The sequence below is a fragment of the Ceratotherium simum genome, chromosome 17 (genome assembly GCF_057802395.1).
Source record: "Ceratotherium simum simum isolate JZ-2026a chromosome 17, ASM5780239v1, whole genome shotgun sequence".
Taxonomy (NCBI): Eukaryota; Metazoa; Chordata; class Mammalia; order Perissodactyla; family Rhinocerotidae; genus Ceratotherium; species Ceratotherium simum.
The window spans coordinates 1-56,341 of record NC_141916.1 but is presented as its reverse complement, the minus strand read 5'-3'; the positions used below and the strand labels follow the sequence as shown (position 1 = coordinate 56,341).

General features: G+C 50.3%; 1 protein-coding gene and 2 pseudogenes across 8 annotated transcripts; 1 reads left to right on the top strand and 2 right to left on the bottom strand.

Moving 5' to 3' along the window:
• The window catches only part of LOC101388075 (glucose 1,6-bisphosphate synthase-like), a 4,937-nt pseudogene extending 2,147 nt beyond the window's left edge, over positions 1-2,790 (bottom strand).
• A 3,842-nt stretch (positions 2,791-6,632) lies between these two features.
• On the top strand, positions 6,633-7,171 carry LOC101388331 (riboflavin kinase pseudogene; annotated as a pseudogene).
• A 7,170-nt stretch (positions 7,172-14,341) lies between these two features.
• On the bottom strand, positions 14,342-37,465 carry LOC101398270 (rab-like protein 2A). Of its 8 annotated transcripts, XM_087442016.1 has the most exons (10): positions 31,330-31,605; positions 27,993-28,068; positions 22,288-22,438; positions 21,146-21,175; positions 19,930-20,009; positions 19,153-19,232; positions 16,574-16,685; positions 16,131-16,228; positions 15,656-15,739; positions 14,342-15,460 (listed from the first exon to the last, which is right to left on the bottom strand). In XM_087442016.1, exons 4-10 carry the CDS (start codon positions 21,169-21,171, stop codon positions 15,380-15,382), a joined length of 561 nt encoding a protein of 186 aa, XP_087298142.1. In that variant the 5' UTR covers positions 21,172-21,175; positions 22,288-22,438; positions 27,993-28,068; positions 31,330-31,605; the 3' UTR covers positions 14,342-15,379. The 8 variants fall into 8 exon arrangements, with proteins under 8 accessions (XP_087298142.1, XP_087298139.1, XP_087298141.1 ...); XM_087442013.1 differs by lacking the exons at positions 22,288-22,438; positions 27,993-28,068; positions 31,330-31,605 and adding exons at positions 36,245-36,406; positions 37,372-37,465; XM_087442015.1 differs by lacking the exon at positions 27,993-28,068.
• Positions 37,466-56,341: the final 18,876 nt, after the last annotated feature.

The following is a 56,341-nucleotide window of genomic DNA, read 5'->3' as shown; positions in this document are numbered from 1 at the left end:
TGAGGGTCTTGGAATGTAGACCAATGGGGGCATTGTCTCCACCCCCACATCGGGAGGAGGAGATTTGTTCCTTACATAGGCATCTCCAGAACTGTCATGGCGGTGATCCCCCACAAGGGGGGTCAAAACCACAATGCAAATGAGGGTATAAAGAGGCTTGGGGCTACTCTCAGTCAGGGTTGGGGGCAGTGCCGAACGTCGGAAGGGCCGCTGCCCTGTAATGAGGATGCTGCACCTGGTGGAGTGACCTTGCTCCCAGGTCGTATCTAGCTTCCTGCCTATCTCAGTCTTAATTCCCTGTGAAAACAGATCTTCCATGTATCTCCTGCAAATGCCCCCCAGAGGATCTCTCTTCAGTGGGCTGGTATCCACTAAATTATCATTCTAGGAACCATCCCAGGGTTCCATACAGTCTTCTATACATTTCAGAATTTCTTTATCATGAGGAGATGTGACCTGAAGATCAGTTTCCCAATAAACCTTGTATCCACTGTCTTCCTTGCAGTTGTGTGAGGCAGTAATCATCACACCTGCAACTGCTTTGAGCTCCTGGACTGCGTATGATACAAAAGGTGTAGGAACTTGTCTTGAAAAAAGGCACACAGGAACATCTTTACCAGCAAGACTGCAGCAGGGAGGTTAGCAAGTCTCTGGCTGCTGCAGCTGCTAGTCACTTGACGCCGGGTGTCACAGCCTAGACAGAGCCTCTCTGCGTGAAGTCTGAGAAACTTCTCTCAAGGTATCTGTGCATCCTCTGTGTTGACTGTATTACTGTAAGGTCATTAATATGGCAAAACACTGCCCCCACGGCAGAACCAAGTCCTGAGGTTTCAAAAGTCATTTGGCAACAAAGATGATCTCGAAACTCCTTGTTTGTCCCATTCCATAACAGATTTTCAATTTGCTCTTTTGCTTTGGGCTTTTTACTGGTGTATTACAAAGGATACAACTCAGGAACAGCCAAATGGAAGAGATGCATAGGGCAAGGTATGTGCGGAGTAGGGTGTGGTGCTTCTGTGCCCACCACCCACCCAGTGCTTCTGAGTTCACCAACCCAGAAATCATGTGGCTTTAATTTACATTTTCCTAACAGCTAGTGATGTTAAGCATCTTTTCATGTGCTGATTGCCATCCATATATCTTCTTTGGTGGTCTGTTCAAATCTTTTGCTTCTTTAAATTTTTGTTGTTGTTGTCTTTTAAAGGAATTTTGAGAGTTCTTTTTATGCGCTGAACATAAGTCCTTTATCAGATATATGCTTTGTAAATATTTTCTCACAGTCAGAGGCTTGTCTTTCAATTCTCCAAATAGTGTCTTTTGAAGAAAAGAAGTTTAAAATTTTGATGAAGTATAATTAACCAATGTATTCTTTTATAGATCATGCTTTTGGTGTCATATCTAAAAAATTTTTGGTTAACTCCCCAAAGCCATTTTCTTCTAGCAGTTTTAGAATTTTAGGTTTTACATTTGGGTCTATGACCCATTTTGAGTTAATTTTTGTATATGGTATGAGCTATGGATTGAAGTTCATTTTTTGTATATAGGTATCCAATTGTTCCAGCACCATAAGTTGAAAAGACTCCCTCTTCCACTGGATTGCCTTTGCACCTCTGAAGAAAATCAATTGCTCATATATGCATGGTTCTACTTTTGAGGTCTGTTTTTATTCCTTTGATCTGTTTATCTTGACACTGATACCACATTGTCTTACTATATATAGCTTTATAAGAAGCCTTGGAATTAAGTAGTGTACATCTTCCAACTTTGTTTTTCTTCTTCAAAGCTGTTTCAGCTATTCTAGGTTCTTAGCATTTCCATATGAAGTTTAGGATCAGCTTGTTGAATTCGAAACAAACAAACAAAATCCTTCTGGAGGTTTTATTGTGATTATATTGAATCTATAGATCAATTTGAGGAGATATAACATCTTAACAATATTGTCTTCTGAACCATGAACAGTATATCTCTCCAATAAAATATATTTAGGATTTCTTTAATTTCCCTCAGCAATGTTTTATAGTTCCAGTGTGCAGACCTGTCACATATTTTGTCAGAATTATTCCTAAGTCTTTCATATTTTGATACTATTGTAACTGGTATTTTTCTTTTAATTTTCAATTGTTAGTTACTAGTATATAGAAATACAATTGTTTTTGTGTATTAATTATGCATCCTGAAACCTTGCTGAACTCACTTATTAGTTATAGCGGCCTTTTTGTAGATTACCTTGGTTTTGTACATAGACAAGCAGGTCATCTGTGAATAAAGACAGGTTTATTAATTTTATTCCAATCTGGATAACTTTATTTCTTTTTCTTGCCTTATTGCACTGGCAAGAACCTTCATTTCAATGTTGAATGCAAGTGGTGAGAGTGGACATTCTTGTCTTGTTTCTGATCTTAGGGCTGTATAATTAAGTCTTTCACCATTAAGTATGATGTTAACAGTGAACTGTTACATATGATGTTTTTCATAGATATCCTTTATTAGGTTAAGGATGTTCTCCTCTATACCTACTTTGCTAAGAGGTTTTTATTTTCATTTTTTAATATCAAGAATGAATGTTGGATTTTGTCAGAAGCTTTTTCTGCATCTGTTAAGATAGTCATGTAGTTTTTCTGTTTTATTTTGTTAATCTTGTGAATTATATTGACTTCTTTTTTAAAAAAATAAATTTTTTATTTCAGAATAATTTTAGATTTACAGAAAAGTTTGCAAAGTAGTACAGAGTTCCCATACGCCCCGCATCCAGTTTCAGTTACCAGTATTGTTAACATCTTACATTACCATGGTACGTACATCAAAATTAAGGTATTGACATTGGTACACTACTACTAGCCAAACTCCAGACTTTATTCAGACTTCACCAGTTTTTCCACTACTGTCCTTTTTATGTTCCAAGATACAATTCAGGGAACCACATTGCTCCTATTTGAAGGTCTCTTTAGTCTCCTCTTGTCTGTGACAGTTACTCAGTATTTCTTGCTTTTATATGACCTTGACAGTTTAGAGGAGTGCTAGTCAGATATTTTGTGGAATGTCTCTCAATTTGAATTGTCTGATTGTTTTCATGATTATATTGCGATTAAGTGTTTTTGGAAAGAATCCCATAGAGATGAAGTACGTTTCTCATCACATCCTTCAAGGGTTCATGATATACACATGACAACAGTGGTGATGTTAACCTTGATCGCTAGGTTAGGGTAGTGTTTCCCAGGCTTCTTAGCTGTTCCCTTTCCATGTTCTAGTCTTTGGAAGTGGGTTGCTCAGTCTAGTCCACCCTTTGTGTTGGTGGCGGTGGTGAAGTGTCAGCTCCTGCAGGGTGTAGTATCTATGTACATTATTTGGAATTCTTTTGTAGGGGAGATTTGTCTCTTCTCTCCTATTTATTTGTTGATTCTTTTAGCAGTATAGACTCACATATATTTATTTTATACTTTGGATTGTAACCCAATCTATTATTTAATTCATTGTGCACATTGATCTAGCTATGGCCATTGGGAGCCCTTTCATGCTGGCTCCTGTGTCCCCATCATTTTATGTTTTGAATACATCCCTACTTTCTGGTACTACAAGATGCCCAGGCACATCTTGTATTTTCCCTGCCTCAGTCCTGGAATCAGCCATTTCTCCAAGATGACCTAGTTCCTTTTATTGGAGAATGGTATTTAGAACTCAAGATCTGGACACAAGGCATGCTTGTTGCTCCTGTTTTAGGCCCTCTAAGCTAGGTAAGACAAAGGTAGGCAATATATGTATGTATCTCAACCCATGTATACAGGCATATCTATGATTGTTTTTGTATCCATCCATTTGCATCTATATTAAGCTAAACATGAGTTCATACTGATGTTTCCAACAGTAATCCAGTACCACAGGATAAAATAGCCACAGCTCATTTTATCCTTCCCTTCTTGCTTATATTGAATAATTTTTGAATGTTTAACTGACATTGAGTTCCTGGAATAAACTCCACTATGGTTATAGTGTATTATCCTTTTTTTTGGTGAGGAAGATTGGCCCTGAGCTAACGTCTGTTGCCAATCTTCCTTTTTTTGACCGAGGAAGGTTCGCCTTGAGCTAACATCTATGCCAATCTTCCTCTTATTTTGTATGCAGGTCACTGCTGCAACATGGCTGACATGTGGTGTAGGTCCACACCTGGGATCTGAACCCGTGAACCTGGGACACTGAAGCAGAGAGCGCCGAACTTAACCAGCAGGCCATGGGGCCGGCCCCATGTATTATCTTTTTTATTTATTGTTGGATTTTATTTGCAAAAAAGTGCAGCTATGTTCATGAAGGATATTGGTCTGTAGTTTCCTTTTCATAATATCTTTGTGTTAATCTTGCTATCAAGATAATGCTGGCCACATAAAATGAGTTGAGGAGTATTTCCTATGCTCCAATTTTCTGGAAAAGTTTGTGTAAAATTTATATTATTTTTTTCTTGACTGTTTGGTAGAATTCGTGGGAAGGTGTATAATTGGGAATTCAATTACTTTAATAGCTACAAGGCAACCCGGGTCATCTGTCTTCTTGAATGAGCTTTGGTAGTTTTTATCTTTCAAGGAATTTATCTATTTCATCTAGCTGGTCAAGTTTGTAGGCATAGAGTTGTTCATCATATTCCATTATCCCTTTAATAAATGCCTATCGGCTGTATTTGTAATGATGTCATCTTTCTAATTGCTGATATTGGTATTTTTTCAAGGAAAGATTCACCCTGAGCTAACATCCATTGCCGATCTTACTTTTTTTTTTTTTGCTCCCCAAAGCTGCATTATATGGTTGTATATGCTAGTTCTAAGTCCTTCTAGTTCTTCTATGTGAGCTGCTGCCACAGCATGGCTACTGACAGATGGGTGGTGTAGTTCTGTGCCCAGGAACCAAACCCGGGCTGCCGAAACAGAGAGTGTTGAACTTTGACCACTAGGCCATCAGGGCTGGCTCCTGATATTGGTAACTTTTAATCTCTCTTTTTTTTCTTGATTAGTCTGACTAAGGGATTATCAGCTTTATTGACCTTTTCAAAAAACTAGCTTTTGGTTTCATTCACTTTTTCTATTTTCTTTTTTTTCTATTTCATTGATTTCTTCTCTGATCTTTATTATTTCCTTTCTTCTACTTACTTTGGATTTAATTTATTCTTTGTTTCATAGTTTCTTAAGGTAGAAGCTGAAGTTATTGAAACTTTTCTTCTTTTCTAATATTGGTATTAAACACCAAGTATTGCTTTAGTGACATCCCACACATTTCTGTATGTCGTGTTTTCATTTTTATTTGGTTGAAAATACTTTCTAATTTCCCTTTTGATTTCATATTTGACCCATGGGTTATTTAGAAGCATGTTATTTAGTTAACAAATAGTTGGGAATATTTCTGTTGTTGATTTCTAATTTAATTCCATTGTGGTCAGAGTACATATTTTGAATGGCTTGATTCCTTTTAAATTTATTGAGACTTGTTTCATGGCCTAGGTTATGATCTTTTTTTGTTTATTTATTTTTTATTTTTTTAATTTTTTTTTAATTTATTTTTTCCCCCAAAGCCCCAGTAGACAGTTGTATGTCATAGTTGCACATCCTTCTAGTTGCTGTATGTGGGATGCGGCCTCAGCATGGCCAGAGAAGTGGTGCGTCGGTGCGCGCCCAGGATCCGAACCCGGGCCGCCAGCAGCGGAGCACGAGCACTTAACCGCTAAGCCGTGGGGCCGGCCCTCATATATATATTTTTAACAGCTATATTGATATATAATTCACATAACATACAGTTCAGCCATCTAAACTGTACAATTCAGTCTATTCATAGAATTCTGCAACCTTCACCACAATCAATTTTAGGACATTCTCATTACCCTAAAAAGAAATTCCACACCCCTTAGCTTGTAGGAATATAAAATGGAGTGGTCTCTGTGAAAAGTTTGTCAGTTCCTCAAAAAATTAAACAGAATTATTATATGACCCAGAAATTCCACTCCTAGGTATATACCCAAGAGACTTGAAAACAGGGACCCAAACGTATACTTGGACACCAGTGTTCATAGCAACACTCTTCACAATCGTCAAAAAGTGGAAACAACCCATGTGCCCATCAGCAGATGAATGGATATACAAAATGCTGTATTTACACACAGTGGAATATTATTCAGCCATAAAAAGGAATGAAGTTCTGATACATGCTACAACATGGATGATCCTTGAAAACTTTATAAGTGAAATAAGTCAGATACAAAAGGACAAGTATTGTATGATTCCACTTATATGAAGTATCTAGAATGGGAAATTTCTAAAGACAGAAAGTAGAATAGAGGTTACCAGTGCCCAGGGGAGGACATAATGGGGAGCTATTGTTTAATGATTAGAGTTTCTGCTTGGGGTCATGAAAAAGTTCTAGAATTAATAGCATTGTTGGTTCAGAACATTATGAATGTTCTTAATGCCACTGAATCATACTCTTAAAAATGGTAAACTTTATGTTATTTATATTTTAACAATAAAAAAAAGTGAAAAAAGTTACACTACAAAAAAATGAACTAAATACAAAAGAATGCAGGAGTAGAGAAAAGGAGGGACAGAGAAGTACAAGACAGTCTTATCATCAGTGCCACCCACTCAGTTGTCTGCCCAACCATGCAGTTGGCCGAACTCTCGCTGGTGTACACCGGTTGGTCCAGATGACAGGACCCTGCTGTAGCCCGCACCCAGAGTGGGATATGTCGTGAGGGCACCTGCCCTACTTCTGCTGCTGTCAAGTAGTGTGGGGCTTAGGCCACGGCTCCAAGTAGCTAGGCCTCCCACAGTTAACTTCCCTGAACAAGTAGTAATCGTCTAGTCTATGTATTCACTGGCCTTTATTATGATTGGACCAGTGTTGGAAGTGGAGATGTCCATAAGATGGTGGTGAGCATAGGATGGAACCCATACTACAAGAATACAAAAACGTCCATGGAAACTGATATCATGCACACCTTCAAAGCAGGTTTCTATGGGGAAATCCTCAATGTGTCCATCTTTGGCTACCTTAGACTGGAAAAGAACTTTGATTCTTTAGAATCATTTATTTTAGCAATTCAAGGTTATATTGAGTAAGCTAAAAGAAACCACTAGATTTACCAAAACATTTAAAACTCAATGAAGACAATTTTTTCCAGGATCTAAAAGCAAAATAACGAATAGCCACTGATGAGAAATCATCTTATTCATTTACTGTTTTCTAGCATTTCACTGCTCATAACTATGAAACCTCATTTTGGTTATATTTTTTAAAGTCAAACATTTTCCTAAAGCTGTGAATTAAACAGTATAATGTAGTTACTATATTATGCTTCAACTGTTTTAAACTCATCATGCAACAGTATTAAAAGACTCATCTTAAAAAACCAAGATTTTTTTAATGTAATTGTTAATTAAAAACTCTTTCAAAGCTTTCTACAATATACTAGAAAGGTCTTAAAAGTGTCTTATGATGGAAATAAAATGTAAGTAAGTATGGATGAAAAGGAAAGTCACTAATTTCAGATGAGAATTATAATTGACATGGTAAAATCCAGCATGTATGTACTTGTATAGCATGTGCTGATAAACAGAGAAGGCTTATGAAAGTAAATGCATTGAGAAGAGGTTTGAAGTTTATTATAAACCTAAGGGGAAAAGTCCAGATTTTGTATTTCTGATATATTTTACATTAGTATTTTTTATTATTGACATAAAGACTTGTAAAAATTTCCTTTTAATTAGACATTTCCTTCATGAGGTCAAATCATTGTACCATGCTCCATTTTTGTATAGATCTGCCTCAATTCTAAATAATCTAGATTCCTTCTCTCTACCATTTTTTTGTTCATTTTTTTAAGACAAAGTAAAATGAGTGATTTTCATATTTCTAAGTCTCATTTTTGTGTTGGGTAACACTTCTCACTCTTTTTAAGAGTAGATATTCCTGTTCAACATTTTCCTTGACTTCTTTGTTTCTTTTTTATTTGAAATGACTGTCAGTATCGTTTTTTTTCCCATTTAGAATATCTTACAAGTATACTTACAAGAGATTGAATCTGTTTATACCATTCCATTCTTTCACTATCTGAGCAGTGATTATCATGCATATCTATTGCATTTTTAGAAAAGAAAAACTTCATCTTTAGGTTTCCTCAAGATTTAAATGAACACATAGCAGTTCATCTAAATATCCAGTTTCTTAAAAGACACAAAATTCTTGTTTTCCCCCTAGGGAAACTATTTAAGAGGCAATCAAACTATGACATAGTTAGAAAGTTATTTAATGTAATTATATGATCCTGAGCAAATCTAAACTTTTGTAGTTGTGTATGCACTGTAATTTAATGATAGTTTAAAGAGTGATTGTAGCTTGGAGAAAAGGCATAAATAATAAAGTTTTAGTTACATAATCTTCATACTATATACATTTTTCCTCCAACTATATGATTTTTTACCACTTGAGTCTTTTTGTTTATATTGGCAGAAATTTGAAATCATTGCATATTTAGAAAATTAAGGTTACAGATTGCTTTGGGCTCCTGAAATAGTACACTGCATTATTGTTCACCTTAGCCAGAGATTTGGTAGGGGTCTTGGGGAAGAGAAGTATATAGAACATAATTTTAAAGATAATAACATTACAAATCAATTTCCCTAATTTACATAAATTAATGAGCTGATTATAATATAAATATTTGCAAAGTATATAGGAAAATATTTAAAACTGATGTTGGAGAAGTGGAGGAACATGGATAAATTCAGTTGGACTGTGTTTTACTTTTTGGTGTATGAATTTGTGGTAAACAAAGCAGTTTGTGGCTTTTTCATTTCTTCCTTATAAAAATATTTAGAAATACTATACTCGAAAGAAAGATGCCTCAATTATCAGTGACTGTATGAAGCAAAGTTTAAAGATAAACATGCAAAGTGTAAAAAAAGAATCATTTTGTTTGACTAGCTTGCTGTTAATTATGTCCTCATTAAGTATGTGAAAGTTCTTTGACATATTATTTTATTGTCACCTTACATTTTGTTAAATAGCCAATGCTTTTGTAAATCTTATAGTGTGCTGTTAGGGGTTAGGTAATTGTGTCTACATTTTAAAATATTTTATATTAAGTATTAAAGTATTATAAGAAATTACAGCAACACCATTTTGATTAGTCTAAAAGTTTTCAGGCTTTGAAATAAATCTTGACTAAGTGAAAAAAAAGTATAAGACATACAGAAAACGAATAGTAAATGATTGAAGTAAGTCCTTCCTTATTAGTAATTACTTTAAATGTAAATGGATTAATCTCTCCAATTAAAAGGCAGAGATTGGTAGAATGGATAAAAGACATGATCCAACTATATGCTACAAGAGATTCACTTTAGATCCAATGACACAAATAGGTTTAAAGTGAAAGGATAGAAAAAGATATTCCATACAAACAGTAACCAACAGAGAGATGGTGTGGCTATATTAATATCAGACCAAATAGACTATAAGTCAAAAACTGTTATAAAAGACAAGGAAGGGCATTAGATATTGAAAAAAGGGTCAATTCATCAAAAAGATAATTATAAACATAAATGATAAATACAAACATAATTATAAACATGTAGTCTCCAAAAAACATATATGTCTATATCACCAAACAACAGGGCACTCAAATATTTGAAGCAAACATGAACATAATTGAAGGGAGAAATAGTGATACAGTATTATTTAGAGACTTCAATACTCCACTTTCAATAATGGACAGAACATCTAGACAGAAGATCAATAAGGATATACAGGACTTGAACAACACTATTAACCAACTGGATACAACAGACATATATAGAACACTCTACTCAACAGCAGAATACACATTCTTCTCAAACACATATGGAACATTCTCTAGGACAGACTATACGTTAGGCTACAAACAATTCTCCATAAATTTTAAAAGACTAAAGTCATACAAAGTATCTTCTTTGACCACAATGTGTGAAGCCAGAAATCAATAATAAAAGGAAAATTGGAAAATTCATAATAAATATGTGGAAATTAAACAAATGCTCTTAAACAACAAATGGATCAAAGAATAAATCATAAGGGAAATTAGAAAATACTTAGAGATGAATGAAAATGAAGACATAACATACCAAAACTTAAGGGATGCAGCAAAGGCAGTGCTTAGAGGGAAATTTATAGTAAAAAATGTCTGTTAAAAAGAAGAAAAATCTCAAATCAGTAATCTAACTACACTTTAAGGAACTAGAAAAAGAAGAGCAAACTAAACCAAAGGTAGCAAAAGAAAGGAAATAATAAAGATTAGAGATAAATGAAATGGAGAACAGAAAACAATAATGACAAAAAAGAGAGAAGATGCAAATAGCTAAAATAAAAAGAGTTGGTGGACAAGGGAAACAAAAGAAAAAATAAACAAGTGGGTCTTCATCAGACTAAAGAGCTTCTGCAAGGCAAAGGAAACCAGGATCAAAATGAAAAGACAACCTACCCGCTGGGAGAAGATATTTGCAAATCATATATCTGACAAGGGGTTAATATCCATAATATATAAGGAACTCACGCAACTGAACAACAAAAAAATAACTCAATTAAAAAATGGGCAGAAGATATGAACAGACATTTTCCCAAGGAAGATATACAGATGGCCAATAGGCATATGAAAAGATGTTCAACATCACTAATCATCAGGGCAATGCAAATCAAAACTACACTAACGTATCACCTTACACCTATGAGAATGGCTATAATCACCAAGACAAAAAATAAATGTTGGAGAGGATGTAGAGAAAAGGGAACCCTCATTCACTGCTGGTGGGAATGCAAACTGGTGCAGCCTCTATGGAAAACAGTATGGAGATTCCTCAAAAAATTAAAAATATAAATACCTTATGATCTAGCTATCCCACTTCTGGGTATCTACCCAATGAACCTGAAATCAACAATCTAAAGAGGCTTATGCACCCCTATGTTCATTGCAGCATTATTCACTATGGCAAAGAAGTGGAAGCAACCCAAGTGTCTTGACAGATAATTGGATAAAGATGTGGTATATAGATACAATGGAATACTACTCAGCCGCAAAAAAAGACAAAATCGTCCCATTTGCAACAACATGGATGGACCTAGAGGGTATTATGTTAAGTGAAATAAGCCAGACAAAGACAAACACTGTATGACTTCACTCATATGTGGAATATGAACACACGGACAGAGAGAACAGTTGGGTGGTTACCAGCAGGAAGGGAATTGGGGGTGGGCACAAGGGGTGAAGGGGTGCATTTATATGGTGACTGACAAATAATAATGTACGTGGAATCTCACAGTGTTATAAACTATTTTGATATCAATAAAAAAATTTTAAAAAAAGAGAGTTGGGACATTACTACTGATTATATAGAAATACAAAGGAGTATAAGAAAATACTATTGGAGGGAGCAGAGGCAGCAGGGGGTTAGTGCAGGTGCTCCAGCACCCAGCCTCATCCTTCCAACCTCCTCCCCAACCAGTAAAAAAAAAAAAAAGAAAATACTATAAAGAAGTATGTGCTCCCCAAATTATATAACCTAGATGAAATGGACATATTCCTAGACAAACACAAATTACTAAAACTGATTCAAGGAAAAATAGAAAGAAGACATTGAAATTCTGAACAGACCTATAAAAAGCAAAGAGATTGAATCAGTTAAAAAAAAAAGGCCTTCCAAGAAAGAAAAGTCCAGGACCAGATGACTTCACTGGTGAATCCTACCAAACATTCAAAGAAGAATTAATACCCATCCTTCCCAAACTATTCCAAAAAATAGAACACTTTCACACTCATTCTATGAGGGCAGAATTACTTTGATACCAAGGCTACATCACAGGCAAAGAAAATTACCAACAAATATCCTTAGTATCCCTTAAGAATATAGATGCAAAAACCTTTAAGAAAATACTAGCATATTCAACTATATATTAAAAGGATTATACACCATGAACAAATGGGATTTATCACAAGAATGCAAGGGTGGTTCAATATACAAAAATCAATCAGTGTAATGCAGCACATTGATAGAATGAAATGGAAAAACCACACCAGTCATCTCAATTGATGCACGAAAAGCATTTGACAAAACCCAACAGCCTTTCATATAAAAAGCACTCAGAAAATTAGGAATAGAAGGGAACTTCTACACCATCATAAAGGCCATATGAAAAAACCCATAACTAACATCATACTCAATGGTGAAAAACTAAAAACTTTCCCCCTAAGATCAGGAACAAGACAAGGATGCCTCCTTTCATTATTTTAATTCAACATTTTCAGAACTGGAACTTCTAGTGAGAGCAATTAGGCAAAAAAAGGAAATAAAACACATCCAAATTGGAAAGGAAGAAGTAAAACTTTTTCAATATGCACATGATATGATTCTATTTACAGAAAAATCCCAAAGTATCCACAGAAAAACTACTAGAGTTAATAAAAGAATTCAGCAAAGTTTCAGGGTACAAGGTCAACACACAAAAATCAGCTGTGTTTCTGTAACCAGCAATGAACAATCAAAAAAGGAAATAGCATTCAAAGAATACCTAGAAATAAATTTAACCAAGAAGTGAAAGGTTTGTACATGAAAACTACATTGCTGAAAGAAATTAAAGACCTAAATAAATGGAAAGACATCCAGTGTGCATGGATTGGAAGACTTGATGTTGTCAAAGCAATCTTCAAAAAGAACAAAGCCGAAAGACTCACATACAAGCCTGTTCCTAGCAGCACTATTCACAATGGCTAAAAGGTGGAAACAGCCCAAACATCCATCAATGGATGAATGGATAAACAAATTGTTGTATATACATACAATGGGACATCATCCAGCCATAAAAAGGAATGAAGTACATGATACATGGATGAATCTTGAAAACATTACGGTAAGTGAAAGCAGACAGACACAAAAGGTCCTATATAGTATGAGTCTATTTATATAAAATTTCCAGGATAGATAAATCCATAGAGACAATGCAGATTAGTATTTGCCAGGGGCTGAGGGAAGGGGGTATCAGGGAGAAACTGCTTAATGAGTAAGGGATTTTATTTTTGAGTGATGGAAATGTTTTACAACTAGATAGAGGTGATAGTTGCACAACATTGTAACTGTAAATTGCACTGCATTGTTTACTTTAAAATAGTAAATTTTATGTTATGTAAATTTTACCTCAATAAATTATTTAAAAAAAGATTTAGGAGTGTTGTTCCCTGTATTAGGATGCAATGAGCCTTTCGCAGGTGGATCTGAGCACTGTAAGGGTGGGTTGGCACCCGGCCTGAGCACTCATCCCTCAATTGCTTTGAGTGTTGATGTATAAAACTCATAGCTGCCCTTTTCCCCAGAGACTTGCCCTTGCTATAACAGGAGCCGCTTTGCCCTGGAGGCTACAAACTGCTGTCTCCACCTACTCCTCCTCCAACACTTGGCTGACTTGCACAAAAAGCCCCCTAGTCTCAAAGTGGAACCAACTCGGTGGGGCACTTTGCCCTCCAGAGCGTCCCTGTGGGGTGGGGGGTGGGGGTGGGAGACTGCAGCTGGCCTCCAGCCAAGCCCACAACCTTGCTCAGCTCCCTGCCTCCTGCCCTCTGCTGCTCCACTCAGTCTCTCTTCTGAGAGAACCGCCCCAGTGCGTCATTTGAACAAGAACCGCCTTCTCAGACTGCTTCCAGGGAACCTCGTGCAAAATGTTTACGTAAAACCAATACTGATGGTGAATTTATGGCATTTGAATTATATCTCAATAAAGCCATTATATTAAAAAATACTAGTCATTTATAATAACTAAAGGGTTATTTTTTATTTTGGGGGGAGGAAGATCGACCCTGAGCGAACATCTGTGCCCATCTTCTTCCTGCATTATGTATATGGGACGCTACCACAGCATGTCTTGATAAGTGGTGCATAAGTCCGTGCCCCGTGAACCTGCGAATCCCAGGCTGCCAAAGCAGAGCATGTGAAGTCAACCACTATGCCACTGGGCTGGCCCGTTATTGTTGTTTTTAAAAGCCCCCCTCACCAGGGTAATGCAATCCTGAAAATCCCGGTCAGGTTAAATCTCTTAAGGTGAAATTTTAATATCAGTAATTTAAAGGGGAAAAACATTTGTTCTCGACTCGCAAGTCAATCCCCATTCTTTTTAAAACACTAAATTCCATTGATATGGTCTTTATTACACTAAATCAAGAGTCAGCCTGGGTTACCCTCGCATGACAGATCCAGATGGTCTCCCTCCATTAATGTAGTTGATGACCTGCAAGTTTTTTTGTGGCTTTTTGCTCGGTGAAATCCATACCCACAAAGCATGCACATACACTCAGTGTTTATATAATTCAACGTTTACTGTAAAAAAGAAAACAACAGAAACAAATATAAATAAAAACGATGGAAATGATGCACAAGATGATCATAAAAACACTAGTGAACCACAAGTACTGGAGAGAAGTGAACAGGCAGCAGCACGGTTCCCCGCAGCCCTCGCCACTGAGGAGCACCATGTCCGCGCTGGTTCTCAAAAGGAAGGAAAGCCTCACACGCTGAAATAGGGCTTTTAAAGGAAGCCTTTCTTAAAGTCTTAATTCTTAATTTCTTGTAACCCAAATGGGTGTGCCTTGTGATATGGCTGTATTGACCTTTGTGTTAGTGACAATCACATTTGTGTCCTGCAAAGGAAGGCTGGACCTGTCACCTGCATTCACTTGTGTGCCTGTGACTGCAGCCTCAATGTACTGGCCGCACCTCCTGAAAAACCTGTGGAAGGAACAGCTGTCTGCTCAAAATCATTTTTTAAAAAAAGTTGGTTGGGAGACTAAAGAGGAAAAAGAATGGGAGACCATGTGAAAAAAGGGTGGAGGCCTCCCAATTCTGCAGGGGTGGGAATAGGGGTAGTCAGGGATTAGAAACCATTTCCTTGGTGGAAATGCAATGAATAGATCCTGAGGTCAGTTTTAGGGGAGGAAAAAAAAACACCACCTAAATTTCCTTTTATTTAAGAGAGACACAAAGCATGTTCCCTGATTCTCTTCACTGTCCGATCCTGGGGCAAGGGTTATGATGCTGATTCCTAATTCTGCTTCAGAGTGTGGTATGGACCTCCTAACACCTGTTGAGAGTGCTTGCTGGTGCTGACCCCATCCCTGTCCCTGAGTACAGGGGAGGGGACAACTGTTGAGGGGTCAGGTATCATGGGCCATGAAAGTGGGGGAGGCAAATGGGATGGCTGAGTTTGTAGGAAGTAGAGCAGGGGATGGCCTGGAAGAGTTTCTCAGTTCAGAGCTGGAGGGTTGCGGAAGGGAGGGGTATTCTGAAAGCCACTCCACACCCAACAAGTTGGCCATGGAGAGAGGCCTCCTTCTGACTCAGGAGGGAGATGGGCTCTCGATGCTGCCACGCTGCTCTTGCTCCGGCATAGTCTCCTCCTTCTGCTCCAAGTCAAAGTTCTGTGAACAAGGTTGCAGGTGAGGCCTGGCCCGGCATTTACTCAACTGTAGCTCTGATACTTCTAGGAGCGGTGCACACAATGAGCATGTGCTGCCTGCAAAGGCATGCAAGAGCCACTCTATTGGGTTATATTCTGCATCCCTCTGAAGAGACGCCTTTTTCTCTATCCCACCTGACATTTGGGCCTGACCTACCTCAAGCTCCTGCAAAACCTCGTCCATGAAGTCCCGGGAGTTCTGTTTGTAAGACACAGCTAATCGAATTGCATCATTGAAGAGCTGGGGGAAGTGTTAGGAAGGAAAACATAGCAGTGGGTACCACTGCCCTGGACTCCGCCTGCACAGTACCCACAGGTCCCGTCCTAAGTCCACACAATACTCCACCCCTAAAATCAGCAAGGTCACCCCTCAATTCACCTTCTCCCCAACACCCTAACCCCATGCATGGTCAATGGACTTTTTCCTCACCAAGCCCAGGCCCATCACCACCTCTACTGTCAATACTTACAATGACCCCTTCCTGTCACCACATGCCCACTTACGGTCCCCACAACAATGCCCATCCTCTCCATCATCCTTGCAGCAAGCCCTTCTCTTCGTAGCTTCCCTGGTCACTTCACCATCCGCCCTTCCCCAACCTCACTAGAATGCCCCCACAGTCTACCATTACCTTCACAACGTTGGTACCATCGGCAGCCGAGACAAAGTACAGGGGCAGAGAGAACTTCTTGGCAAAATTGAAGCTTTTTTGGGTCATCTTTATGTCTGCTGTAGAGAAAAGGTAGGACATTGGCCTGTCCATCAAAGGAAAGGGAGAGGGTTTCACAGGGTAGGTCACTGGAGGCCCCCATTCCAGAATGTGGGATGGACAGGGACAGTCAGGGGATGTGACCTAGAAAGAGTTCATTTCACAGGGATCCGTGCCTCAGGAAGAGGGCAGGTTGGCTCAGTTGGCATCTTTACTGGGAAGGGAGTGATGGCAAGCAACCAAGGGCTTTATCTTGGGAAGGAGGATGGATCACTGAAGGTTTGTTGCCCCAGGAAAGGAGGAAGAAACGTGTGGTGGTGGGTCCCCCATGAACTGCTGACACCCAGATGCAGGGATGGCCCCACCATCGATTTTATTGGCCACCACGATGCATGGGATCTCTGGCCTGAACTCCCGAAGCTCCGTATACCAGGTGCTTAGGTTCTTGTAGGTGACTTTCCTCTGTACATCAAACACCTGCAATGAGCAGAGGAAAGAAGTCAGCTCAGGTGCGTCAATGTCACTGCACGCCACCCCCAGGTGACTCACACACACAGGCAGGTGAGCATGGCCACGTGCCATGGGCTTGGGATCCTGGATTGGGCATCTGCTCTGAGCTGCAGCCCCTGTGACCACAAAGGCTGGGCTTGTGTGTGCTCTTTCAGGGAAGCCCTCTAGACCCTCCAGATCCAAGTGTTAAAATCTTTATTCCTTTATTTGTTATCTTGTCACCTAATCCTATTTACCTATTTTAACCAAGTTGTATCATTTTACTAATCAATATAGTCTGTTACAAATTGTGAACTTCTTTTCTTAGTCTAGTCTTATTTTAATTGCTTAAACTTTGTTTTAAAATTCCTTTGTAATAATTTTAAATGTTTCTAGAACCTTCCTTTAGTTACTATTGACTTCCTTTTAACTTTAAGATTTTGTTTAATCTTCTATTCATTTTGTATTTTAAACTTCTTAAAAGTAATTTTTATCTTTTATTTTGTAGCTTATCATAATTTTATTAACTTTTTATAATTTATAGCTTTTACCTATTTTAAAATATCAGCAAGAAGCATGAGCACTTTGGACTTGCTCTAAGGGCAGGGATGCCAGAAGTCCTAAGACACTTCAAGTTGTTCCTTTCTCCCTTGCAGGGATCCTTCAAGCCCCTCACAGGAGCTCCTCACAGGCCAGCTCCTGCTTCCAAGCCATCCTCCAGAACAGACTCAGAGGCCCAAACCGCCCCAGCACAACAGTGGATTGAGATGAACAACCCTGGAACCGCTGATCTTACTTCTAAACCACCCAGCCCTTCATAGGAGCAACATGGACCACACCCAGGGCCAGGGGCTTGCCCTGCATGGCGGGCATGGGTCAGCAGTTGTCACACCCCGAGGCAGCAGGAGGTCCACCTGAGAGGCTCTTCCATGGTACTCCCTAGGCCCAATTCCAATGACCATGCTCTCTTAAATTCCCAATAAAGACTTCTTATAAAGCATGCTTGTAATCAAACTTCTCCAATGTGCTTCACACCAGGCTGCCTCCCATGATCACCATCAAACAGTCACCTTTTGCCCAGGTTTGGGTTCCTGAGCTTCCTCTCCTTGTTTTGAGAGCTGAGGAGAAGCTGGCTGGGATGAGTAGCATCCCCATCAGGGTTTCAAGGTGGAGAGTGGAACCCCAGCTCCCTCTGCAACTATAAGATCCCCACATGGTCATCAGAAGGTGAGTGCCTTCTACCTGCCAGGCCCCATGCAGCAGTCTGGGGTGGGTGGTAGGCATCGACAGAACAGGCACACAGGGATGCTGGCAGGACAGACATCCCTGGGCCTCTGAAAAGGGTCCAAAAGGAGCCAATGGAGACATGTCAGAGGCAGGAGGTCACTCCCAGAGAGAAAAGAGAGGTGGGCTCAAAGCACCAAGTGCCAGTGCAGAACAGACACAGAAATGGCTGGGACCCACACCCTCCCAGTTCTCAAGGGTCAGAGATGTTGACTATGCAAGACTTCAAGTACAACCTCGGGCACTACCCTGTCACCCTCTTTTGTCTTGTCCCCTTATAGGTACTAGTATTAAAATTTTGGAAAATTCCAAGGGCTCTTGTACTTAAAGGATAGTGGGCCCAAGGATGGAGCCAGGGAGTTTATGGGAAGGAGGTCCTAGGGACACAGGTTTACACAGCTCTTCTCTCCTTTCTTGGTCCTTCCCATGGCTGAGTTTCAGGTCCTCTTGTCGCACTTATTACCCCCTGGCTACTGGGGTGGACCACTGAGGACTGTGTTCTAGACAGCAAAGTGAGGGGCTGGGAGGGAGGAGAGGGGCTGGTTTGGGAGGGAAAGTTCCTTGGGAACCATAGGGTCTACTCTGAGTAGGTGGACGCCATCATGGAGGGACTGTGTTTGCTTCTTTCGTTTTTTTTTTTTTTTTTTTTTTTTGGTGAGCAAGATTGGCCCTGAGCTAACATCTGTTGCCAATCTTCCTCTTTTTGCCTGAGGAAGATTCACCCTGAGCTAACATCTGTGCCAATCTTCCTCTATTTTGTATGTGGGACACCGCCACAGCATGGCTGACAAGTGGTGTAGGTCCACGCCTGGGATCCAAACCCACAAACCCAGGCCGCCAACGAGGAGCGCACGAACTTAACCACTATGCCACCAGGCTGGCCCCATTTGCTTCTTAGATGCTCTGCCTGATGCTGAAGCCCTGAACTTGCTGCTCCCCTAGCATGGTGGTTATTCACCCATCCCCACTTGAAGAGAGGCTCACCCTGGCATGCTCTCACTCAAAACCTCTGGGGAGCACATATATTTTGAAGTATCCCCCAGCTGCCCAATCCCCTCTACCCCCACACCCAGCCCTGGTGGGGAGGGTTCACTGCTGCTGGGTCCCTTAGCCCCTCACTCCTCAGGCCAGACTTGCCCAGCCTTTGTTTGCCTCCCAGCTGGTCTCGTACCATGATGCAGGCATGGGCCTTGTGGTAGTAGGAGGCGTGCATGCTCTGGAACCGCTCCTGGCCTGCTGTGTCCCAAAAGTCTGCAATATGAACACAGCTCTGACTGTCTGATGGGGGCTGGAGGGCAGACACTCGATGCCCTGAGCATCTCTGTGCAGGTCTCTGAGTGCTGAAACACAACGCACAAGTTGGAAGGATGGGGAGGAATGGAGACCACGCAGCTCACACGTGTGTGTCGTCAGGACACGAAACACCTGGGTGTGCCATGAGAGGTGTGTGCGTGTGTGTGGGGGTGGGTGAGAGGGAGACAAAGGGCCAGGGCCAAGAGGAAGGAGAATGCACACAGGAAGCCTCAAGAGGAAGAAGGTAGGTGCCCCCCTTCCCCCACCCACAAGATGCGGGACTCTCCAATGTCAACACTAGGCAGACTTCCCACGTGTGGTGACCACAGAGGGACACAGGTAGGATGTGTGGCCTGGCCAAGGGGAAGGTTGTGACCTCACGGAAAGTCAAAACCCCTTGAGGAAGACAATATTCAGACCACATTTATTATTTCTTTACACTAGCTAAATGAGAACACTAGGTCAGAGCGTTGGAACTAAGACCCTGTGTGCCTCCTCCTGCCCTCCCTGGCCTCCTGGCTCTCGGGGTCTTCCCTACCACCCCTCGTCCCTGCCTGGGGTCTCATTTCCTCCCTGCTTGACTCTCTCCCAGGGACCTTCTCTCCCCTCCCCCCTCCCTCCCCTTGAGAGTCGGCTAGCTGGGCGTGCTGCTCACCTACAAGGATGGTCTTGCCGTCCACCGTGGCCGTGTGCTTGTACAGGGTCAGGGCGTACGTGGATAGCTGCTGTGGCTGACTGAGTTCAGGTTAAGGAGCAAAGATGAATAAAAGGGAGGTAAGGAAGGTGCTTGGGGGGCGTTGGTGTGATGGAACAGGCCCTCTCTCCTTTGTGTTCTGAAGTTAGGTTTTAAATTGAATGAATGTTGCAGACAGAGGATCAGCTTCAAATATTGCTGGCACAATGGAAATGCAAGGGCGGGAGAGGCTGGGAGTGTGTCCTGGCCATCTAAGTCCAAGGGAAAACATGGAATGGAATTTTACAGAGCTGCTGTCATCAACGGCATCAGCTAGTTGGAAAATGCAACTGTCGATGCCCCAGCTCCTTAATGGATGGGGCTCCTGCGGGCCAGAGAGGAAACTCAGCCATAGGCAGCAACATGACCGTTTCAGCGAAAGAAGCCTCGACAAGCTGTTTATGAATTGTAGTTTGCCTGTGTGTGAACCCGTAACAAAAACCCTGGGGAATAATACTTCCTGAAGCTGCAAGACACTGGGTGGTTTAACCAGCAAAGCCAGGAGGAAGCAGGTGGGTGGGTGCAAAGGAGCACTTGGTAGAAGGTAATGCAAGATACACGCAGACTCCACCTGGGGGCCGGGGCCCAGGGCAGGGAGCAAGAGGCTCCAGGCTCTTCTCACTCATGGTTCTCAATGGATTCCCCTGGGAAGATTTTTAAAACTATCCCAGTTGTCAGGGAAGGTCTCACTCCAAATCTGCACAATGTGACAATTCATGGGAGGAGGGAGAGGCTGGCAACCCATACCTTACAAAGTTCATTCATACTGGAGAATTTTTAAATATTAGAGAGCCCAAGTTTTGAGGTCAGAGAGGTTAAGTGAATTGCCCAATGCCAGAGCTACTCAGAAGAGGAGGGGTTTGAATCTAGGCATTTGACCAGGAGCTATTAGCCATTCTACTTGCCCTCCTAATATAAAGCAAATCCAAATGAGTAAGCTCCACAATATGCAGCATCGATTATGTGTGATGCCATGTGGGTCAGTCGGCAAGAAACCAGCAGGAATGAAACCTGTGCATTCACTCACCTATCCTTCCTCCCTGGACCACTGGAGCAAAGGGGTGGGGAGTGGGGTTGAGTTGGCATGAGGGGGGGAGGAGCTGCAGGAACAAGGAGCATTTCAAACCTTGAAGGATACAATCCATCCATGAGAAATCTCTCCATAAGTCTGTAAGGAGAGTGTGCAAGGTGGTCAGACATATCCCTCGACCTCTCTTCCTTGCCCTGCTGCATGATCTCACAGCTGACAACCTGGGAGCCACCTGTGGCTTCCCACCTCCCATTCACTCCACAGCCACACAGTTTCCTTTTAAGAACAACGCCCAGGAACTGCCCACCCGCCCTCTTCCTGACTGCCCTTAAGTTCCTGGCTCCCTTGCTGTAACAATGCCCAGTACCCACAGCTGCTTTGCCTGCATGCAGGGACCCCGCCTTAATCCTTTTTGGGCACCACAGCAGCTGATGACCAATATTAGTTGAAGAAATACAGGACTTTCTTCAGAGCTCTGCCATATATTGACACTGGAGAAGTCTGTGTGAACCATAAATTCAACAGATCTAAAAGTGAGTTTCTTTAACCCACTAACCCTGCCCCTGCCTCTGAATTATCTAGTTAGTGGCATCACCTGATTCTCCAAGCCTAGAACCTGGGAATTACCATTACTAACCCCTCATAACAAACAGCTCATGTTACTGTAAGTGCACACACGAGCCCCTGTGAGGCTCTCAGATCCATTATTTCTACCTCTTCACACTGTTGACAAGCACAATTGCCCCTGCTTTATGCACAGGAAACCGAGGCCAGGGAGGTGTGCCCTCTACCCAAAAGCCATTTCCCCAATATTCTGCAGGTCCTTCAGGGCTTTGCTCAAATGTCACCTGAGCAATGAGACCTTCCCTGATGATCTTCCTTATAACAGGCAAATTCTGTCTCACCTTGTATTCTATCTCTGCCCTGCAGGTGACACCAACTGAAATATTAGGTATTTTACTTATTGACTGTCTCTCTCTCTCAACTAGAATGAAATGCCCATGAAAGCAGTTTTTGATTTTTTAGTTTATTGCTGCATCCCCAGTGCCTACGACGGAAATCATGTAGACTATAACCACCATCTAAACACCATGCAAAAAACTGTAGCCCCACCTCCACCCCCATCAGCAAAGGCCAAGTGCGGAGCCGAGACTTCCACCCTTTTGCCACTGTAATGAGGCGCCCCAAGATTCCCACGCTGGGTTGGTGTCAAAGGCGGCCAAGCAGAGAGCCAGAACTTTCTTCCCTACCAGATGGTAATGGGGCTTGCTCTCCCCATAGTGTCAGTGGAGACCACAGGAGCCGGGACTTCACTCCCACCAGCAGTTAGGGAAGTGGTGGGTGTGGGTGGTGTGCTGCCTCTCCCCCTTCTCCTGCTGAAGCAGTGCCACAAGAAGCCAGCTAAAACAGAGGGTTTAAATAAGATCCACAGTCTCATAACATGATATTCAAAATGTCCAAGTTTCAACCAAAAATCATTCATCATACCCAGAACCAGGAAGATCTGAAACTAAAGGAAAAAAGATAATCAATAGATGCCAACACTGTGATGATACAGTTATTAAAGTTATCTGACAGAGCTTTTAAAGCAGCTGTCATAAAAATGCATCAATGAGCAATTACAGATGTGCTCGAAATAAATAAAAATATACAAAGTCTCAACAATGGACTAGTTTTCAGCACAGAAATAGAAGATATAAAGAAGAACCCAGTGGATATTTTAGGACACTTGGAAAATACAAGAACCAAAATGAAAAACTCACTAGATGGGCTCACAGCAGGATGGAAAGAACAGAGGAAAGAATCACTGAACTTTAAAACAGAACAAAAGAAGTCACCCAATACAAATAGTAGTAAGAAAATAGACCAGAAAAGAACGAACAGAGCCTCAGGGATTTGAGGGACTATAAGATGACATTCATGTCATTGGAGTCCCAGAAGGAGGGGAAAAAGAGGACCAGGCTCAAAAAACAATAGAAGAAATAAGGCCTGAAAACTTCCTAAATTTGGAAAAAGACATAAAAGCCTGTAGAGTGAAGAAGCTGAACATAAGTCAAAGGATAAATCCAAAGAAGTATACACCAAGACACAGCACAGTAAAACTCCTGAAATCAAAAGACAAAGAAAAATATCTTGAAAGCAATGAGAGAGAAATGACACTGTCCCTACAGGGGAAAAACCATTCAAATGGCAGAGGATTTCTCATCAGAAACCACGAAGATCAGAAGGAAGTGGCACATTATTTCTCAAGTGCTAAAAGAAAAGAACTGTCAGTTCAGAATCCTAAATCCAGTGAAAATATCCCTCAAGAGTGAAGGGGAAATCAAGATATTCTCATACGAAGGAAAATGAAGAGAATTTGTTTCTAGCAGACCTACCCTAAAAAAATGGCTAAAGAATGGCAAACAGAAAGTAAACAATAAAGAAGGAATCTTGGGGTATCAAGAAGGAATAAAGAACAGAGTAAGAAAAAATATGGGTAAGTACAATAAACATTCTTCTTCCCTTGAGTTTTTAAAATTATTTTTGATGGTCAAAGCACAAGTTATAACACTATATGATGGAGTTCTCAATGCATGTAGAGGAAATACTTAATTTTAATTAAGGGGAGGGTATTAATTAAACAGGGGAGGGTAAAGGGACATAAAGGGAAGTAAGGTGTTTACACTTCACTCTAACTGGTAGACTGAAAAGTTACGTATATACAATATAATACTTAGAACAACCACTACAAAAGCTACACAAAGAGATACACAACAAGACTACAGATAAATCAGAATAGAATTTTTAAAAATGTTCAAGCAACCCACAGGGAGGCAGAAAACAAACAAATACAGAAATGAAAAACAGAAAAAAACTACAATGGCAGACTTAAGCCGTAACAAATCAAGAATTACAGTTGATTGTTGTTATTCATAGTAGTTATGTCCTATAAGGTCACCACAAACAATGAATTAGTGAATATTGAACTGTTGCTCTGAGGGGAATTACAGGGCTAGGTTCCTGTGAGCCTCTGGTTACATTTTTACTGTTGATTCATTAATGTTGACTTCATATTGACTCACCAGGCACTATAACTCATGCCTGAGGAAGCTTATCTAACACACATATTTCTCAGTAAGGCACATCACAGTCTTCTACAAACTATAATACTACAAACAACTTTACACACAAAAATTTGACAATTTAGACAAAATGGACCAATTCCTTAAAAGGAATATTAGGTGACCAAAACTCACCTAATATGAAACAGAGCATTTGAATAGCTCTATAACTATAAATCTCTAGGCCCAAACGGTTTCAGGGGAGAATTCTACTAAACATTCAAAGAATTAGTATCAATTTTACACAATCTCTTCCAGAAAACAGAATAGGGGAGAACACTTCCCAATTCATTTTATGAGGTCAGTTTACCTGATATCAAAACCAAAGACATTCAGCAATATATAAAAGAAGTTATACACCATGACTAAGTATGATTTATTTCATGGATGCAAGCCTAGTTCAATATTTGAAAATCTATCAACGTAATCTACCATATTAACTGGCTAAAGAAGAAAAATCACACGATCATATCAATCGATGCAGAAAGTGCATCTGAAAAAATTCAACACCCCTTCATGATAAAAAAGTCTCAGAAAAATAAGAATAGTGGGGAACTTCCTAACTTTGACGAAGAGCATCTATAACAACTTACAACTAACACATAATCAATGGTGAAAGACTGAATGTGTTCCCCCTAAATTCATGAACAAGGCAAAGATATCTGCTCTTACCTTAGTTCTAGCCAGTGCAATAAGGCAAGAAAAGGCAATAAAAAGCATATGACTCAGAAAAGAATACAATTGTCCCTCTTTGCAAATGCCATGATGGTATATAGAGAAAATACTAAGGAATTTACAAAAAAGACTCCTAGAACTAATAAGTAAGTTCAGCAAGGTCACAAGATAGAAAGTCAATGCACAAAAATCAACTGTATTTCTATACACTTGCAATGCAAACATATATACAGAAATTTAAAATATGATACCATTTATAAATGCTCAAAAAACAAAAAAAAGAGAAATACCTAAGTGTAAGCCTAACAAAACATTTATAGAACTGGTATGCTGAAAACTACAAAATACTGATGAAAGAAATCAAAGATGATCTAAATAAATGGAGAGACACACAATGTTTATGAATTGGAAAGCTCATTATAAAAAAAGATGCCAATTCTCCCAAAATTGATATGCAGGCTTAATGCCTATTAAAATCCCAGCAAGACGTTTTATAGGTATAGGCAAGATTTTCTAAAATTTATATAGACAGGCAAAGGAATTAGAAGAGCTAAAACAATTTTGAAAAAGAATAAAGGGGATGGAATCCATCTACTCGATTTTAAAACTTATTATATAGCCACAGTAATAAAGATTGTGTGGTACTGGCAGAGGGTTAGACACACAGAACAACAGAACAAAAGAGAGAACCCAGGGGGGCTAGCCCCATGGCGTAGCGGTTAAGTGCACGCACTCCGCTGCTGGCGGCCTGGGTTTGGATCCCGGGGGTGCACTGATGCACCACTTGTCAGGCCATGCTGTGGCAGCATCCCATATCAAGTGGAGGAAGATGGGCACAGATGTTAGCCCAGGGCCAGTCTTCCTCAGCAAAAAGAGGAGGATTGGCACGGATGTTAGCTCAGGGCTGATCTTCCTCACAAAAAAAAAAAAAAAAAGAGAGAGAGAGAGAGAACCCAGAAACAGTCACACAGAAGTACAGCCAACTGATCTTTTTACAAATGTGCAAAAGCAATTCATTGGAGGAATGATAGCCTTTTCAACAACTGACACTGGACCAATTGAATACTGTATCTATAAGCAAAAAAAAAAAAAAGAAAAAAAAACTTTTACCCAAAACCCTCAGACTTTAAATAAAAGTTAAATCAAAATTGATCACTTAATGACTTAAATGTAAAATCTAAAACTATAAAAGTTTTAGAAGAAAACATAGGAAAAAAATCTTTGGGACCTAGGGCTTGGTGAAGACCAAAGCCCATGACTTTGGTAATACCAAAAGTATGCTCCATAAAAGAAAAAAAAAAGGCAAATTGGACTTCACGAAAATTAAAACCTTTTGTCTGTGAAAGACTCTATTTAAGAGGATGAAAAGATAAGCTACAGAATCGGAGAAAATGGTTGCAAACAACATATCCAACAGAGACTAGTATCTAGAATAATAAAGAACTGTCAAAACTCAGTTAAAAAAATCCAATTAGAAAATGGGCAAGAGACATTTAACTGAAGTGGATGTACAGATGGCAAATAAGCACATGAAAAGATGTTTGACTTCGCTAGCCATTAGGGAAATGGAAATTAAGACCATGATGAGCTGTCACTATACACCTATCAGAATGGCTAACATAAAAATCAGTAACACCAAATGTTGGTGAGGATGCAGAAAAACTGCATCTCTCATATATTACTGGTGGGAAAACAGACACTCTGAAAAAAATTTGAGTTTCTTAACAAATGAAATGTACTTAGTATATGATCTAGCTACAACACAAAACGAAAACTTATGTCCATACAAAAACCTATACACATATGTTCATAGCAGCTTTACGTGTAACAGCCATCACCAAGAAACAACATGTCACTTAACTGGAACATTTTGGAAAAAACAAACTGTGGTACATCTATACCATGGACTACTTAGCAATAAAAAAGAACAAACTATTGATATACCCAACAACTTGGATGGCTCCTAAGGGTATTATGCTCAGTAAAAAAGGTCACATACTGTATAATTCAATTTATACAATGTCGCCAAGATAACATAATTACAGACATGGGGAATAAATTAGAGGTTACAAGGGTTAGTGATGGTGGGCGGTGGAGTGGGATGGCTGTGACTATAAACAGGTAGCATGACCAAGGTCTCTGCGGTGATGGAATAGTTTTCTATCTTGATTCTCGTGATGGTTACACAAATCTACACGTGATAAAATGATACAGAATTATAGACTTGCATTGAACCAATGCCATTTCCCTGATTTTGATATTGTACTATAGCTCTGTAAGATGTAACCACTGGGGAAGCTGGGTGAGGGGTACACAGGCACTCTCTGTAACATCCTGGGAATCTATAATATTTCAAAATGAAAATTTAAGAAAAAGCAAACAAAAAAACAAAGACTGGGAAGATATGTGCAGTGCCAATAACTGACAAGGAATTAATATACAGAAAATATGGGGCTGGCCCCGTGGCTTAGCGGTTAAGTGCGCGTGCTCCACTGCTGGCGGCCCTGGTTCGGATCCTGGGCATGCACCGACGCACCGCTTCTCTGGCCATGCTGAGGCCGTGTCCCACATACAGCAACTAGAAGGATGTGCAGCTATGACATCAACTATCTACTGGGGCTTTGGGGGGAAAAAAATAAATAAATAAAATTAAAAAAAATATGCAGAAAATATAAACAGATCTGATAAGTGAATAAGAGAACAAGCAACCTGTGTACTAAAAATATGAACAGGCAATTCACAGATGAATGGCTAACAAACATTTGAAAAGATACTCAATCCTTTAATTTAATGATTTAATGATTTTAATGCAAATTAAAATAAAATGAAGTAGCATTCATATCCCTCAGATTACCAAAATCCCAAAGTCATATGACACCAAATGTTGGAGAATTTGTGGAGCAACAGAAACTCTTGTACTGTGCTGGTAGGATTGTAAATTTAATATCACTATTTTGGAGAGTAATTTGGATATCTCGAAGTTTGAGCTAACCCTAAAACTTGGCAATTTCACCCCAGGTCTAAGTGTGTGCCCAAGGTGGCAGGCACAAAAATATTCACTGCAGTATTGTGTCTAATAGCATAAAAATGATAACATAAATGTTCTTCACAGAACAGACTAAACAATTTTAGTACAAACTAATTAAAAAAAAATTTACTGAGTGCTTGCCACTTACCAGATACTACGCTAGGTGCCATGATATAACACTGAACAAAACAGATGAAAACTCTTGTCTTCATGGAGCTTACATTCTAGGGGATGAAGACAGACAATAAATGAGCGCTTAACATATATACAGCCACATATATGTTATGTGGATTTAAAACAAAAACATTACTACAATTCAATGGGGTAAAGGATTATTGTATCGATCAATGGTGTGGGAGCAACTGAGATGCATGGCAATAAATGAACCTTGAGGACATTACACAAAATGGTGGAGGGGGAGGGGCCAGCCTGGTGGCGCAAGCGGTTGGGTGCGCGCGCTCCGCTGCGGCGGCCCGGGGTTCGCTGGTTCGGACCCCGGGCACGCACCGATGCACTGCTTTGGCAAGCCATGCTGTGGCGGTGTCCCATATAAAGTGGAGGAGGATGGGCACAGATGTTAGCCCAGGGCTGTCTTCCTTGGCAAAAAAAAAAAAAAAAAAAAAGAGGAGGATTGGCAGATGTTAGCACAGGGCTGATCTCCTCACAAAAAAAAAAAAAAAAAAAAAAAAATGGTGGAGGGGGAAATTGTAGGAGTCAATCCCTCAACTGAAACAATCAGTAACCTAGAAAAAAATGATCAGAATCAACTATTTCAGAACTCTGGAATCTGACTGGACACATAAAAACCAGCACAGTGCTAGATGAAAGGAGACAAGAGACAACGCTGATCTCGGGTGGAAGAACAACACGCACAAACCAGCAACTATTCCTCAGTCCCACCACAATGATGTAGTAACCTGTGTTCCAAGTGTCTGGCTGGTGTCAGGGCAGTAGAGAGACTGCCCTCGAAAAGTCTGGGTTGCATGTTTTGACCACTTGGGTAGATCCCTGAGGAACCGGGTCTGAGCCTTCTCAGGCCTCCAAGACTGTCCCTGCTAGCATTGACTGGAGACTTTGATGGATAGAAACACCTTTTTTTTCTTTCCCTTTTTGGAGCCAGACATTTAAGGAAATCTTTGTCAGGTCACTGACCACAGATATTGGAACAGAAACATCAGTGACCACACAAAACAACGAATATACACTTTGCACAAATAGGTGGAAAAGTTACAAATGGATAGCTCCAGCCCTAAACAAGCAGAAATGAGCAATCCCTGAGTGGGAGTATCTGATTTCCAAAGTTACCACTTTAAAATACTCTGTTTAATTCTTGACAAAATAATTACAAAGCATACAAAGACACACGAAGGTGCATCCCATTTACATGAAAGAAAGAATCTGACAGAAACAATCCCTGGAGAAATCCAGACATTGGGATTACTAGTCAAAAATGCTAAATCAATTATCTTAAATATGCTCAAAGAGCTAAAGGAAACCATGGATAAAGAACTAAAGGAAATCAGAAAACGATATATGAACATAATGATAATATTAATAAAGAGAGAGAAAGTATAAAAGGAACCAAACAGAAATTCTGGAGCTAAAAAGTACAATAATTACAATGAAAAACTCACTACAGGGTTTCAACAGCATACTTGAGCAGGCAGAAGAAAGGATCAGCAAACTTGACGATAAGGCAATTGAAATTATCTAGTTTGAGAAGCAGAAAGCAAAACAAATAAAAATGACCAGTGTCCAAGGAACTGGTGGGACAACATAAAGCATACTAACATAATGCATCATAAAGAGAAGAGAGAGAGATAAGGGCAGAGAGATATTTGAAGAAATAATGGCTAAAAATTTCCCAAATATGATGCAAGACATGAATATACACACCCAGGAGACTCAGTGAACTCCAAGCAGGATTAACTCACAGAGGTCCCCATCAAGACACATTACAGGCAAATTGTCAAAACCCAAAGACAAAAATTCTCAATCAGATAAACAGCTAATTTCTCACCAGACACCACTGAGGTCAGAAGGCAGTGGGATAACATATTTAAAGTTCTGAAAGGAAAAACCATCAGCTATGCCCAGAAAAGTATCCTTCAAGAATGAAGGAGAAATTAAGACACTCCCAGATAAACATAAGTTAATGGGGCTCATCACCAGGATACCAGCCCTATGAGAAATGCTAAAGTGAGTGCTTCAGGGGGACGCGAAAGGACACCAGACAGAAACTCAAAGTCGTACGAAAAAAAAAGATCTCCAGCAAAGGCAGCCACATCAGTAAATACAAAAGCCAGTATTCTTGTACTTCCAGTTTGTAACTCCTCTTTTTTCCTATATGATTTAAAAGGCAAATAGATAAAACAATAATTACAAATCTACGTTAATAGGCATTTAACATATAAAGATGTTATCTGTGACAAAACAATATAAAGGGGAGGGATGGAGAAATCTAGAAGCAGAGAGAGTGTGTGTGTGTGTATATATATATACTATATAATACTATAATATACTGTTATAACTAAATTGGTATTATTCAAATAGGTTGTTATGAGTTTAAGATATTAATTGTAAACTCCAAGGTAACCACTAAGAAAAAACTAAATAATTATACAAAAAATGAAGAAGGGAATCAAAATAGTACACTACCAAAAATCAACTATATACAAAAAAAGGGCAATAATGGAGAAATTGAGGAAAAAACAGAAGATACAGAAAACAAATAGCTAAATAGCAGAAATAAGTAATTCTTTATCAGTAATTAATTATTGTTGCAAATGGCAATGGATAAAAATCTCCAATTAAAAGTGAGAGATTGGCAGAATACATTAAAAAACCATAATCCATGTATGCGCTTGTCTGTAAGAGACTCACTTCAAATACAAAGGCACAAAGAAGTTGAAAACAAAAGGATGATAAAAGATATTCCATGCAAATATTATCCAAAAGAGAACTGGACTGGCTATACTACAGTCAGACAAAATAAACTTTAAGTCAAAAAAGTCACAAGAGACAAAGAAGGATATACTGATAAAAGGTTCAATCTATCAAGAAGATATAAAAGTTACACACATATATGCACCTAACACCAGAGTCTCAAAAAATATGAAGTAAACACTGACACAACTAAAGGGAGAAATAGATAGCTGCACAATAATATATTGAGATTTCAATACCCCACTTTCAATAATGAGTAGAACAACCAGACAGAACAACAAGGAAACTGAGGACACGAACAACACTATAAACCAATTAGACCTAACAGATATATACAGAATACTCCACCCAACAACAGCAGAATACACATTCTTCTCAAGTGAACATAGGTTCACCAGACGACTGCAAGAAAGCAAATATCACAATAAAGTAAATCATACAAATTTTTTGGTTTTCGAGTGCATATAAGTTAGTTTATACTATACTGTAGTGTATTAAGTATACAATAGCATTATGTCAAAAAAAACCAATGTACATACCTTAATTAAAAAATACTTTATTGTAGGGGCCGGCCTGGTGGTGCAGTGGTTAAGTGCGCGCGCTCCGCTGCGGTGGCCCAGGTTTTGCAGGTTCGGATCCTGGGCGCGCACCGACACACCGCTTGTCAAGCCATGCTGTGGCGGCATCCCATATAAAGCAGAGGAAGATGGGCATGGATGGTAGCCCAGGGCCAATCTTCCTCAGCAGAAAAGAGGAGGATTGGCATCAGATGTCAGCTCAGGGCTGATCTTCCTCACAAAAAAAAAAAAAAAACTTTATTGCTGAAAAACACTAACCATTATCTGAGCAGTCAGCGAGTCAATCTTTTTGCTGGTGGAGGATCTTGTAAGAAACACAATATCTGTGAAGGACAATAAAGTGAAGCGCAACAAAATGAGGTATGCATATGCATGTGTGTATAAAATGGAATATTACTTAGCGATAAAAAAGAAGGAAATCCTGCCATTTGTGACAACATGAATGAACCTTTCCATGATAAATGGAAAAAGTCAGACAGAGAAAGACAAATAGTGTACAATCTCCCTTTTCTATAGAATCTCAAAAAGTCAAACACAGAAACAGCATAGAATGGTGGTTGCCAGGAGCTGAGGGGTGGGGGAAACGAGGAGCTGTTGGTCAAAAGGTACAAACTTCCAGTCATAAGATGATTAAGTTCTGAGCATCTATTGTACAGCATGGTAACCATAGTTAACAATACTGTTATTATATACTTGAAAGTTGCTAAGAAAGTAAATCTTAAACGTTCTCACCACACACCAAAAAAAGGTAACTATGTGAAGTGATGCATGTGTTAACTAACCTCATGTGATAGGCATTTTGCAATATATACGTGTATCATATCATCACATTGTGCACCTTAACTATGTTATATATCAATTACCTCTCAATAAAGCTTAAATAGTTTTTTTAATTTAACAATCTTTTCAAAGATTAAATTGATTTTATTAAAATTAAGTGCTTCTGTTAATCAAAATATATTAACAATAGAGTGAAAAGCCACAGACTGAAAGAAGGTCCAGAAGGTATAAAGATGTTCCTACAAACAATCCAATAAAAATGGGCAGCTGGCCTAAACAGGCATTTCACATAAGAGGAGCTCCAAATGGCCAATAAGTACGAATAAGTGCAAAGGTGCTCAATATCATCAGTCGTCAGTGAAACACAAAATTAAAATTCCCTATAGAAACTCTTAAATATATCTCTCTATATACATGAATGATCAACATTGATAACTGTGTTGTTTAAATGCGTCATCACTTTACTACTTCTTTCCCTGCTTGATCTATTGATTATTGAGATGAATATCTATTCAGAACGTGGTCACTAATCCAGTTAAAAAATTAGACTTGGGGGCCAGCCCAGTGGCATAGTGGTTAAGTTCGCGTGCTCCGCTTTGGCAGCCCAGGGTTTGCAGGTTCGGATCCCGGGCACGGACCTACGCACCACTTATCAAGCCATGCTGTGGTGGTGTCCCACATATAAAGTAGAGGAAGATGGGCATGGATGTTAGCCCAGGGCCAATCTTCCTGAGCAAAAAAGAGGAGGACTGCCAACAGATGTTAGCTCAGGGCTAATCTTCCTCAAAAAAAAAAAAAATTAGACTTAAGTCACTCCTCTGCTCAAACCATCCAATGGTTTCCCATCTGATTCCCATCAGATCAAGCTCCTCAGATCTCCAGCACCACCACTGACTCTTCCCTTTCCTCTCTTCTCTCCCATTCTCTTTCTGTTGCTCCCTCTGTTCCAGCCACTAGCCATTTCCTCCTGCTGAAATGCTCCTCCCCTAGATATCTGCATGGCTCGTTTGCTTGCCTCCTTCAAGTCTTTGTTCTACGTCCCCTGTAAACACTGGCCTGCCCTAACCACTCTCTACATTGCAACTGCTCTTTTCCCACGTTTGTGAGGTCACTCCTTATCTGTCTGTCAATTTAATACACTCTAGCCAAGATTTTACACTTCTGAGATTTAAACTGCAGCTTCCATTGTAAAAGGGGGGTGGATTTCATTTATAACTAAAAAGAAATAGAACCCATATTATAAAGAAAATACACCACCTTCTTACATGGATGTAGAAAACCACACAATGAAAGTACTGCAGCCACAGAGGGTAAGAAAAAGACCTGTGCCTGGAACACTGTCTGGAGAGATCACGCGCTCAGGAAGCGGAGGGGGAACAGCAGAGGTTGCGAGACTTGCCTCATCACAGCAGGAGCAGTGAAAGAGTGCAAACAAAGGCAGAGAGGGGTTTTCTTAAGGAAAGTTTGGCCTCTGGACGACAGGACTGAGATACAAATTCCCTCTCAACTTTCTGTAGCTTAGCAGACAGCCAGCTTGGCAGGCCTGAGTTCAAAAGCAGAGCAGGTTTACCCTCTGGAGGCCCCGGGAGGCTGCCACTGCTACACAGTCACATAAACAGTCCTTTCCCAAAAATATTTAGAGTATTATAGGCACCAGATCCCTGTCTTGAGGCCCTTTCCACAAGGCATCCAGCCCATCTACTCCCAGCCCTCAGGGATAACAAGAGCTTGGGACATGGGGCATGCTGTGTAGTCTCTCCTCATAATTTCCCCCAGTCGACTCAAGTTTGTACTTACACCATGTGGCCTTAGCGAGTGTGTGCCTTTGCCCTCTTTGCACAATGATGGACAGTTATTAAGGGGAAAATGAGACCCTAAGGCCCACTTAGACAGCTATCAAAGAAAAAGGCAATGCACCTGGACCTAACTACTCTCAAACAGAGTCAGAAAAGGCCTTGTCTTGTTATTAAGCAGAAAGAACATCTGAGGTCCATAGAAATCCATAAAAAGAAGAAAGGGAAGGGGTGGAGAGCCTTAAACGACTCCCAGGGGAAGATGGCTTCTGGAGCTGCAGAGAAGCCACAGTAAGAGCATGGGTACCTCTCAGTCTGGTCAGCAGTCCCAGTGGTACAGAAAACGTGAAGAAAATGCCTGGGCATAAGTGGGGACTCAGGGAGGGGCTCTTATCCATCACCTAGAACAGGGTCTGGCCTGGTAGTGCTCAGCTGTTGTCGAGTGACTGGCAGCCAGGCAGGACACTCAGGTCATGAGCTGGCTAGGTCAGATGCGGCTGTCAGGGAGAACATCTCCCTGCAGCAGCATCCAGCTCAGGAAGGTGGCGCGTGCAGGAGGGAAGGAAAGGCCTCCCCAGGAGGCAGTGCCCAGGTCTGAGGACAGCCGCTCACATGCAGCAGAGGAGTCCACCCTCAAGGGAGGCTCGGGGAGCCAGAAATAGGCCTAAAGAGGAAATGGAATGGAGCGGCATGAAGCTGCTGCATGAGAAAGGAAGGCACTTCCAGGAAGGCCTGGTGAGTGGGGCTGCCACTACTCTAACTTTCCAAGCCGTGCAAGGTGGCAGCACCACCTCACAACCACTACCCAGAGGAGGCTGTGCACAGACAGATGCCCTCCAGTTATGATGAACGCAGGGGTTAATTAACCTCTTCATAGTTTTCCCCCAACTGAGTTTAGATTCACAAGTTGGAGATACTGAAAACAGGCACAGAATTCTTGAGTCCCAGTGAAACTGAACCAAGACTTGCCCACCTGCTCATCTCTCCTCAGACACACTGTGTTTTCATCATGGTCTTTGTCTCTGGGACAACGTTTTCCCTGAGACACTGTTAGCTGCTGGAGACTGGCTTGTTTTCCAAAGGTTGTAGTTGTAGAGGCCAACGCTGTGATAATCTTTGACGTCCTGTTAACTGCTTAGATTCTTATTTTTTGTTGTTTTAAGTGAGGCTTATAAGACACTGGCATTGAACTTAGGGGTTGGGTAGCCACCTTGGATCGCACACCAAACTACGTCCTCCAACATGTCTATCAGTTATAAAGCTGACAGTTTGCTCTCCACTGCCTGCCATTCCTGTTCTCTGTTTGCTGGGTGGGGGAAAAGGGGGTGTTATTTACTGAGTAATCTCCCCAAACTACTACACTCATCCCCACCTTCACTGTACAGGCATGGTGCTGAGGATGGTCAAAGCAACTGTAAAATACTAAACTAGAGCTACAGTGTGAGTGTTGGGGTGGGGCAGAGAAAGAGAATGTGAATTCACGAAGATGGCCTAAAAACCAGCAAGGCCCCTAGAGAATTGTTCACAGCTACCTGAGTCCAAGGATATGTTAATAAAAGATGAAGGTGGAAAACAACGTGGATCTGGAGCAGCTGGGAGATGAGACTAAACCAGACATCTGGTCAGGGGCAAGTCTACCCTCATCCTGTGACGGCAGAAATAGGTGTGTGCCCTCAGCAGCCCACAAGTGACAAACAGGATCACACCTCGTAGAGACAAGCTGCCAGGGCCTCCCTTCAACTCTCCAGGTGGGGAGTTCCACCCCCGTGCACACAGGCACCGAAGCCAGTTAGAAGAAAACACTAATCTTTATGCTGATTACACTCAGTCATCATTTCTATCCACTCTTCTCAATCTCAGCGAGTTCCTCCAGGAAAGCATCTTTATCATCTTTATTCATTCTGTCACTGGTTGTGCTAGTCACACGTCTCACACTTTTCCTTCTCCATTCCCACTGTCTCCACCTTGCAATCCCTCAGCCCACACACCACATACTGGAATACCCCAGTTCTCACTGCCTCACCTTGGACTGCTTTAGCAGTCTCTAGGGTGACCCGCCCCACACCTTCTGCCAGGACTCATGGAAACAGCTCAGCTTCCTCAGTCCTTACGACTTGCCCGTGCCCCAACATGCACAGCTGCTGATGTGATGCCCCTCGCTCCCCCATGCACGCCGGGGCTCCAGCCAAGACTACTCCCTCACCACTTCCATAGGAGCATGCTCCTCTGTGCCTCCGCAGGATTTTTCTAATAACCCAGACCCACTCTGGGCCTGGTCTTTCTTCCCTAATCTCCCAACATACTTGGACTTGCCCACAGCACTGTCCCCCAGGCAGATGATCTTCACGTTGTCATCAGCATCGTATTTCTCTTGGTCCAGCTCACAGGATTTGGCTCTGTCCTCGGCCATTGGCTCCTGGCTGTAGAAAAGGGCTCAGCCCAGGGGAGGGGGGTCTAGTCACTGCCTGGGAAGATCAAAAGTCTCTTGTTAAAGTGATAAGTTGCTTCAACCAAATCTACTTCTTCATCTGCCTGGACAAGGGAAACAATGAGCTGATGAGAGCGGGGCCCAAGAACACACTTGCATCTTTCTCTATTCCCCATCACCCTGTTGTAATCTTGTCCCCACCAAGATCCTCTTAGGGTGGTTTACCCTATCATCTTTGCAGCTATGCTCAGGGCCACACCTCCCACTCCCACCTGGAGAGACAGTATTCTAAAGCCACGCTGAAGCCACAGTTCAACAGTTACAAGTTTCACATACAAAAGTTTTCTCAGTTGTAAAACAGTGACCATAACCAGTGCCCATGTCACATGATCAATGTGAGACACTGGCAGAGAGTGCTCTGTAAGCCTGAGCGCTCATCACTGAATGGCAGAGCACACGGCCAAAGACGCCTAACCTGTACTCCTGACCCTCCACCTCACGCCTCTCACCTCCCCTCCATTTTCCACCCTACCGCAGTCAGTAGCTGCCCCGTCCTCCCTCAAGGCGGGCATTCCCCAGACCCTCTTCTCTGGTGTTATTTCAACCTCCACTAGTTCCGAGTGTCTTCCACCTCCACCCTGTAGCCGGAGCGACCCGTTCGCGAGCCCAGCCCAGCCCTATCACTCCACGCTCGACATTTACGGCTGTCGCTGTCCTCGCGATCCAGCGGGCAAGGTCTTTCACTCAATATGTCAGGGGCACCAAACGTGTCTGGGGGAACCCCCCCGCCCCCGCGGCCAGGCTGGGCTGCCTCGCTCCCGCACCGCCGCGTGAACCCACCGGCCCGTCCTTCCCCACCCTGGCCCTCCGTTCGCCCGGGGCCCACGGCCGGCCTCGGAGGGGCGGTTTCCACAAGCTGAGCCCGCCTCGAGGGCGGCCTCCTCCTCTCGTGCGGTCCCGGGCGAGGGCTGGAGAGACCAGGGACGCCGCAGGTCGGCCCACCTGTGGCCAGCAGCCCCCAGCCAGCGCCCCCCGCGAGCCCCGGCCCCCGTCCAGTCCCGGACCGGCAGGCGGACCACGCTCACGCAGCTTCCCCACCCGCATCCGGGTCGGCCGCGTCCTGGCAGCTGCTACGCAACCGCGCAAGGACCCCGAGGAGGGCTGCCCGGCCGAAGGCCCCAAGGACCCCGCCGGGGCGCGGGCTGGCTAGCGCGGTGCCGGGCGGGAGTACCGCCGGGGAGTGGGCTTCCGGCCCGTGCTGGACTGGGGCGTCCAAGGGAGTCTGGGGTGGGCTTGTGCCCCGGGACTGCGTCAGGGTTCAAGTGGCCGCTGGTCTCGGGGAGTGGAGGGGCGGCGGGAGTCTGCAGGTGTGTGGGTGGGTGTGTGGGTGTGTGTGTGGCCTCGGTGGTAGGGGCCGGGTTGTAGGCGTGGGGTCGGGCTTCGGGCGTGGGGGGTGGTCCGTAGGTGTGGGGCCGGGACTCTTGTGGGAGTTGGGGCGGAGGCTTCCGTTGGGGGCGGTGGAGGGCGCTTGGACGCTGCCTTTGGGAGACTGGAGGGGTGGGGCCGCATATGTTGGAGGCGTTTGTCTAGGTGATTTATAAAGTTCTTAATTCTCTGATGGGGTGCATTTGGGTGCATGTGTCTACTTGTGGACATTTGTTATTAACCAAGAATCAAGACAGCCGTGACTGAACCAGATTTAGCGGGGAATTATTACAAAAAGAAATAACAGGCCCCAAATGGAGTCATGACAGCAAACCAACAGTTTAAAGTTTCAACTGTTCACCTAAAAAAAAAAAAACCAGTTATTTTACTAGCAAAGTAGGTTTATTCGGGAACAGCAAAGAACCAAAATTTGGGACAAACACGCTATAGCAAAAGCCCTAGGCAAGTTCCACAAAGGATGGGAACGTTGTTTTATGGGGGAAAAGAGGAAATTGGGATGGGTAGTTTTGAAGCCAGTCCCCTGGAGAAAAGTAAGAGCTCAGGGTGGTGTTGGATTCTCGTTGGCTGAGTTGCTGGGGTCCTGGATTTCTGTTTGGCATGTGATGTACAGGTCTTCCTATTGGAGTCTGTAATTGATGATTCTTCCTGTGGAGGACTTCTTTATGCTGGAGTCTCTAACACCCTTTGCTGTAACTGACCTCCAGTGGTAGTGTGAGGGCTCTCCCTTCTGGCCTCCTGATTCCATTTTAAATGAGATTTGCTTTTATTAATTTTCACATTTTCCCCTTTTGATCAAGATCTTTCTCTGAAAGCATTGCTGATCAAGAGTCAGGTTTTTCCAGATTCAGTGGCCTTTTGTCCCTTGGTGCCAGGAAGGACCTTTCCTGGATGTCGTGTCCCATGTTGGAGGGAAAGTGCACAGATTGGAAACCTATTGAGGCGACGTTCAAGTAACAAAGAGGAGTAGGAAGAACTCTCAGGCGTTTTTAATCTGAAGTCCATATTTTATCAAGATCTTAAGCATTGAAGATCCTCTCAAAGCATTATGTCAGCATCAAAAGTTTGACAGACAACTTAAAAATAATTATACAAAACAATTAAAAGTAAAGCATTCTTAAACTGAGAGAATGAAGACTGCAGGAATAAACATGAAGGAATAGCTGATGAAATCTTTGCAAAATTAGCAGAACTTCAAAGATGTATGTAAACAGTATCGTTATCTCAAAAGAAGTGTTTGGAACTAATCATCCAATAATACAGTCTGTAAGGCTGTAAATCCGGAGACGGTGAATTTGGATAAGAATCCCGAGTCAGTTAATAGTCCAGATGAAAGAAAGATTTCTGTGACTTCTGAACCTTCTAACCCTTCAGAAAAAGCAAGTGAAAAGATTAATTTGTCACCGTTGTTGATGAGGCTGTTTCCAAAAGGCCATAATCAAAAGAAGAGAGAGGGATTTGCAAGGGGTTGAGAAATGCAGATAAGAGTCTTGTCTGTCCAGGAAAGAGAGGGAGACGATAAGAAGCAAGTGTGAGTAAAGGTATACAGGCCTGGTCTGGTCATCTTGGGAGAGCTGTCTGCCTCATGCGGCGGCTGCTTCTCTTCGTAGTCAGTTTGATTTGGAGGTCTCCAGTGTTTGTACAGGACCAGATGTCGGGTGGAGCCTTGTTTAGCTGTGAGATGTGTATCTAAGGTTTGAGTTGGTGAAGTTTGGCTGCCATCTGGCTGGTGAAGAGGACCTGGTATAGTCGCTCCCAATTAGGTTCAAGAGCAGTGAGAAAATTGGAAAGGTTAGTTTGAAGAGTTGTAGCCAAACATTTAGGGTTAGGGTTAGGGTTAGGGTTAGGGTTGGGTTAGGGTTTGGGGTTTGGGGTTTGGGGTTTGGGGTTAGGTTAGGTTAGGTTTAGGTTTAGGTTTAGGTTAGGTTAAAGGTTAGGTTAGGTTAGGTTAGGTTAGGTTAGGTTAGGGCCAGTGCTAGCTAGGGCTAGGGCTAGGGCTAGGCCTGGGTTAGGTTAGGCCTGGGGTTTGGGGTTAGTTAGGTTACTGCTAGGGTTAGGTTAGGTTAGTGAGGGTTAGGTTAGGTTAGGCCAGGCTAGGTCAGCTTGGGCTAGTGTCAGGCCAGGCCAGGTCAGGTCAGGCTTTAGTGGTTAGGCTAGGGGCTTTAGGCCAGCTAGGCCAGGACTAGGGTTTGGGTTATGGCTTGGGGGCTCTGGGGTTAGGTTAGGGTTAGTGTCAGGCCAAGAAAGAAGCCAGGCTAGGTCAAGGGCCAAATCAGGGTCAAATGTCAGGTCAGGCTCAGGCCAGGTTAGGCTAGGCTTAGGTTAGGCCAGGGCTAGGTCAGCTAGGCTTAGGTTAGGCTAGGCTAGGTAGGGCTAGGTTAGGCTAGGCTAGCTAGAGGGTTAGAGCTAGGCAGGGTTAGGTAGGGCTAGGCTAGGATTAGGTTAGGGTTAAGGGTTAGGGTTGGGGTTGGGGTCTGGGCTCAGTTCGGGTTTGGGGTCTGGTTTAGGTTTAGGCTTTAGGTCTGGTCTGCCCGGGTCTGGGTCTGGTCTCAAGGCTTCTGGGTCCAGGTCTGGTTCGGGGTTCGGCCCGAGGGTTCTGAGGTTCGCTAGGTCTGGTTAGGGTTAGAGGGTTAGGTTGGGGTTGGGGTTGGGGTTAGGGAATAGGGTCTGCTTGGAGTTAGGTTAGGGTTAGGGTTAGGTTAGGTTAGGTTAGTTAGGGTTAGGGGGTTAGGTTAGGTTTAGGTTTAGGGTTTTAGGTTTAGGTTAGGTTAGGTTAGGTTCTGGGTCGGGTCTGCCCGGGGTCTGCCTGGGTTTAGGTTTCCTCGGCTTCGGTTTCGGGTTAGCGTAGGGGTTAGGGGTTAGGCTTAGTTCAGTTCAGGTTAGGGTTAGTTAGGTTAGGGTTAGGTTAGGGTTAGGTTTAGGTTCTAGGTTCGGTTCGGGCTTTGGGTCTGGCCCGTTCGGCTTCGGCTCGGTTTCGGGTTTCGCCAAGTTAGGGTTAGGGTTAGGTTAGGTTAGGTTAGGTTAGGGCAGCCAGGTTCAGTTCCAGTTCAGTTGAGGGTTAGGTTAGGGTTAGGTTAGGGGTTAGGTTAGGTTAGGTTAAAGTAGGCTTAGGTTTAGGGTCTGGTCGGGTCTGGTTTAGGTCTGTATGGTCTGGTCTGGGTCTGGGCCCGGGTCTGGGCCCGGGTTTAGGTTCGGGTCTGGCCCGCTTTAGGGTTCGGGTTCAGGTTCAGGTTCAGGTTCAGGTTCGGCCGGGTTCGCTAAGGGTCTGGCCCGCCCGGTTCGCCCGGGGTTCGGGTTCGGGCTTGGGCGGCTGGGGGTCGGGGTCGGGGGTCGGGCCAGAGGTCAGGTCGGGTCGGGTCCGGGTCCGGGGTCCTGGGTCCGGGGTCCGGGTCCGTGTCCGGTCCGGGTCCGGGTTCAGGTTCGGTCTGGGTTCGGGTCCGGGTTAGGGTAGAGGGTTCAAGTTAGAGGTTAGGCTAGGGTTAGGGTTAGGTTAGGGTTAGGTTAGGTTAGAGGGTTAGGTTAGGGTTAGGTTCGCCAGGCTAGGGTTCGTTCTGCCCGGGTTCGGTTAGCCCGGGTTCGGGTTCGGGGTCTGGGTTAGGTCAGGTCAGGGTCAGGGTCAGGGTGAGGGTTAGGTTAGGTTAGGGGTTAGGGTTAGGTGTTAGGTTAGGTTCAGGCTTAGGTCTGGCCCGGTTCGGCCAGGGGCCAGGTTCGGTTCGGGCCAAGGCCAGGTTCAATAGGCCAGGCCAGGCCAGGCCAGGCCAGGGTGAGGCCAGGCCAGGCCAGGGTTAGGCCAGGCCAGGCCAGGCCAGGCCAGGCCAGGCCAGGAGCAGGCCAGGCCAGGCCAGGCTAGGCCAGGCCAGGCCAGGCCAGGCCAGGCCCGGCCAGGCCAGGCCAGGCCAGGGCCAGGCCAGGCTAGGCCAGGACTGTGGCAGGCCAGGCCAGGCTAGGCCAGGTTGGGCTGGGGCCAGGCCAGGTGACAGGACAGGCAGGCAGGCTAGTGCTAGGTTAGGCCAGTTAGGTTAGGTTAGGCTCAGGCTAGGCTAGGCTAGGCTAGGCTAGGTTAGGGCTAGTGTTAGGCCACAGGCCAGGCCAGGCTAGGTTAGGCCAGGCTAGGGGTTAGGTCAGGCTGGGGCTGCCAGGAAGGCTTAGGTTAGGCCAGGTTAGGTTAGGCTAGGCCAGGCCAGGTTAGGTTAGGGCCAGGGCCTGCCTGTTAGGTTAGGCCCGGGCCAGGCCCGGCCAGGGTTAGGTTAGGCCTGGTTAGGCCCAGGGTCTGTGCCAGGTTGAGGCAGGGTTGCTAGGTTAGGTTCAGGGTTAGGTTAGGGTTAGGTGTCTGGTTGCCGGGGTTAGGGTTAGGCTAGGCCTGGCCCGTGCTGTTAGGTTAGGCTAGGCTTAGGTTTAGGCTTTAGGCTTAGCCAGAAGTTCGGGCCCTTAGGGGCAGTTCGGGCCAGGCGCCGGGTTCGGCCCGGCCCGGCCTCGGCCCGGGGTCTGCCCGGGCCCGGCCCGCCCGGGTTCGGCCGGCCCGGGTTCGGCCCGGCCAGGGGTCTGGCCCGGCCCGCCCGGCCCGGCCCGGCCCGGGTTAGGGCCCGGCCCGGCCCGGCCTGGCCAGGGCCCGGCCAGGCCTCGGCCAGGCCCGGCAGAGTTAGGCCAGGCCCGGGTTAGGCCCGGCCAGGGCCTCGGCCCGGGCTAGGGCCAGGCCTAGGCTCAGGTCTGGCCCGGGCCCGGCCCGGCCTGGCCAGGCAGGGGCCCGCCAGGGCCCAGGTTCCTGGCCAGGGCCCGGCTAGGGCACCCGCCAGGCTCTGCCAGGCCCGGCCCGGCCCGGCCCGGGCCAGTGGCCTTAGCAGGCCCGGCCAGGCCCGGCCAGGCCCGCCTGGCCAGGCCTGGCCAGGGCCTGGCTAGGCCAGGCCAGGCCAGGGTGCCAGGCCAGGCCTGGCCAGCCAGGCAGGCTAGGCCCGGCCTGGGTCTGCCAGGTTGGCCCGCCTGGCCAAAAGAGGCAGCAGGCCAGGCTTAGGCCAGGGCCAGGCCCGGCCCGGGGCTAGGGTCTCGGCCCGGCCTGGCCCGGCCCGGCCAGGGCCAGGGCCTCTGGCGGCCAGGCCCGGCAGGGTTGCAGGGCAGGCCAGGCCCGGCCCGGCCCGGCCCAGGCCAGGTTAGGCCCGCCAGGGCCCGGCCAGGCCAGGCCCAGGCCAGGCCCGCCAGGCCAGGCCCGGCCAGGGCCAGGCCAAAGCCTGCCAGGGCTAAGCCAGGCAGGCCGGCCAGGTTAGGCCCGGCCAGGCCAGGCCCGCCAGGGCCCGGCCAGGCCCGGCCAGGCCAGGCCCGGCCAGGCCAGGCCAGGCCAGGGCCTGGCCCGGCCAGCCCGGCCAGGCCAGGCCAGGGCCAGGCGTGCCAGGGTTCGGCCAGGCCCGGCAGGCCCGGCCTGCCAGGCCAGGCCAGGCCAGGCCAGGCCCGGCAGCAGTTTAGGCCAGGCCAGGCCAGGGGCCAGGCCCGGCCAGTGGCCAGGTCTGAAGCCAGCTGTGCTGTGGCCAGGCCAGCCAGGCCAGGCCCGGCCAGGCCCGGCCAGGCCAGGCTAGGCCCGGCCAGCCAGGCCAGGCCAGGTCAGGCCAGGCCAGGCCAGGCCAGGCCAGGCCAGGCCAGGGCCAGGCCAGGCCGCGTGCCAGGCCGTGCCAGGCCAGGGCCAGGCCAGGCCAGGCCAGGCCAGGCCAGGCCAGGCCTGGCCAGGCCAGGCCAGGCTCAGGCAGGCCAGGCCAGGCCTGTGCTGGCCAGGCCAGGCCAGGCCCGGCCAGGCCAGGCCAGGCCAGGTTGCAGGCCAGGCCAGTGGCCAGGCCAGGCCAGGCCAGGCAGGCTCAGGCCAGGCCAGGCCAGGCCAGGCCAGGCCAGGCCAGGCCAGGTTGAAGAAGCCAGGCCAGGCCAGGCCAGGGTCTGCCAGGCCAGGCCAGGCCAGGCCAGGCCAGGCCAGGCCAGCCAGGCCAGGCCAGGCCAGGCCAGGCCAGGCCAGCCAGGCGCCAGGCCAGGGCCAGGCCAGGCCAGGCCAGGGCCAGGCCAGGCCAGGCCAGGCCAGGCCAGGCCCTGTGCCAGCTAGGGCTAGGCCAGGCTTAGGCCAGGCCAGGCCAGGCCAGGTTCGGCCAGGTTAGGCCCGGCCAGGCCAGGCCAGGCCAGGCCAGGCCCGGCCAGGCCAGGCCAGGCCAGGCCAGCTGTGCTGTGCCAGGCCAGGCCAGCCAGCTGTGCTGTGCCAGGCTAGGCCTGGCCAGGCCAGGCCAGGCCAGGCCAGGCCAGGCCAGGCCAGGCCAGGCCAGGCTGGGCCAGGCCAGGCCAGGCCAGGCCAGGCTGCCAGGCCAGGCCAGGCCAGGCCAGGCCAGGCCAGGGTCTGGCCAGGCCCGCCCGGCCAGGCCAGGCCAGGCCAGGCCAGGCCAGGCTAGGCCAGGCCAGGCCCGGCCAGGCCAGGCCCGCCAGCCAGGCCAGGGCCCGGCCCGGCCAGGCCAGGCCAGGCCAGGCCAGGCCAGGCCAGGCCCGCCCGGCAGGCCAGGCCAGGCCAGGCCAGGCCAGGCCAGGCCTGGCCAGGCTAGGCCAGGCCAGGCCAGGCCAGGCCAGGCCAGGCTGTGGCCAGGCCAGGCCAGGCCAGGCCAGGCCAGGCAGCGTCTAGGCCAGCCTAGGCCAGGGCCAGGGCCAGGCCAGGCCAGGCCAGGCCCGGCCTAGGCCAGGCCAGGCCAGGCCAGGCCAGGCCAGGCCAGGCCAGGCCAGGCAGGCCAGGCCAGGCCCAGGCTTGTGGCTCAGGCCAGGCCAGGCCAGGCCAGGCCAGAGCCAGGCCAGGCCAGGCTCAAGAAAGCAGGCCAGGCCAGGCCAGGCCAGGCCAGGCCAGGCCAGGCAGCAGGCCAGGCCAGGCCAGGCCAGGCCCTGCCAGGCCAGGCCAGGCCAGGCCAGGCCAGGCCAGGCTGTACAGGCCAGGCCAGGCCAGGCCAGGCTAGGCCAGGCAGGCCAGGCCAGGCCAGGCCAGCCAGGCCAGGCCAGGCCAGGCCAGGCCAGGCCAGGCCAGGCCAGGCCAGGCCAGGCCAGGCCAGGCTGTGGCCAGGCCAGGCCAGGCCAGGCCAGGCCAGGCCAGGCCAGGCCAGGCCAGGCCAGGCCAGGCCAGGCCAGGCCAGGCCAGGCCAGGCCAGGCCCGGCCAGCCAGGCCAGGCCAGGCCAGGCTGTGGCCAGGCCAGGCCAGGCCAGGCCAGGCCAGGCCAGGCCAGGCCAGGCCAGGCCAGGCCAGGCCAGGCCAGGCAGGCCAGGCCAGGCCCGGCCAGGCTAGGGCAGCCAGGCCAGGCCAGGCCAGGCCAGGCCAGGCCAGAGGCCAGTAGCCAGGCTAGGTTAGGCCAGGCTAGGCTCAGGCCAGGCTAGGCCAGGCCAGCAGGCTAGGCCAGGCCAGGCCAGGCCAGGCCAGGCCAGGTTGTGCCAGGCCAGGCCAGGCCAGGCTCAGGCCAGTGCTAGGCCAGGCCAGGCCAGGCAGGCCAGGCCAAGAGCTAGGCCAGGCCAGCACAGGGCCAGGGCTGTGCCAGGCCAGGCCAGGTTAGGCCAGGCCAGGCAGGCCAGGCCAGGCCAGGCCAGGCTGTGCCAGGCCAGGCCAGGCCAGGCCAGGCCAGTGGCCAGGCTAGGCCAGTCAGGCCAGGCCAGGCCAGGCCAGGCCAGGCCAGGCCAGGCCAGGCCAGGCCAGGCCAGGCCAGGCCAGGCCAAGGCCAGGCCAGGCCAGGCCAGGCCAAGAAGCCAGGCCAGGCCAGGCCAGGCTCAGGCCAGGCCAGGCCAGGCTGTGCCAGGCCAGGCCAGGCCAGGCCAGGCCAGGCCAGGCCAGGCCAGGCCAGGCCAGGCCAGGCCAGGCCAGGCCAGGCCAGGCCAGGCCAGGCCAGGGCCAGGCCAGGCCAGGCCAGGCCAGGCCAGGCCAGGCCAGGCCAGGCCAGCCAGGCCAGGCCAGGCCTAGGCCAGGCCAGGCCAGGCCGTTAGGCTAGGCCAGGCTAGGCCAGGCCAGGGCCAGGCTAGGCCAGGCCAGGCCAGCCAGGCCAGGCCAGGCTGTGCCAGGCAGTGCCAGGCCCGTGCCAGGCCAGGCCAGGCCAGGCCAGGCCAGGCTGTGCCAGGCCAGGCCAGGCCAGGCCAGGCCCGGCCAGGCCAGGCCAGGCCAGGCCAGGCCAGGCCAGGCCAGGCCAGGCCAGGCCAGGCCAGTGCTGTGGCCAGGCCAGGCCAGGCCAGGCCAGGCCAGGCCAGGGCCAGGCCAGGCAGGCAGGCAGCAGCCAGGCCAGGCCAGGCCAGGCCAGGCCAGGCCAGGCCTAGGCCAGTGCCAGGCCAGGCCAGGCCAGGCCAGGCCAGGCTTCAGGCCAGGTCAGGCCAGGCCAGGCCAGGCCTGGCCAGGCCAGGCCAGGCCAGGCCAGGCCAGGCCAGGCTAGGCCAGGCCAGGCCAGGCCAGGCCAGGCCAGGCCAGGCCAGGCCAGGCTGTGCTCAGGCCAGGCCAGGCCAGGCTCAGGCCAGGCCAGGCGTCAGGCCAGGCCATGTACTCAGGCTTAAATAGGCCAGTGCTAGGCTAGGCCAGGCCAAACAGTGCCAGGCCAGGCCAGGCCAGGCTGTACAAATATATTAGGCCAGGCCAGGCCAGGCCAGGCCAGGCCAGGCCAGGCCAAAAATAAAATAGTACTGCACAGGCTGTATGTTAGTAAATAGGCCAGGCCAGGCCAGGCCAGCCAGGCCAGGCCAGGGGCCCAGGCTGTCAGGCACAGGCCAGGCCAATAGGGCCAGGCCAGGCCAGGCCAGGCCAGGCCAGGCCAGGCCAGGCCAGGCCAGGCCAGGCCAGGCCAGGCCAGGCCAGGCCAGGCTGTCAGGCCAGGCCAGGCCAGGCCAGGCCAGGCCAGGCCAGGCCAGGCCAGGCCAGTGTGTAGCCCAGGCCAGGCCAGGCCAGGCCAGGCCAGGCCAGGCCAGGCCAGGCCAGGCCAGGCAGGCTCAGGCCAGGCCAGGCCAGGCCAGGCCAGGCCAGGCTAAAAAGAAACCAGGCCAGGCCAGAGCCAGGCCAGGCTCAGGCCAGGCCAGGCCAGGCCAGGCCAGGCTGTACAGGGCCAGGCCAGTGCAGCCAGGCCAGTTGTGGCCCAAACAGGCCATGTGCCAGGCCAGGCCAGGCCAGGCCAGGCCAGGCCAGGCTGTGGGCCAGGCCAGGCCAGGCCAGGCCAGGCCAGGCCAGTTTGTCAGGCCAGGCCAGGCCAGGCCAGGCCAGGCCAGGCCAGGCCAGGCCAGGCCAGGCCATGGGCCAGGCCAGGCCAGGTCAGGCCAGGCCAGGCCAGGCTGAAGAAGCCAGGGCCAGGCTGTGGCAGGCCAGGTATCAGGCCAGATTGTACCAGGCTAGGCAGGCCAGGCCAGGCCAGGCTTAGGCCAGGCTCAGGCCAGGCCAGGTCAGGCCAGGCCAGGCCAGGCCAGGCCAGGCCAGGCTAGGCCAGGCCAGGCCAGGCCAGGCCAGGCCAGCCAGGCCAGGCCAGGCCAGGCCAGGCCAGGCCAGGCCAGGCCAGGCCAGGCCAGGCCAGGCCAGGCCAGCCAAGGCCAGGCCAGGCCAGGTCCAGGCCAGGCCAGGCCAGCCACAGGCAGCCAGGCCAGCCAGCCAGGCCAGGCCAGGCCAGGCCAGGCCAGGCCAGGCCAGGGTTGTGCTGTGCCAGGCCAGGCCAGGCCCCAGGCCAGGGCCAGGCCAGGCCAGGCCAGGCTGAGCCCAGGCCAGGTTAGGCTTAGGCCAGGCCAGGCCAGGCCAGGCCTGGGCCAGGCAGCTAGGGTCTGAAGTAGGCCAGGGCTAGGCAGGCCAGGCCAGGCCAGGGTCTCGCTAGGCCAGGTTCGGTTAGGCCAGGCCAGCCCTGTGCCAGGCTGCCAGCTGGTCTGCTAGGGTTAGGTCTCAAGCAGGCCAGGCCAGCCAGGCCAGGCCAGGCCAGCCAGGCTTAGGCCAGGCCAGCTAGGCTGTGCTGTGCCAGGCTGCACAATAGGCCAGGCCAGGCCAGGGCCAGGCAAGTCAGGCCAGGCAGCTGAAGTAGCCAGGCCAGGGCCAGGCAGCTCCAGGCCAGGGCCAAATAGGCCAGGCCAGGCTGTACTCAGGGCTAGGCCAGGGCCAGGGCCAGGGCCAGGCTGTGAAGCAGGTTTAGCCAGGCCAGGCCAGGCTAGGCCAGGCTGCTAGGCCCGGCCAGGGCCAGGCCAGGCCAGCAGCCAGGCCAGGCCAGGCTAGGCCAGGCCAGGGCAGGCTGTCAGGCCAGGCCAGGCCAGGCCAGTACAGCTAGGCCAGGCCAGGCCAGGCCAGGCAGCTTGTACAGGGCCAGGCCAGGCCAGGGCCAGGCCAGGCCAGGGCCAGGCAGCTAGGCCAGGCCAGGCCAGGGCTTCAGGCCAGGCCAGGCCAGGCCAGGCCAGGCCAGGCCAGGCCAGGCCAGCTCAGCCTAGGCCAGGCCAGGCCAGGCCAGGCCAGGCCAGGCCAGGCCAGGGCCAGGCCAGGCCAGGCCAGGCTAGGCCAGGCCAGGCCAGGCCAGGCCAGGCCAGGCCAGGCTCAGGCCAGGCCAGGCCAGGGCCAGGCCAGGCCAGGCCAGGCCAGGCCAGGCCAGGGCCAGGCCAGGGCTAGGCCAGGCCAGGCCAGGCTGTACAGGCCAGGCCAGGCCAGGCCAGGCCAGGCCAGGCCAGGCCAGGCCAGGCCAGGCCAGGCTCAGGCCAGGTCCAGGCCAGGCCAGGCCAGGCCAGGCCAGGCCAGGGCTCAGGCCAGGCCAGGCCAGGCCAGGCCAGGCCAGGCCAGGCCAGGCCAGGCCAGGCCAGGCCAGAGCCAGGCCAGGCCAGTGCTCAGGCTCAGCTCAGGCCAGGCCAGGCCAGGGCCAGGCCAAAGCCAGGCTCAGGCCAGGGCCAGGCCAGGCCAGGCCAGGCCAGGCCAGGCCAGCCAGGCCAGGCCAGGCCAGGCCAGGCCAGGCCAGGCCAAAGGGGTCCAGGCTCAGGCCAGGCCAGGCCAGGCAAGCAGGCCAGGCCAGGCCAGGCCAGGCTGTCAGGCCAGGCCAGGCCAGGCCAGGCCAGGCCAGGCCAGGCCTAGGCCAGGCCAGGCCAGTGCCAGGGCCAGGCCAGGCCAGGCCAGGCCAGGCCTGGGCTCAGGGCCAGTTGTGCCAGGCCAGGCCAGGCCAGGCCAGGCCAGGCCAGGCCAGGGCCAGGCCAGGCCAGGCCAGGCCAGGCCAGGCCAGGCCAGGCCAGGCCAGGCCAGGCCAGGCCAGGGCCAGGCTGTGGCCAGGCCAGGCCAGGCCAGGCCAGGGCCAGGCCAGGCCAGGCCAGCTAGGCTGTACAGGCCAGGCCAGGCCAGGCCAGGCTAGGCCAGGGCCCAGGCCAGGCCAGGCCAGGCCAGGCCAGGCCAGGCCAGGCCAGGTTGTGTCCAGGCCAGGCCAGGCCAGGGCCAGTGGCTCAGGCACAGGCCAGGGCCCAGGCCAGTGGCTACAGGCCAGGCCAGGCCAGGCCAGGCTGTACAGCCAGGCCAGGCCAGGCCAGGCCAGGCCAGGCCAGGCCAGGCCAGGCCAGTGCCAGGCCAGGCCTAGGCTAGGCCAGGCCAGGCCAGGCCTGTACCAGGCCAGGCCAGGCCAGGCCAGGCCAGGCCAGGCCAGGGCCAGGCCAGCCAGGCCAGGCCTAGGCCAGGCCAGGCCAGGCCAGGCCAGGCTAGGCCAGGCCAGGCCAGGCCAGGCCAGGCCAGGCCAGGCCAGGCCAGGCCAGCTCAGGCTCAGGCAAGCCAGGCCAGCCAGGCCAGGCCAGGCAGGCCAGGCCAGGCCAGGCCAGGCCAGGCCAGGCCAGGCCCGGGCCAGGCCAGGCCAGGGCCAGGCTGTACAGGCCAGGCCAGTTGCCAGGGCCAGGCCAGGCCAGGCCAGGCCAGGCCAGGCCAGGCCAGGCCAGGCCAGGCCAGGCCAGGCCAGGCCCAGGCCAGGCCAGGCCAGGCCAGGCCAGGCCAGGGCCAGGCCAGGCCAGGCCAGGGCCAGGCCAGGCCAGGTCAGGCCAGGCCAGCAGCAAAGGGCCAGGGGCCAGGCCAGGCCAGGCCAGTGGCCAGGCCAGGGCCAGGCCAGGCCAGGCCAGGCCAGGCCAGGCCAGGCCAGGCCAGGTCCAGTGCCAGCCAGGCCAGGCCAGGCCAGGCCAGGCCAGGCCAGGGCCAGGCCAGGCCAGGCCAGGCCAGAGCCAGGCCAGGCCAGGCCAGGCCAGGCCAGGCCAGGCTTACAGGCCAGGCCAGGCCAGGCCAGGCCAGGCAGCTGAGGCTCAGGCCAGGCCAGGCCAGGCCAGGCCAGGCCAGGCCAGGCCAGGGCCAGGCCAGGCCAGGCCAGGCCAGGCCAGGCTGAGGCCAGGCCAGGCAGCTCAGGCCAGGCCAGGCCAGGCCAGGCTCGTTCGCCAGGCCAGGCTCAGGCCAGGCCAGGCCAGGCCAGGCCAGTGGGCCAGGTCAGGCCAGGCCAGAAGAAAGCCAGGCCAGGCCAGGCCAGGCCAGGCCAGGCCAGGCCAGGCCAGGCCAGGCCAATAGGCCAGTTCTGTAACCAGGCCAGGCCAGCTGTGCCAGGCCAGGCAAAGGTCTTCAGGCCAGGCCAGGCCAGGCCAGGCCAGGCCAGGCCAGGCCAGGTTCCAGCCAAAGCCAGCCAGGCCAGGCCAGGCCAGCCAGCCAGCCAGGCCAGGCCAGGCCAGGCCAGGCCAGGCCAGGCCAGGCTGTGCAGGCCAGGCCAGGCCAGGCCAGCCAGCCAGGCCAGGCCAGGCCAGGCCAGGCCAGGCCAGGCCAGGCCAGGCCACAGGCCAGGCTAGGCCAGGGTCTTCAGGCCAGGCCAGGCTAGGCCAGGCCAGGCCAGGCCAGGCCAGGCAGGCCAGCTTGGTTAGCCAGGCCAGGGCCAGGCCAGGCCAGGCCAGGCCAGGCCAGGCCAGCCAGCTGTGCCAGTGCCAGGCCAGGCTCAGGCCAGTGCCAGGCCAGGCCAGGCCAGGCCAGGCCAGGCCAGGCCAGGCCAGAAAGCCAGGCCAGGCCAGGCCAGGCCAGGCTCAGGCCAGTGCCAGGGCCAGGCCAGGCCAGGCCAGGCCAGAAGCAGGCCAGTGCCAGCTGAGTTGTCAGAGCCAGGCCAGGCCAGGCCAGGCCAGGCCAGGCCACAGGCCAGGCCAGGGCCAGGCTAGGCCAGGCCAGGCCAGGCCAGGCTCAGGCCAGGCCAGGCCAGGCCAGGGCCAGGCCAGGCCAGGCCAGGCCAGGCCAGGCCAGGCCGCTGTGCCAGGCCAGGCCAGGCCAGGCCTGAGGCCAGGCCAGGCCTGAGGCCAGGCCAGGCCAGTGCCAGGCCAGGCCAGGCCAGGGCCAGGCCAGGCCAGAAGAAAGCCAGGCCAGGCCAGGTTGTGCTGTACAAAGAAAAGAAGAAGCAGTTGTGCTGTGCTGTGCTTGTGCTGTGCTGTGCTGTGCCAGGCCAGGCCAGGCCAGGCCAGGCCAGCCTAGGCCAGGGCCAGGCCAGGCCAGGCCAGGCCAAGGCCAGGCCTGAGGCCAGGGCCAGGCCAGGCCAGGCCAGGCCAGGCCAGGCCAGTTGCCAATGAGCTGTACAGGCGCCAGGCCAGCAGCTCCAGGCTCTAGGCCAGGCCAGGCCAGGCCAGAGCACAGGCCAGGGCCAGGCAGGCAGGCCAGGCCAACAGGCCAGGCCAGGCTGTGGCTGTGTAAATAGGCTAGGCCAGGGCAGGCTGTACATAGCTCAGGCCAGGCCAGGCTGTCAGCTCAAATAGGCCAGGCCAGGCCAGGCCAGGCTGTCAGGCTGTAGGCCAGGCCAGGCTAGGCCAGGGCCAGGCCAGGCTTAGTGCTGTATAGGCCAGGCCAGGCCAGGCCAGGCCAGGCCAGGCCAGGCTGTGAGCCTAGGCCAGGCCAGGCCAGGCCAAATGGCCAGGAACAAATGGCCAGGCCAGGCCAGGCCAGGCTGTTCAGGCCAGGCTAGGGGCCAGGCTGTGCTGTGCCAGGCCAGGCCAGTGCTGAGCTAGCCAGGTTGTGCAGTGCTGTGCTGTGCTGTGCTGTGCTGTGCTGCAGTGCTGTGCTGTGCTAGGCTGCAGTGCTGTGCAGTGAAGAAGTGCCAGGCTGTACAGGCCAGGCCAGCCAGGAAAATTTCCAAACATCACAGGCCAGGCTAATTGTGCTGTGCCAGGCCAGGCCAGGCAAAAATATACAGGCCAGGCCAGGCTAAGTGCTGTGCCAGGCCAGGCCAGGCGTCACAGTGCCATGGTCAAGTGCCATTGTACTGCCAGCTGTGCTGTAGCTGTGCCAGCAGCCAGGCAGCCAGGCCAGGCCAGGCCAGGCCAGGCCAGGCCAGGGCCAGGCGTTCAGGCCAGGCCAGGCTCAGTCATCAGGCCAGGCCAGGCCTGGCCAGTGCCAGTGCCGGGCCAGGCCAGGCCAGGCCAGGCCAGTGCCAGTACTGCACAGGCCAGGCAGTGCCAGGCCAGGCCAAAAATACTGTGGCCAGGCCAGGCCAGGCTCAGGCCAGGCCAGGCTGTAAATTAGGCCTAGGCCAGGCCAGGCCAGGCCAGTAATTGCCAGGCCAGTCTGCCATATTGGCCAGGCCAGGGCAAAAATGTGCCAGGTTGCAAATAGCCAGCCAGGTCTCAAAAATTGGCCAGGCCGAGGCCAGGCCAGGCACAGGCCAGGCTTGCAATATACTGTGCCAGGCCAGGCCAGTACTGTACTGCCATTGGCCAGGTGTCAGGCCAAATATACTTGTACCATCGGCCAGTGCTCAGGCCAAAATGGTACTGCATCAGGCCAGGCCAGGCCAGGCCAGGCCAGGCCAGGCTAGGCTAAATTAGGTACTGCAAATGTACTTAAGTACTAGGTGTCAGTAATGTTCAATTGAAAAAATTGCGGTCAAATGGCTACTGTTCATTCTAGGCTCAGGTTCATATTGTAACAGGCCACAGGTCAGGCCAGTTTGAGTACAAAATAGGCCAGCCAGTAGGTCAGGCCAGGCCAGGCAGGCCAGCTAGGCCAGGCCAGCCAGTCTGAGGGCCAGGCCAGGCTGTACAGGTTGTGGATTGTACAGATTGTACAGGGCAGCTCAGGCTGTACAGGCCAGGCCAGGCCAGGCCAGGTCAGGCCACAGGCCAGGCCAGGCCACAGGCCAGGTCTGAGCCAGAAGAAAGTTGTACAGGCCAGGCCAGGCCAGGCCAGGCCAGGGCCAGGCCAGGCTCAGGCTAGGCCAGGCCAGGCCAGGCCAGCCTGAGGCCAGGCTCAGGCCAGGCTCAGGCCAGGCCAGGCCAAGAAGAAGCCAGGCCAGGCCAGGCCAGGCCAGGCCAGGCCAGGGCCAGGCTGAGGCCAGGCCAGGCCAGGCCAGGCCAGTGCCAGGCCAGGCCAGTTAGGCCAGGGCCAGGCCAGGCCAGGCTGCCAGGCTCAGGCCAGGCCAGGCCAGGCCAGGCCAGGCCAGGCCAGGCCAGGCCAGGCCAGCCAGGCCAGGCCAGGTCTGCCCAGGCCAGGCCAGGGTCTGCCAGGGCTAGGGCGCGAAGAAGCAGGGCTAGGTCAGGCCAGGCTGTGGCAGGGCCAGGCCAGGTTCGGCCAGGCCAGCCGCCAGGTCTCAGTTGGGGGTTCGGCCAGGCCAGGCCAGGCCAGGCCAGGCTAGGTCAGCCAGGCCAGGCCAGGCCAGGCCAGGCCAGGTCCAAGCCAGGCTCAGGCCAGGCCAGCTGTACAGGCAGGCCAGGCCAGGCCAGGCCAGGGCCAGGCCAGGCCAGGCCAGGGCCAGGCCAGGCTGTCAGGCCAGGGCCAGGGCCAGGGCCAGGCGTGAAGAAAATAGTTTCTGTATTACATTGAGCTGTGCATGTACAGGCCAAAAATCAGTGCCAGGCCAGGCCAGGCCAGGTTTGTACAGGCTCAGGCCAGGCCAGGCCTCAGCAGGCCAGGCCTACAGGCCAGGCCAGGCCAGGCCAGGCCAGGCCAGGCCAGGCCAGGCCACTCAAAAATGTTTATACAGGCCTAGGCCAAACAGTTTAGGCCAGGCTGTACAGGCAGGGCAGGCTGTACCAGGCCAGGCCAGGCCAGGCCAGGCCAGGCCAGGTGCCAGGCCAGCTGCCAGGCCAGGCCAGGCCAGGCCAGGCCAGGCCAGGCCAGGCCAGGCCAGGCAGCCAGGCACAGGCCAGGCCAGGCTGGGCCAGGCCAGGTCAGGCCAAAGAAGAAGGGCCAGGCCAGGCCAGGCCAGGTCTCAGGCCAGGCCAGGCTCAGGCTGAGGCCAGGCTGAGGCCAGGCCAGGCTGTACAGGCTGTGTCAGGCCTAGGCCAGGCCAGGGCCAGGCCAGGCTGTGGCACAGGCCAGGCTAGGGCCAAAGGCTGTAGCCAGGCCAGGCCAGGCCAGGCCAGGCCAGTGCCAGGCCAGGCCAGGCCAGGCCAGGCCAGGGCCAGGGGCTAGGCCAGGCCAGGCCAGGCCAGGCCAGATTAGCCAGGCCAGCTGTACAGGCTCAGGCCAGGCCAGGCCAGCCAGGTCAGCATTAGGTGCCAGGCCAGGGCTAGGCCAGGTCAGGTCAGCCAGGGCCAGGCTAGGCCAGGCTGTGGCCAGGTTAGCAGGCCAGGCCAGGCCAGGTTAGGCCAAACAGGCTGTGGGGTTGTGGCTAGGCCAGGCCAGGCCTGCCAGTTGTGTTGTGCTGTGCTGTGCTGTGCTGTGCTTGTGCTGTGCTGTGCCAGGCCAGGCCAGGCCAGGCCAGGCTGTGCTGCCAGGCCAGGCCAGGCCAGTGCCAGGCCTAGGCTGCTCAGGCCAGGCCAGGCTGTGCTGTACAGCCAGGCTACAGGCCAGGCCAGGCCAGGCTGTGCCAGGCCAGGGCCAGGCCAGGCCAGGCCAGGCCAGGCCAGGCTCGGTGCCCAGGCCAGCCAGTCTGCCAGGCCTGTGCCAGGCCAGGCCAGGCCAGGCTGTGCCAGTGCCAGCCAGGGCCCCGGCCAGCTTGTGCCAGGCCTCAAGCCAGGGCTCGCAGTGCCAGGCCAAAGGCCAGGCCAGCCAGGCCAGGGCCAGCAGCCAGGCCAGGCCAGGCCAGGCCAGGCCAGGCCAGGCCAGGCCAGGCTGGTGCTGTGCCAGGCCAGGGCAGGCCAGGCCAGGCCAGGCCAGGCCAGGTCCAGGCCAAGCCAGTCTCAGCCAGGGCAGGCAGGCCAGGCCAGGCTAGGCAGCAGGCTAGGCCCGGCCCGCCCAGGCCAGCCCGGTTCGGCAGGCTAGGCTCAAGTAGGCTGGCAGTCTGCCAGGGCAGGGCTCCGGGTCTCGGTTAGGTCTGGTCTGGTTAGGCTAGGTCTGGCCAGGGCTAGGTCTCGCCAGGCCAGTCCAGGCCAGGGCAGGGCAGGCAAGAGGTTCTGCCAGGCCAGGGGGTCTGCCAAGAAGAAGCTAGGTCTGCCAGGCTAGGCCAGCAATCTCCTGCAGGCTCGGTTGTGCAGGGGGTCTGCCAGGCTAGGCAGCGGGGTTAGGCTAGGCTAGGCTCTGCCCGGCCTGGCCAGGCTGCACAGGTTGTGTTGTAAGAAGGTTAGGCCTGGTTAGGCCAGGCCAGGCTAGGCTGGGCCAGGTCTGGCCAGGCCTCAAGAAAGCTAGGCTAGGTTCGGCAAAGAAGCCTGGGCCAGGCTCCAAGTAGGGGCCAGGGCCAGGTCTCAAGAAGGCCAGGCTGGGCCAGGCTGGGCCAACAGCTGGGGCTCGGGGCTGGCCAGGCTGGGGCTGGGGCAGGCGAAGAAAGAAGAAGAGCCAGGCCAGGCCAGGTTGTGCCAGGCCGGTAAGAAGAAGAAGAAGAAGAAGCAGCTAGGCCAGGCTTGAGGCCAGGCTCTAGGCCAGGCTAGGCTAGGCCAGGCTAGGCCAGGCTAGGCTAGGCCAGGCCCGGTCTGGGTTAGGTCTGGCTAGGTCTCGTTAGGCCCGGTTCAAGAAGAGCTAGTCTCGGTCTGCTAGGTTCGACCTGGTCTGCCCAGGCCCGGCCTGGGTTAGGCTAGGCCAGGCCCGGCCAGGGTCTGCCAGGTTCAAGCAGGGCTCCGGCCCGGGCAGGGTTCGGTTAGCCCGGCCAGGCCCGGCCCGGGCAGGGCTCCAGGCCAGCGCCCGCCCAGGCCCGGCTAGGCTAGGCCCGGCCAGGGCCCTGCAGGCCTGGCCAGTTGTGCTAGGTCTGCCAGGCCCGGCCAGGTCTGCCAGGCCAGGGGCCAGTTGTAAACCCGGCCCGCCCGGCAGCCAGGCCTGGTTCGGCCCGGCTCGGAAGCAGCCAGGCTGGGCCTGGTCCTGCCAGGCAGGGCCCGGCCAGGCCAGGCCCGGCCAGTGCCAGGCCCGGCCCGGCCAGGCCCGGCCCCGGCCAGGCCAGGCCAGGCCCGGCCAGCTGGTGCAGCCAAGGCCAGGCCAGGCCCGGCCAGCAGTGGCCAGGCCAGGGCCAGGCCCGGCCCGGCTAGGGCCAGGCCAGGCTGTGCCAGGCCAGGCCGCAGGCCAGCTGTGCCAGGCCAGGCTGAAGAAGCAGTTGTGCCAGGCCAGGCCAGGCACAGGCCAGGCCAGGCCAGGCCAGGCCAGGCCAGGCCAGGCCAGGCTGTGCCAGGCCAGGCCAGTGCCAGGCCAGGCCAGGGCCAGGCCAGGCCAGGCCGGCCAGGCAGG

Coding starts and splice junctions, on each gene's coding strand:
- LOC101398270 (XM_087442013.1), bottom strand. CDS start 36,351: ATGGCCGAGGACAGAGCCAAATCCTGTGAGCTGGACCAAGAGAAATAC. Junction 21,176..36,244: donor AGTGCTGTGGGCAAGTCCAA/GTATGTTGGGAG, acceptor CTCTCCTTACAG/ACTTATGGAGAGATTTCTCA. Junction 16,229..16,573: donor GGTGGCCAATAAAATCGATG/GTGGGGCCATCC, acceptor TTTTCTCTACAG/CAGACATAAAGATGACCCAA.